Source organism: Sturnira hondurensis, unplaced genomic scaffold (assembly GCF_014824575.4).
Source record: "Sturnira hondurensis isolate 20B ecotype Veracruz unplaced genomic scaffold, ASM1482457v3 Scaffold0017436, whole genome shotgun sequence".
In the NCBI taxonomy this organism is placed as follows: Eukaryota; Metazoa; Chordata; class Mammalia; order Chiroptera; family Phyllostomidae; genus Sturnira; species Sturnira hondurensis.
In genome coordinates, this window is record NW_028090067.1 from 14615492 (window position 1) to 14686532 (window position 71041).

General features: G+C 51.3%; 1 protein-coding gene and 1 pseudogene across 1 annotated transcript; one reads left to right on the forward strand and one right to left on the reverse strand.

The window, feature by feature from the left end:
• The first annotated feature begins 22066 nt into the window (after positions 1–22066).
• ISX (intestine specific homeobox) lies at positions 22067–37484 on the forward strand. The gene is made up of 4 exons (XM_037068354.1): positions 22067–22295; positions 34397–34548; positions 36286–36405; positions 37275–37484. The coding sequence occupies exons 1-4, from the start codon at positions 22067–22069 to the stop codon at positions 37482–37484; spliced, it is 711 nt and encodes a 236-aa protein (XP_036924249.1).
• On the reverse strand, positions 32359–32775 carry LOC119002412 (60S ribosomal protein L23-like; annotated as a pseudogene).
• Positions 37485–71041: the final 33557 nt, after the last annotated feature.

Sequence of the window (71041 nt, forward strand, 5' to 3'; positions counted from 1 at the left end):
GCGCCCCCTGGCGGTCTCTCTGAGCCTGCACCGCGGCTCCCCTGTTCTCACGCAGCCATGCGCAACGGAGGTGGTGGCTGTAAATGAATTTAGCATCAGCACAGTTATTTAAATTGTTTTAATTAATCACAGATTGAGCAGTAAATGAACCACTAAGTGGAGAGAGCGCGCTCAGAGTGAACGGGAGAGAGGTGAGGGGAGGAATACAGCACCGAGGTGATAGTTTAAAGAAGCACAAAGAGCTGATGAGGGGGCTTGGGGAGGGGGCGGGGGACACAGATTACCCAGCTCTTCCTCCCACTGATGGCATGTCGCCTGCTCAGTCCCTAGCGCCCTGCGTGGGGCAGGGGGCAGCCCAGTGTAGGCAGGGTTGGGGGGGTTGCAGCCTTGGGGTAGGGGTGCCTCCTCCCCTACAAAAAGGATGGGAGGTTGGCAAAAGGGGACAGTTAGCAGAACAAAAGTGTAGCACTCGCTAAAAATGTAATCCGTTCCTTGCACTGTGCTCAGCACTTTCATACCCAATGTTGTCTGAAAAACACAATACAGAACACGAGCACCCTGACCCCGAGATGCCAGCGGCTCACTGGGGGACCTTCCCAGTGCGTAACGCGCCTGGATCCGCAGAATGAGAAGGGGCAGATGGGATCGAGGGAGACCACGGCTAAACACTTCCAGATCCGGGAGTCTTTCTCCCTGAGCAACACGTTTCAACGAGGCTCTGGGCCTGGCCGCCCCATCTGCAAACCAGATTTACCACCTTTCACTGCAGGCAACCCCGGGTTGGCCACACTGCAGCCCGGGAGCCAAGAGTGGCCTTTTACATTTTTCCATGATTGAAAAAAAGTCAGAAGAATAATATCTCATGGCACATGCAAATTCCATGAAATCTAAATTCCGTCAACAAAATATTAGTGGAATACCGCCACACTCATTCATTTTAGGAATGGTCCGTGGCCGACGGCACCACCGTGGTGGTGAAGCTGGGGCCGGATGGCCTAGGAAGCCTAAAATATTGATGCCTGACCGCTTGCCGACACCTGATTTAACACAGCATCGTCTGTAAGGTGCACGATTTCTATGGGCCACTAATAAGGAAAAACACCGCCAAGTTAAACTAGACCACAATGCCTTCGTATGACGTCGGGTTTTCATTTTACTTTTATCAAAAGTCCCTTTAGATTGTTCAAACATACCTCATGAATACATACAAGGGAAATGTATGCAAAATAAATTGGTTAAGGTGCACCCAAAACACCTGCACACCCAGAGACGGGCTCCTCTGAGCCGCGTTCTGATCAGAACCACTCAGGCCCTTGTGCAGGCTGTGTGGTCCTCGGGGCCTCCACGTAGCGAGCTCAGCATCTACGAAAAGCCTGCCTCGCCGCCGTCCTGGGGTTTTCTTCCCAGCTGCTGCCCCCTGACCCGGAAGTTCTGACTAGGACACACTTGCTATGACAGCTACATTGCAACTGCTGCCTGGACAGCAGGGACTTTAAGGAATATCCCAATTTCAGAGACGTTCGAATATTTGGAAAGGGGAGGCGGGGAGCTCAGTATCAATAATAAACTTTTCAAACATAAGAATTGGTTTGCTGGCAAACCAATTGCTGGCAAGAAGTGGTAACAACATGGGTGTGTTTTGAAAGGAGAGTCAACGGGTTTGCAGATGACTAAGAAGTCGGCATGAGAGGAAGGGACAATCAGAGCTCTGAGGCTTCCCACAGGAAGAGTTCAAAGAGATGAGAAGAAGCCAGCAAAAAGGACAGAAGGGGCCCCCAGTGAACAGACAGCTGCGTCACTCACAGGTCCCAGCACAAAGTGAAAACGCAGGGCCCCGTGTTCAAAGTTAGGAAGCATTTCAAGATGGCGGCAACAGAGACTTAAACAACACTGGGGCTTTTCTGGCCATTAGTTCCTGTGCAGATGCCCAGGCCACAGGACCACGAGGCTGGCCCTGTGCGTGAGGCAGGACACCCGGGAATGCGGAGTGCCAGAGCCAAAATAGAGAAGAGAAAGGCTGGACCAAGGACATGAGGACGGAGGACTGACCAGAGGGTGTGGCAACGTAGAGGTCACACCAGGCGTAGAGGCGGCCAGGCTCAGGGCAGCGCCTAGGGAGGGGTGGGGACGAGAGCCTGGTGGGGTGAGTCCAGGCAGAGAGAGACCGGGGAAATAGCATCCACGGGTAGACAGCTCTGGAGGGGGATTGCTGTAAAAAGGATCAGAAATAGGGAGCCGTTCCCAGAACCCACCATGGAATCAAGGCAGTCACATGGGTGTCATTGTCCCCCCGTGAGGGGATTCTAGAGGATAGTTGAGAAGCAGGAAAGACTGGGGAGCATTTTCAGGAGATGAGTCCATGAGCAGCAAGAGGGTCAGCTGAAGCCGCAAAGCAAGAGGCAGCTTCTCTGCAAAGCCAGTTCATGGATGGTGTTTGGAAGGAAGGCCTGCCTGTGAGTGGGAATTCTTGTCAATGCAACGAGTTCCTCAGGGACGTGGGACCCGGGGCGTCCCTGAGACACCAGAGGAGGGGGGGGGCTTTTCTGAGGTTGAAGAGAGGGGAGCAAGGATGAAACAGTCCTCTGGGAAAGTGTGTGGGGCCGAGCCCAGTGCTGTGCCCCGATGTCGTGGGGCCACCTCCTGCACCCAGCCCCCGTGCACAACGCATCGCCCAAAAGGGTGTGTGGCCTGGCTCAACCCCCTGGGCTCTGGCCTTTCTCCTCTACTTCAGCTCATTTTCTTAATGCGTGTTGGGCCCACTCCATTGATTTCTTGACTCGGAAATGAATCTCAACTTGTGGCTTGAAAACCACTGGTCTGGGGATGCAGAGTTGATTTCCAGACACGCGGGGAGCTGGCTGGAGTTACTGGTCATCCAGGTAAAGGAGTACTAGCATGTCAGTGTGGAGTGGAGAGAAAGTTTGATTTATCCAAGACCAGGGGTTTGCCAAGAAGGTACCACCCGCTGAGAGCGAATGGGTCCGTCAGTCATGGGCTCTGAGGAAGGAGTGGAGGGGAGGGCATGGTGGGTGAAAAGCGACGAGAGGCTGGAGGTCTGGGTGAGGCGGCAGGACCGTGGAGACTGGGAACCGCAGGGAGTCATGGGGACAAGAGGGGAGAACTGGGTGGGCAGTGGGGAGAGGCAGCCGTCGGACGCTGGCCAAGCCGTGTAGAGCCAGGAGGTGACTGGCTGAGGTAGGGTTGAGGACAAGGTCCTGGGAGGGGAGGCGTCTGAGGACCCGAGAGGCTGAGCGGCTGGAGGGACCCTTCCTGCAGATGCTAAAGTCCCCCAAACCAGGACCCCAGAGTCCACGTTGGAGACACGGCACGTACCCGGGGGAGAGAAGCTTCACCCTCTGAGACACAAACTCAGCGTCTAGAGGTGACAGCGAGGAACAGGGGGGCCAGAGGGTTTCATCTCATAGCCCGTGGCTTGCCCTGGACAGCCAGGGCGGGCCGGGCGTCCCCGGGGTACAAAGGGGATGGGAAAGGTAAGAACTTCCTTCAAAGGCTGCAAGGTCTGCGTGCTCAGGGGAGCACAGTGTCCTCCAGAGCCAGAGGGTGCAAGTGCCACCTGCTGAGTCCTAAGGGCGCAGCGGAAAGGTCCGGTGGTGGTGAGGACGGGACTGTCTGCCCCAGCAGGGGGCGTGTGTTCTCACCGACACTGTCTGGCATTGAGGGTGCACAGCGACCCTGAAAAGTAGGCTGACATTTCATGGTGTTATTCTGGTTTTTAAATTCTCTGCAGCCCTTCGTGCCTGAATGGGGCCCCGCTGCTGTCTCCGACCCCTCGGGAGTGCCACTGGTCTAGGGGGACCAGGGAGGTGTGAAACCAAGCTCTGGACTTAGCCCCACAGTACGGGAGAGGAAACTGAGAGGCATTGAGAGGTACAATATGTGACGTGTCGGAGGGGCCACAGCTTCCGAGCAGGAGGGATGAGGCTCCCACCAAGGCCACTGCGCCAGAGTCCATGCTGTGGCCCCCTGGGTGGCCCTGCCGTGTTGGGTTTCACTGTGATGGCCGGGGGTTGCTGTCTGTGGTGGCGGCTGCTGAGCTCGGGGCTGTGAGCATGGTGGGGTTATTGGGGGGTCTCTAGGGCTGGGAGGGCTGGGAAGCGGGGTGTTTCCCGAGTGCGTGAATCTCTGTGATCCTGCCCAAATCTCTCCAATGTGTCCTTGAGCAGAGGACCTCGCAGCAGCCTCAGCAGCTTCCCTCTCTAGGAGGCTGGAGATGGACAGGTTCCCACCGGCAGCAAGTGAGTGTGGGAGGCAGGGTGGACACAGGATTTCACACCTGCTCCTGAAGGTAATGAAGTTCCTTCTCTGAGGCAGGTTGAGTTGGGGTCTCCCCCACTTGCAGCCAAAAGCATCGTAATTAGGTTATAGAGAGAGTCTGACGGCTCTAGAACAGCCCAAAATCTAGGGAAAGCCAAGATTCGGAGAGTTGAGCATCAGAGAGGCCCAGCAGCCAGGCTGTAACAGCCAGGATGACCTGTGTAGTCCCTAGGGGGCAGGGAGAGTAGGTGGGGGCTGGCGTGGGAGAAGTGGATACAGCGCAAGGACTCAGGATGTGCCCTCAGGCCATCTCCTGGTGTGCACAGGGCAGAAGAGGTAAGTACACCCCCTGCCAGCCAGACTTTGGAGCCCGACCTCCACTGCGTTTTAGCTGTGCTCCCTCCCAAACAACTGAAGCTCTCTCTGTGTGTCAGTTCTGTTCTCTGCCACACGGGGATGGTAAAGCACCTGCCTCTGGGGTTGCCAGGCGCTTAGTACAACACAGGACAATGCTGAGAAAAGTGCCGTCTGTGTTATTCTGCTTCCCTGGGCTACTGCCTGGTGGCCAGTCCTTCCCACACTCCACTCACTTCCATTCCTGTCTGTCCAGCTTATGCGCATCCTTGAAGATATAACTTAGACATCGCCTCCTCCAGGAAGCCCTCCTTGGTTTCCTCCCACTCCTGGCCTGTGTAGACGTCCTCCCTGTGCTTGTCCCTACTGAGCCTTGGAAATCTGCCTCTTCATCACCTAGTACAGCACAGTGCACACTGTAGGTGCTCAGTCAGGGTCGAATGAATGAGGACGTGGAAGGACAAGCTAAGGAAGCAGGGCCTGGGTTTCGGGAACAAGGCAGAGGTTTATTGCCCCAAACCGGGGACCAGGGAATGAATGGTGAGAGGGGCCGCATTCCCTGGTGCCTCCTCCCACACACATTCCTGCCCCATTGGCCAAAGAGCTGTTTTCTATCCCTGCCGCTGATCTCACTGAGCTCCTATTATATTCCATGCCCCGCTCTTGGCACGAAAGATACAGGAGTAAACATAGTCATAATTTCTCATCTCTTTATGCCAGTTATGTTCTAGTGGCAGAGACAGGCACACAAGGAAAAACTTAAATACAAGATATAAGTTCAGAACCATGTAAGTATTAGGAAGAAAATGAAAAAGTGCCAAGGTGGGGTGGGGGTGGGCGCTGGGGCAGAGAGCTCCTTCAAATGGGCTGGTCAGAAAGGGTACTTGAAGAAACGCAGGCATGAGTGAGAAGAAGCAGGAAGCCAGGGCAAGACCTGAGGAAGGACTTTCCAGACCCAGGGAACAGACAGCAAGTGCAAAGGTCCTGCGGCAGCACCAGGTTTGGTGTGTTGGCGGAACTGAAGGAAACAGGGAGGTAGTGCTTGGGGAGCAAGGGGGAAGGATGGCAGGGAGGCCAGTCACGAAGGAGCACGCAGGCCAAGGTCAACCAAGCTCAATGAGAGACCCTCACAGGTTTTAAGTGTGGCCTGACGTATGTTATTGAACAGAGCTGTCTGACTGCTGTGTCATGAAATAGGTGGGGGTGGGGAGCCAAAGGGAGGAGCAGTGGGGGCTTTCACGGTTGCCCTTGTGAGAAGCAACGGTGGTTTGAACAAGGGTGTCAGCAGTGGAGGCAGAAGGAAGGGTGATTTGGGATTTATTTTGGAAGTAGAGACAACAGGACTTTGGGGGCATACAGGGTAACCAAGTGGTCCCAGCTGTGACGATGCAGGCCCCAGAGGTGGCCATGTCCTTTCTACGTTTGCCCTGGGTCGGCCTGGCCTGAGCTGCCCCCACTCTGAGCCTGGTCCTGGTGTGTCTGCCATTCGTCCCACAGCCAGCCACCAACTGCAGGTGGACGCCCCTGCCGTGGTATGCTTTTCCTTCGCCACACTTCCTCCCCACCCAGCCTGGCGTCACTAACACTGGCACGCAGAGCTAGTCATGATCCCCACCGAGCTCTTCCCTGAAGACTATGGCAGCTTCCGTCTCTGTCCGAAGGTGCCTCTTATGCACACAAATAAAGAAAACACCAATCGCCAGCCATAACTCTGCCCACTGTGTTACCTTTGCAAAGGGACTTTGTGCACCTGGCCTTCTTTGAGCCTCAGAAGTCGTCACAACAGCTAATATTTATTGAATACTTAGGAGGCACTGGCACCAAGCTGAGAGCTTTACTTACTGCTCTGGGCTGAATTGTGTCCCCACAAAAATGATATGTTGATGTCCTCACCTGTGACTGTGACCTTACTTGGGAATCCGGTCTTTGCAGATGTGATCAAGTTAAGATAAGGTGACTAGGGCGGGTTCTCATCCAGTATGAACGTGACCTTATCTGAGTGAGAGAGACACAGAGGCAGACACACGGCGGGGGGAAGCCCTGTGACAGTGGAGGTGAAGATGGAAGTGGTGCGTCTGCAAACGGAGGAAGCCCAGACATTAAATGATTCGGGAATAAGGTCACCCGCCAACTGGGAGCCGGAGCCTGGACAGCCGCTCTCAGACCTGGGGTTTCTGACACCCTCCGCTACACAAGCTCACCTCTCTCGTTCTTGGACATAAATGCTTCGCGTCTGAGCGGCGATCACCGTTGATAAAGTCTTTAACTCTCTTCTGGGTTCACTGCTCCCAGTCTGTGCCGGAAGCGTGAAGACCTACCTTTTACAAAAGATGAAACTCAATCCCAGAGAAGCCAAGTGGGCTGGCCCCGCGACTTTAGACCTTCCAGGGCTCTCTGACCCTTCTGACCCCTCTCCCAAGCTGGCTTCCCATTTGTGCCACCAGAGAGAGAGATTCTTGAGACATGAAGGACCTGTCAGGGTCTTAGCGCCAGACAAACAAAGCCAGAAGGGGTGGCTGAGCTCACCTCACCCAAACCACTCATTTCACACAGAGCCCCATCCCGAGGGAGAGTGGCCAGCGCCCTCTACTGACAAGGCCTAATATTGCACCTGCTGCTGAGCAAGGAGAAGGTTTTCCAGGGTCCAGCTCCACTCTCACAAAGCAGGGCCAAGAAGGGGTGGCTTAGAGCTGAGAAGCAATCGACCAATGATTGGCACACCCCCTGCGCAGAGGAACCAGATTGTTCCGCAGCATGATATTCTAAGCCCTTTGTGGTGTAGCCCCTCTTCATTCCCACCTCCCACCACACTCCTCTTCACTCGAATGTCTCGTGCACAACTTACACTTCCAACAAGACCAGCTGCTCCAGGCCTCTCCCCTGCCCCAGCTGCACCCACTGCCTAGAATACCTTACCCCTCCGCATAGCCAGCCCATCACATCCACGGGCACATTTGTAATTCCTACCATGCCCCGGCCACGGTATGCTCTGTGCCCTCTTCATACACTGCCTCATGTAATCTTCCGTGGTGAGCCTGTTGAGGAAATGCAAGTAGCCCCACTTCACAGGCAAAAACACTGAGGCTCTGAGGGGTAACATAAAGGGCACAAGGCCCTTTACAGAGCAGTAAAGAGCAGAGCTGGAATTCAGACACTCTCTGTGGCACCCCGGACCCTCCTGCACACCCACCAAGCTCGGCTGCCCCCAGGTCCACCCCCCCGAGCATCTAGGGAAGCTCAGGGAGAGACTGACAGGGAGATGTGTGTGGCTGTCTCTCCAGTGATACCCAGATGTGCCAAAAATATCATCCACTTCCTCATCCTCCCCGGGGCCATGCCCGGAGGCAGCCAGCTGGCCCAGGCTGAGCAACCAGAGGCCTGCGTGGGCTCGGCGGGGACAGATGCTCCTCCGGTTATTTCCTATTAGCCCGGGAATGTAACACACTGTGTGTAATTGGTACATGAATCCAGAGACTCACTCCCTGTGTGTTCCACGGGGCTCCCCGCGGTTTCCTGCATCATTCCGGCACATCTCCAGCTGGTCAACCTGACATTTCCGGAGCTGGCAGAGAAGAGGCTTGTGGCCGCCCCTAAACTGACATAGTCTCAGGCTTTTGTAAGTGGCAGCGATCAGATCATCGGAGGGCCATCTTCCCCTTTTGTCCCCACAGCAGAAGTCTATTTCCAAATACGAGGAGGACCCAGAGAGGCCAGGACGCAGCCAACGGCAGCACATGCCGGCCAGTTCATCCAGCCGAGTTCACCAGGGTTATCTCACTGCCTTTGGGCCCAGCTTCCCACTTCCTGTCACCGCCACCACCCTGGCTGCCTCTCAGCCCAGCCTGGCCAGCGGTCCCAAGGTGCCCCTCAGCTAACCTTTCTGTACCAGCAGGAAGGCAGTGCAATGGGAGCAGTATGGGTTTGGGAGACAGGCAAACCCAATTTTAATCTAGATCTGAGTGCCTAGGCCAGGTGACTTCAGCTCCGTATGCCTCAGTTTTTCCATCTGTCACACGGGTGTGCCATACCTTTCTTTCTGGTTCATGGTAAAGATTAATTAAATCTCCCAGAAGATCTGGCTCAGAGTTGGGGTCCAACAAATGCCAGTGTGGTTGCGCCCTGTGTCAACCCCTGTCCCCACCCCACCAAACTGGTCAGACAGTCGTGACCGGCTTTTCATTTGGTCAAAGAGAGATCCAGGAAACCGCTTGGGGGGGGCGGGGGCTGTGCTCTTCACTCTAAACACCCAGCCGTGAGTTTGCTTGTCCCTAAAGCACTTCTCATGCCGTTCCTCCCAAACGTAAAAATCATCAACGAACCAGCCCCGCTATTGAAGGTGGCTGGAATGCCCCAGCCTATGCCACACCAGCATCTGTCACAGCTCATGACACCATGGGTCAGTCGTCAGTCAGCCTCATGGACTGCAGGACAGTCGCGTCCCGTGATGCTCTGCAGGGGAAGTGCCATCCGATCTCATTGGAAAATGCAAACCTCACAAACGAGGCAGGGTGTCCCGAGCACCACGACAGTGACGTGAGAGCGCGGCTCGAATCCCACACCGTGTTTTTCGACAAAGGAGCAGTCAAGTCCCGACTCCTCCACGACCTGGGTGCGCCCATGCAAGTTCCTGGACCTCCGCGTACCTCCGTTTCCTCATAACACACGCACAGCGTGTCCATGCGGCGCTGTGGCAAAAATAGATCTATGGACACGCACGCAGAGCCTGGCACGTGGCGAGCACTCAGAAAATACTAGTTCTCAGTCCTGCGTAAAAGGTAAGACCTGCTAATAATCAACAAAGAGGAAATCAATGGGAATGATGGAAAAGCACCTCAAAAGAGACTCATTTAAATATCAAAGCACGGAGACAAGCCCTTAGGAAAACTTACGAAGCCCTCCAGCATTTTTGCAGAAATGACCCTTTTTGTAATTATGCCGTGAAAATCTAGTGAAGTGAAGGTTGTCCGGAAATCCCATTATATCCTGTCAGGAAAATTTCACCCAAAAGAGGACGATGTGATGCTTCCTTTACTCCTTTTAAAAAATCGGCACATTATTTCGATTATAGTCAAATAGTGGGAAGCACAAGATCAACTTACAAATTGAATCACACTTAGCTTTATGTTTCAGTGACGGGATGGTCCGGCCCAAGGGGATGACACCAGGGGTCTGACACTGGGCAGAGAGGGAACTGGCATCCACGTGGACAGTGCAGAACTCGCCCTTGCGCCACATGAATACTCGCGTGGCTGGAGAGGGGACCCAGGCCAGGAGACACTGGGAGGAGGCGCTCTCTTCCCCTTTTTTGATCCATAAATACTTATTGTGCCAGACACTCTTCTGGATGGTTGGGATACAGCCAGGAACAAACACACACAAACAAAACCCACTCTCGTAGACTTGCAATCTAACTGGCAGGAGGGATAGGCGGTGGGCTCTTAGCCACAGACCCACTAAATAAGCAATCGCACGTACAAAGGGGCTAAGTGCTGCCCTGGCTGGTGTGGTTCAGTTGGTTGGAGTGTCGTCTGTAAACCAAAGGGTTGCAGGTTCAGTTCCCGCTCAAGGCACATGCTAAGGGTGTGAGTTCAGTTGGGGCGCATACGAGAGACAGCCAACCAATGTTTGTCTCTTGGTTTCAGCTCTTGCAGAGTCCACAAATACGTGAGGTCACACAGTTTTTCTTTCTGTGTTGGCTGGCAGTCACTTTGAGCTTTGGTTTTTAGCTCAGCGCTGGACGGTGGCCTGTAGAGGCTCTAGAGAAAGACCGGCCAGGGTTGCAATCCCGCCCCTGCTGTCTCTTTGCTGGGTGGCCTTGGGCAAGATACTCTCGGGGTCTCCATTTCCTCGTGAGGCTTTTGGAAGGTGTCAGCGACGGGATCGATTTTAGGTCCAGTGTCGACGGCGGCAGACGCCGTGCCCCGAGTGCTCTCTGCAGGCCACCACCCTTCGTTTGCCATCCTTTCGGTTCAGGTCTCACAGCAGCCCCATGACGTGGGTTCTACCAATAAACCCGTCTTATAAAAGAAGACACTGAAGCACGGAGTGCCCATGGGACTCGCCCAGAGTTCCCTGGCTCCTCTCCCTGCTCTGTGGCTTTGGTCAGGTCAACTAAACTCCCTGACCCTAGACAGGTTACTTTACTGCTTGTGTGCTCTAGTTTCATTTTCTGGAAAATCTGGCATGCACTCAAAAACATAAAAGTGTTGTTCTTTTCTCATCCTTGTCACCCCTATCAAACTACCGATACAATCGATACAATTACAGACTTACCCAAAGAAACGAGAGGTACTCAGTATGCATTTGCCAAAGGATGGAGGGAAGGTGGGCAAGAAAGAAGGAAGGAGTAAATGAGTGAATGAGTGACTGAATGAATGACCCACCCAGGGAAAGCTCTAGAACCCAGAAGGTGAGCAAGGGCATGTGAAGCAATTTTAAGTAATACCCCTGAGAAGAGACGGCGCCTGTAGGTGTAGAAGAAGCAAGGACCCGCATCACATAGCTACATGACTCTCCACTACTCAGCTCGTGTCTCCCTGCCACCCTCAGCACCAGGGCAATAACTACTCGCATCCTGATGCACGTTGATGCAGATGGAAATGTCTACCAGTCATAACTGGTCCGTCCATGCACCCCATATCACAGGTTACCAGTTTAAAGTCCAGGGACACCTTATTAATATTCCTAATTTACGGGCTTACTTGAGAACTCAGCAGGGACAGCAAACCTAATAAATTAAGGGTTAAAGGGACTCCAGATAGCAGCACACAGGGACTTCTGAGCAGTGGGTGGTGGCCCTTGAACTTTTGAGACAATCATAGCAACTGTCACCAGGGAGACGGGCTGCAAGAGGGAATCTGTAGTTAGCGACAGTGACTGCTGGAAGCGGATTATCAAGAAAGGACAGGGTTCCTGGTCCCGCAGGGCTCGCAGGGGAAGAGACCACTCCCAGTCTCACACCTTCCTGACGCCAGGACTTTCTCTGCACCGCCTCGTGCGAGCCACCTCAAGACACACCTATGCAGTAGGTGCCCCCATCCCGGTTCTACAGATGAGACAACCAAGGTTCAGGGGGATTAAGTCACTTGCTCAGGGAACACTCCGGCTGAGATTCCAAGGTGGGAGGTACCCACTCGACAGGCCATGCCCTTCTTCCCTGCACTCTCCTGGCCGCCAGCCCATTGCCCTGTTCCACGTAGGTGGATGCTGGGCCCCGTGATGTAGCCACACACACACACACACACACACACACACACACACGTCGACAGCAGAGCCAGGGGGAGGACTTCGGCTTCCTGATGTCTGTTCTCTCATTCTTTCTGAGACGCTTCCCTGACTCTCTGGCCCCTTCCCTCCCATTCTTATTATTCTGCTTTTTCTCCCTTTATAGCATCCATCGCCCACCACGATGTGTATTTAGTTGTTTGAATCCCAGCATGCTCACACGGATGAGCTGAGGGTCCCACCTCTTTAATTACACAGCAACCTGTACCCCAAGATGGTGACGTAGACTCGGGATTGTGTGAAGCTTGTTCACACACTTATCTCGGGGTGCGGTCTTCCCAGTGGCACCAGAGTAACTAAAGTCCACTAACGAAAATTCTCTCCGTGGCCCACCCCACGACCCCAGTGGCCAGAAGGGAGCATTGCCAACATTTGTGCCTGCGCCTTCTCTCTGCCCCAGGAGCTGACCCACCTTTACACACTGATACATCCTTGACAGGGTACAGGCTTTGGGTCTCGTTAAGTTTCTTTGCACATCTCTGCTTCCGTGTGTTACCTGTTCACTATTAAGTATGTCACCAAAAAGGCCATCTCACTTCCTCTCTCCAGGTTTTTTAAGGAACTTGCTCATTATAGCTCCCAACTCAAGCTATAATGAAGACTACTGGATTTTATATTCATCCAATATTTATATTTCCTTTCTTGTTTTGAATTGGTTGCAGGTGACTGTGCTCCCAGGTTAAAGACTGCACTTCCTAGCCCCACTCTTAGCCAAGAGAGGAGGTTAAGTGGGACAAAAGAAAAAGTCGTTAGGTGAGGCTCCCTGCAGGAAAGATTTTGAGAAAGAGACTGAGGGAGCTGGAGATTTCAAACCAATGTCTGGAGCCATAGCAGCCAGTTTGAACCATGAGGCAACCCTGAGGATGGAGCTGGTACTAAGGTAGGTAGATTCTATGACAGTGAATCTGCCAACACAGCTTTAGCATAATAATCCAGGGGCTCCACGTACATGACAGAAAAAAATACATTTATATTTTTTACAACTTTTATTTTTGTATTATATAACATACAATAAAGCAAAAATGCCAACTAATGTGCTAACATACATGTTCATTCAGCAGACCCTCACTGAGCGCCTGCTACGTGCAAACCACTGTGTTGGGGGTGAGCTGTGAAAAACACCTTACCATATAGGGGACTTCTGCAAGAAAGCTATGATAGTGGTGTCGAAAGAAAAATACAGAGAGCTTTGTTTAATATGAATATTTTATTGAGCAAGGAACAACCATCCGTGAACACAGAGACTTCAAACCCACAACTGGCATGAAGTTCAGAGAGAGGCATGCTGTTCACGGGACGGCTCATAAAGTGGAAGTGAGGGTGTTGTCTGACCTTTGCGATGATTGGTTGTTACGGGGCAGGGGTTCCAGGTGGCAGGGGGCTGGCTCAAAGTGATTATCTTAGACCATCCTAGTAAGCTGACAAATATCTTTTGTGATTAACAGGGGCAGTCACATGAAATAATCTCAGTCAAGTTGCGCTCCTGTTCATAAAATAAGCTAGATTTTGTTTCGCTTCCATGGCTTAAATGGTTTTTGTCTGCTTGAGGGATTTTTCAAGCCTGATCTCCATTTTATTTTATTTTGTGTAACAGTGGGACGTTGGGAGAGCGGAAGGACACAGAGGTGAGGGCCTGACCCAGCCGGGGAGGGCAGAGAAGGCCACCCTGAGGAAACGGTGCCCATTCAGGAATGAGGATTCACTCATGTAGGTTTGGGGCATAGATAGTAGCAGAGGCAGAAGGCAGACAAGGAAGTTTGTCAGGCTGAAAGGCTTGGACCTGGGCCCCACATCCAAGCATACTCCAACATATATACTACACACATACACACATGGACATGTATGAGCGCACATGCATGTATGAGCATGCACACACATGAATGCACACAGACTCATGCAGCAATCCCAAACCTCTTGCCCTTCTCCAAGCCTTCCAGGCTCCCTCCGGCCTCCACACCTTCGCCCAGGCTGTTCCCTCCACCTGAAACTCCCGGGCCCCTCCCCTTGGCCAGTTTCCAGGTGAGTGTGTTTGGAGGTATGCCTCCTCCTCTGGGCCAGGCTGCCCCCCAACCTTGGTAACAACATTGCATCCTCGTGTAGTTTAGTTCACAGTGTTTTGCTAAGAGCTCATCCTCAGCCGATGTTTGTGCTCCTGGGCAGTGGACGTGCCCACGGCCATTTCCTCTCTGCCCCTGCTGAGGCCCCTCGGGTTTCAGCAGCTTAGGTGTGACTTCACCAGCGTGCCCAAAAGTCTGTGGTCACCTTTTCTCCAGGATAGCTGCCTGCTGGAGCACAAGGGTGTCGCCTCCACAACAGCAAACATCTTCTCATTAACCTCGTGGGCTTTGTTCATGGTCCCAGAGGAAAACACCAGCTGTGATGTCAGGAGACCTGGGTTCTGTTCCTTCTCAATATTCACTGGTTGTTTTAGGATGCTGTTTTTGGATTATGGGTGGATTGTCCTATTTTTTTTCTCCTGGAGTTTACTCACATCTCTGCCTCATCCCCCAGAAGGTTTGAGGAGGCTTATTTGAATACAGACAACCCAGCACATACTTCAAAGGAACAAGTGGATCGAGAAACAAGGGAGAGGAAAAGAAAGCCCAACAAAGTCCAGGGTCCCAGAGGCCAAATGAGGTTTTTTTCAAACAGAGCTTCCTAGGAGCCATGGAGAAAACAGAAACGCAACCACCTACAAGTGGTCAGGATGACAGTGATTCTGAAACTTAGAAAACTGCCCAGTAGCTCAAGAGGACTGGGCCTTTCCTGGCTTGGCCGTTCTCCTAAGAGAAACATTACGGGAGCCTCGGGGAAAATCCGACACCCTTCCTCAGGCGGTTCTGGGGAATGCACTTCTCTCCTTCTCGTTGGGGACACTGTGTAGACGGCAAACGGTTTGAAGTGACAGGCTCTAGGAAGCCCCAGCCCAGCACACAAACATTCTGCGTTACCAGCTGAGGGAAGACTATGTGCATTAACAGTCAGTCAAGCGGGTCAACCTCTGCAGGAAGAGAAGCTAAGAATACGTCTGAGAACACCTGTGGGAGAGCCCAGGTGAACGCCTCTGGGAACACCTGGGGCGAACACCTGAGAGAAGCCGTTTTCCTTAAGAGAGCAGCCCCTCATCAGCTCCCACACCAAGAAACAGCGTCCTGGCCCATCAAACTAAGCCTTGATCACTTTAGCGTAAAATAATTTTCTTCGAAGTACATTTTACAAACCCCCAGGAAGGTTTCAGGAAACTCCTAACGCTGCCCCCCTAGACACCTAATGTGAAGCAAATATCACCTCCTGATGAGTCCCCCACACGGCTTACGGGGAAGTGCAGCCCTGGGTGAGTGAGAGAATGAATGCAGTTCGCAGGTTGTTGAATAAAAGCCAGTTCCACGTTGGAGGCCATCTGCCGAGAGTGACAGTCGGGCACTGGAGCAGTTGTCCTCAGCCATTTTCTTCTGAGAGTAATGAGGCTGTCCTGGTGGGTGACAGTAAAACCACGTCACCTGCATAGAAAAGACTTTTACGTTTCTGTTCCTCGTAACGAAGGGCAATTCACTCAACTCATCCAAAAATGCTTTCAAGTCATAAAATACGCCTTAAAGAGAGCAGGGACCAAAGCCCACGGTTCTTGTGCTCTGCGTGAAACCACTACCTGCTTCATCGGGACAGTTTCCTCTGACTTCAGTCCTCGCCCTGTGCTGGGGGCAGGTTCTGTCCAAGCGCCTGCGACGGGGCGGCGGGGGAGGGGAGTAATGCTGAGCGCCTGTCGTTCAGCCCGTAACTGGTTTCTCTCCACATAATCAGCTCCCCTCCACTGAGTCAAAGGCCGGAATCAGCCATTGCTGTTGCAATTCTGATACTGTTCCTGACACATTTTTGCACCAGTGGCATAAAAAGGTCAATAGCGTGAAATAAACATGCCGAAAACCCAAGGGCCTCTTCGCGCTGGACATCAACCTGAGACCCTCAGCATCGCACATTATAAAGGAGGAAAATAGATGGTTTTGTTGGACTATCAAGTAAAATGATGGGTCTACAACGGGGGCGCGGGGGGTGGAGAATGAGCCTTTACAAAGTGGGATAGTCGGCCCTTTGGGTCGTACAGACAAGACCCCATGTGTAGAATTAACTAGAACTCTTTGAAATGCCCGCACGCGCACTGTGGTATTCATCTCCAAGACGACTCCCAAGGATTTCCCACCATCTGGGTATTCACAGCCGTGTGGAACATGCCCCCCACCCGGGGTGTCAGGTTGGTCTGTGGGACCAGTGTCCCAGGTCAGAAGTCACGGAACGTCCCTCCAAGGTTAGGTTACGAAAGGTACTGGAGCCTCTGCCACGGTCTCTTTCTTGTTGATGCTTCTCTCTGTGTGTCTCTGTCCCTCTCTATGTCTCTGTCTCTATGTCTCTGTCTCTGTGTCTCTGTCTCTGTGTCTCTGTCTCTCTGTGTCTCTGTCCCTCTCTATGTCTCTGTCTCTATGTCTCTGTCTCTGTGTCTCTGTCTCTCTCTGTCTCTGTCCCTCTCTATGTCTCTGTCTCTGTGTCTCTGTCTCTCTGTGTCTCTGTCCCTCTCTATGTCTCTGTCTCTGTGTCTCTGTCTCTCTGTGTCTCTGTCTCTCTGTGTCTCTGTCCCTCTGTGTCTCTGTCCCTCTCTGTGTCTCTGATCCTCTCTCATCTCTTATCCCAGGAGAGTTTAGCTTCTGTGTTGTCAACAGCCCTATGGAGAGGCCCCCGCAGTGAGGGACTGAGGCCTCCGACCGACACCACACAGGTGAACCGTCTCGGAGGCGGGTCCCCCAGCCGCACTGTGACTGGGGTTTTGACTACGGCTTCGGGAGACCCGGGTCAGTACCGCCCAACTAAGCCACTCCCAGGTTCCTGATCATCTGAAACTGTGTAACACAATTTTCCTTTGCTTTCTGACAGTCTTTATCGAACCAAGAACGACAATGACAAAATTCACATCTACCCAAATGAGCTTTCATTTGCCATCAAGCACCCTGGTAAAGGGGTGAGGAGGTAAGTCTGAGGCACCTCGTGGCATTTTGAGAGATTTCAAAGCCACAACTTGCATCGATGTGAAGGGTTCATTCCTCCCTCTGCAATGCCCCCACTGAGGTGTGGTAGCCACGAGTTCCAATAGTCTTGGGCAGAGCCATTCGTACGGTCACAGTAGGAGGGTTATTATCAATTTGTCCCTCCCCGCCAACCACTTCCTGAACACGGTAAAGAGTAAGACAGGCTAACCGCAACACACTTTGCGGCACTGTGTCCTTCAGACTGCTCACCATGCCTTGTAATTATTTTATCTGCTTGTCTGCTCGTTCATCTTGCCTCCTCTCTGACCTGTAATGCCATCAGGGCAGAAACCGTGGTGGCCTTACTCAAGACTGAGCCTGGTGCTTGACAGAGTAGACACCAAGTGAATAGAGGATCAGATTTCCCCAGATTCCGGCCATGCACTAACACCCAGGAATACTGGACTCCGTGAATCCGTCCGTGAGAAATTGTCCTCTCGGCTTCACAGAGTTGGCCATAAGGAGGTACAGTCTATGTATTTTACATACATATGAAACAGTTCTTCAACTGTGTCCAGAGCAGGGCAAGCAGGACCCTGCAAAGCACACGCCAACTTGCTCTCTGTCTGACTTTTCAGACAGGCGATGTGACTGGAGGGTTTACTCGTCACACAGCTCCCACGGTCCAAGCAGACAGCACACACCAGACCGAGGAAAGTCAATCAGCTCTAAGCCAGGTCCAGCCTCTGGCTACCGAACCCCAAGAAGAAAGAGCTCCATGTTCTGCCCTGTGTGCTAGGTATGACCACCCTCCACTTAGGGTGCCTCTAGGACCTGCTTAGTCTGCTTGGAAGGTCAAGTTTTCCTTCTCAAGCGAAGGGGAATAAGCACTTGGCAGACTGCGGGAGGGCTGTGAATGCTCTGGACAGAAACTAGAGTGAAAGAAAATTAAACACAAGCTCAGAATGGCAGTTCTAAGCGCCTTGATGCCCCAGGAGACCAGATCAAAAGCAAGTCTCAAGGGCAGCCAGTACAAGGACAGGATGTCTACTGAGAACCCCTGACCCTCTGAGCAGGCCGTCTCCAGGACGAGCCATCTTCATGTCATTGTCCCTGACCCCTCCGCCCACATAACCTAACCCACAGAGTGAGGACCCTCTTCTGCTCAAGCCAGCACCCCAGAGTCCCAAATGCACAGAGGACTAGACCGATGGCTCTCGATGGAAGTGATAAAGTGGGAGCCCCAGACCCCAAAGCTCTCAACCACCCCCACCACTGGAGTCTTACACAGATGCTGTCTTACGAGTTCCTTCTTAAAACTCAGAATTTTAAAACAACTCAAAGGAGCAGGGTGGAATCGTGGAAAGAGCGTCGTACTGGGTGATAAAATCTCAGGCCCAAGCTGGGACTCTGCCTCTTTCTAGCAAGGAACAGGGAACCTGAGTGCGTCTCTCCCCACACCGAGCTCAATCCCTCAACAGTGTGACAGCGCTAATCACTCCCACGTCCTGCAGAGGCCGCGGACGGCAAAGACGGCGACGTTGGCCAGGGCTTTGGGAAAGGTCCAGCTGGGGGCCACGGGAGGCACGTTCTGAGATCGCCGAAGAGGGGGAGGCTCTTGAGAACCGAGTTTCCCTCCTGCTCTTCCTCCTCTCTTACTTCTTCCCCCGAGTCACAGGAGAGAATCAGTCACTGAACTGGTTCCTCAGAAGTGTCGCTGCCCTGCACACAAGGACGCACGCCTTTCCTGACACAGCATCCCAAAGCAAGACCCATGTGTTCTGTAGGGCTCTGCATAGCTCTATATGGCCTGAGGGGTCAAGTTCAAATCCGAAAACACTAACCCACCTTCCCTCACCTGGCCGCTCTCCAGCTCACCGCCCTGCTTTGTTTTCTTCGCGGCTTTGTCACGAACAGAAATGGCGGTGGGCATTTATGTATCAGGAGTCTATTTTCGATACAAGCTCCACGAGAAGAGGGAGCTTCCTGTCTATTTCCATCACAACCGTCTCTCCAGCGCAGCGCTCACAGTCTGGCACATTGTCACAGAGGGAGCCTGAAAAATGTGTAATGGATGCAGAAATGAACAGATGGCTCCAGCCTACCTGTCCAGCGTGTTCTCCCTAAATACCTCTTTAGAAAATGAAATCCTTGTCCCCTCGCTGAAACGAGAACAGTGCACTGTGCGGGGGACTCGATGTGCTTGCCTGTTGTCCAATAGATCAAATGAGGGAATGTGCCTGACGGCTCCCCTTTCTCCTCCTCCACATCGAATCTGTCTTTGACCCAAAGGGCCACACAATCTCTTACACCCGTGAAGTCCATCAGGACCCTGACACTGAGAGCGACCGTCCTCTCCCCTCCCTCCACCCTTGCCCCAGCATGGGGGTCCCTCAGGGCAGGGTCTGTTTCACACCCTTCTAGGGGCGGGCATGTAGGAGTTGCTTGAGAACAATTTGTGAAACAAACAGGCACGTGACAGCCGGGGCTGAGGCCAACCCTTGAAGGGGTGGCGGGGGGCAGCTTGGAAGAGCAGTGAGCACCTAGGTCCACACCCCGGAAGTGTTTTATGAACCTGCCCAGCAGTAAGGCTCAGCCCAGCGAGAGGCAAAATAACAGGAACTCAGACGAGGGGTTAAAATGACAGGTGTGAGCCTGACTCCGTGCAGTTCCTCATGCACACCAGGCAAGTGTTGGGCCAGATGGTCTCTGCGGATTTCGGAGAAGGGAGCAGGGGGTGGGTTCTAGCGCTGGACCACCTGGGCTGGAAGACTGCTTCTGCTGCTGGCTAGCTGGGCAGCCTTATGCCCGCCACATCACCTCTCCGGGCACATCTCCTTGCTGTGAAATATCGGGGAGGGCACCCAGTCGACGCCACTGCTGGTGGGTTAACTGAGGCAGGGGGTGCATCACCCGGGCCTCCCCTCCCCTCCTTCACCTCCTCCACTGCCCCGGAAGTTCCTGTCCACACTCCTGACCAGTCACCAAAAGGGTCTGTTGCAGCGTTCTCTGCCCCGAGCAGAAGGAAATTTGCCCTCCTAAAGCAACAACTCCTCACACAACCGACAGTGGGCCTGGCTTCTGCGGGACTCTGCCCTCCTGACACTGAAGGGTATACAGCAGGCACTTCACTGTGCATCCATCACACTGGGTCCTGTTCCTCCAGGCCCAGAGCAGAATGCCACTTCCCAGGCCCCTTGCCTGCAGGCAGGGTCCCATGACTCAGCCTGGACACAGCATGTGAGCAGACATTACGTGAACGACTTCTAACTTAGCAGATTCCCTCCTCCACTCTTTTCTTGGTCCCTGGAAAACCTGGAGCCCACACCTGGAGGATGGTAGCATGACACTCTGGAAGGAGCCTGGGCCCCTGAATGAATGTCCGTCTACATTGGCCGTGACACAAGTGAGCAGTGACACTCCCAAGATTTTAGGGTTTGTGTGTGCCTGGGACAGAGCCCAGAGTCCCATAGCTGGGTCTGGTAGCCTGGCACTTCCACGGGGAACAGCTCTTAAAACAGACGGCCTGGACTTGACCTGCTGCCCATCTCAGGGTGGGTCCCTGACTCGCCTGACTCTCCCTCTTCAGGGTGTGAGGGTCCACCTGCCACCCCCACCCTCTGACAGAAGGTCTGGATTCTAACATCCCAACTCATGGGCGCCGTCTCCCCTGGTGCATCTGTCACTTGTGTCCAGCACGGCGCCCCGGAGCTCCCCAGGAGGACACAGATCAGAGCCTCGTGCCACCCTCGGTCCGGGCCCCAGCGTCCCCACACACACCACTAGGGCTCAGAAGGCCTCTCCTGCTCCGATTTGCAGGCACACCTGAGAGACTCCCTGTGCCAACACCTGCACCCTGGCCTGGCCTCCAGCCTAAAGGAGACCCATAAACTCTCCTGGCTGAGTAAACACATTTGATTGGGCCTGGGGACACTTCCTGGCCATCCAGCCCCGACCTTGCCTCGTCCTGCTCCAGTCTGTCCACTTTCCCCTGCTCCCCCACCAGACCTCCCAAACCCATTCTTTAGCTCCCCTCTGCCCCGGCCCCTATTACGAAACAGCTGCATCCCCGGCCTTAAGGAGGGTGGAGAGTCTCTTATCAGCCGTTTTACTGCCCGCTCCTCCCTGGCTACACAGCCGCTGGGAACAGAACTCCTGGAGAGGACAGGTCGATGCCCGTCAGCTCCCAGCTGACAGTTTACTGAGCAGAGAGACAGGTCTCCTCAGTGCTGTCTCAGGGGGCAGGCAAGGGGAGTGCGTGCAGGAGAGAAGCAGAAAAGACGCCAAAGGGCACGAAGAGGCACCGAGGTCCAGGTGCCGGTAGAGGGACTTATGAAGTGAGGCCGTGTGAAGGACGGAAGGAAGTCAGGGCCGGACCAGAGACACCTGGGAGGCTCAGCCGTCAGTCCAGCCCCATCATAGAGACATGGCCTGGCAGTGACCCAGTGACTGCTCCCTGAGCCTCCACCTGCGGGACAACGGAGGCGGAGGTGCTCCAGAAGGTTCATTCTGGGGTCTAGAAGCAGCAGAACTGAAAGAAGTCCAGGAGCGTTTCTGGGAAGACCCCTCGAGTTGTGCTGTGGCCCAGGACGGAGTTGGCCACCTGGGACCCAAGCGTGGCATTGCTGCCTTCCAGAGGCCTGGCCGGAGCCAACAGGAAAAGCCGCAAGCCAGAGGAAGGGAGAAAAGGCGGACACACTGCCCCAGATCTCCTCTGGGGGCAGGCTTTCTCTTCCTCCCAGCTTTGTGCCCTGTTGCCCTCTGGCTGTGACCTCAGGGATCTGGGCATAGGCTGCCCACCTGGAGAAGACCCTTTGCAATAAGACTGAAGCCGATTTGGCAATGGCGATGCCCTTGGCACTGAGCCAGCGAAGGCTCTGAGCCTGTGGGCACAGTGTACAGCCCCGTACCAGCTCTTCCCAGGTGACTTGCCTCCTGGATCCCAGGGGTGGTTTCAAGCGGCCCACGGAAGGTCCTGGGGAGATGGAACGTGCCTGGCTACACTGACATGAGGCTCCCCGTTCTCCACCTCTGCTTGCCCTCTTGATCTCAGGAGTTTTGAAAGAGGAAGTAGCCACTCTCCACCGGCACCACCCTGGGCACATACAAAGCCACCTCAGCCCTACTGGCAGCGGCCCATGGAGAGCAAAGTAGTCCCTACTCTCTGCAGGGCTACAGAGAGGCAGAACTCGGGATGCAGCAAAGTCCCAAAGAAACCGGGTCTGTCCTTCTCCATTGAGGAGATCCTAAAGAGGCCTGCCCAGAGGAGCGACAGGGTCCCACGGGAAGGGGCAAATGGACCGGGCGCCGAGAAAGCAGAAGTGGCAGGCTCCAGGCCTGAGAAGCCCCGACAGGACCAGCCCCACGGTGAGTGCCTTCTGGTCATTTCTTATCCATTCCTGGGTCTCCAAGACCCAGCTGGGCTCAGGCAGAGAAAAGTCTACTCCATATCGACAGAAGAGAGGGCCCTGGGCTGGGACCTTACTCCCCCTCTATCGAGCCCAGAACGGCGGCTGTTCAGACGAGAAACCAAGGCTCAGCCATTTGCCGAATGCAGAGACGGGGACTTGGTCCTGTAGCCAGGCCCCCGCTGAGAGTGCCCCTTACCGCTTATTTACTCAGCATTTATGGGAGCATAGGCACGGTCCCACAGCTGTGCGTGCCTCCTCTGTAACGTCAGTGGAAGGGCATGATGAACATAGCCTGACAGGGGTGGAAACTCATCTACAAACGGGAGGCGTGGATGGCGTCCCCCAAGTTGCCCAGCTAGTAAGCAGAAGCCCCTCCATCAGGACCTGGCTCCGGCCACCCCTGAACACTGCTCAGTCCAGCACGCTCTTCTCCTTCGCAAGCCGAGTCCAGCCTGCCCAGCTTCTAGTGGCTGGAGCTTTGCCTGGATCTACCCACCCTGGTCACCCCCACACCCCCAGACCAGGGGCTCATCCTAAGTAACAATGACTAGATCTGAGAACCCTCCCCGACAGCTGGCCCGAGGAAGGCCTGGAGGAAGACGCGAACACCCTGCTAAGAGCCAGGAATTCCTGGCGCCTGTCTCGGTTCCCCCCAGGCCTGTGTGATCTCAGGGAAGTCCCTTCCCTGCTCAGGCCTCAGCTCTACCCTCAGTGAGCCGGTTGAGTGAAAGAAGGAGAACCCAAGGTGATGTCCCAAGCGTCCATGGAGTCTGACAGTCAGTGAGCCTGGAGTTCTCACAGGAGGTTCCCAGCTCCCCACCCCCACCCCCCCACCCCCCCACCCCACCCCCCCACCCCCGTGTCCAGCCCTTTAATCCAAGGAAAGGCTGGAAAGGGAGCTCAGGGGGAGCTGTCGTCTCTTACCACACACACAGCCCCACCCCCCTCCCCCGCAAGTCTCCCAAGAGGGGGTTGTTTGTACTGGGCTGCAGGGGAAGACCCTGGAAGGCCACTCCTCCCTGGTGGGGGGCGGGGGGAGCAGGTTTCCCTGTAGCTTAGCTTGTTAATGGGAAAGGAGTCCCAGCTTCATTTTCCGAAGTTCACTAGTACCTTCCAGTGAATCGAATGAGCACACACAGAAACAATTCTTCTGGGGCTCCAACCTCCGTCTCTTTGCTACAGCTGCATAAAATCTGTGACTGTCTTCCCTGAGACCAAGAGAGAGAGAGAGAGAGAGAGAGAGCGAGAGGAAAGGTCCATCTCCCCTGCTGAGGGGCTTCCCCTCTCCTCCTAGCCTGACCATGGCTGAGGGCGACCAGGCAGGCGGCCCCTTTTTCTGAACCTCCCCTAAAGATGTTGGCATATTCCATGTCAGCTGCCCTGCCACACCCGGAGCAGAACCCCAATAAGTGGTCGCCAAAATAGCAGTGGTGACATTAGACAGTGTCCTCAGTTCACGGCACTCTCACGGCCACGCTGCCTTCAAGCTGTCACCTCTGTGAGCCCCCACCTTTGAGAGTAAACCAAGAAGAGAAGACAGATCACCCACAAAAACTGCGTGAGTAATTAGCCCTGGATTTGGACCCCGGGACCTGAGACCATCTGCTCTCGATTGCCCCAGAACGTGGCTTAAACCCGTCCACCTCCCTCCCACGCTGCCGGAATTCCATATTTCTGAACCCCCGGCCCAGGTGCGGCTGGTGGTTCTCAAGATGACTCTGAGGGACGCGCAGACAAAGATGGCTTACGTCAGTAGTTCTCATTATTTCTACACTAAGCTTCTGTTCAGGACCCACGATACTGGTTGCTTATGGTGGGTCACCATGAGGTTTCATTTTTAAATAAGTTTACTTATTTGCATAAACAGAAGAGTCTATCTGGGAGGGTGCTGAACGCACAATAATTCAGATGGGAGGCCAGCCCGTCAGAAACCCCCGAGGTGACTGGCAGAAACTGTACATGAGCTGGAGTCTGTGAGACGCTAGGAGGTCCAGTATCGAAGCCCCGCGCCGGCACCAAATCACAGGCAAGCCACCCCTCGTTGGGCCTCCATCTCCCCATGTGGAACATTCCTGAGGTCCCCGCTGCCCAGCTGTGACACACCACGACCAATCCCACCACGAACTGGTTGCTGAACAGCCTTCGTGGTTTCACTCGTGGTGATTTTCCACCGCAGAGACATCTTCCCCACAGAGTGGGGCGTCTCCCCACCAGGCAGGCAGGGACAGGATGACCAGGAAGGGTGGGTGTCTCCCTGCCCTCCCGGGACCCCCCACTCCAACTGCATGGTACACAGGACCAGAAATGGTGCGTACTGGGCCCTCCGTCACCCCAAGAATGACCACAGAGGAGTACATTCTTCTTGGGCTTCACCTACCACTCACAGGGCTTGGTGGGACGGCTCAGGGAGGTTGGCCAGCAAGCGTTGCCTCCACATCCCAGCCGCCAGGGAGCTTGTGAAATGCAGCTTTCCAGGCCTGGCGCCCGAGACTCTGACTCTGGGTCTATGGTGGGGCCCAGGAATCCGAAGTCTAACCAGCTCTCCCAAAAAGGGTCCAAGGATGAAAGTGGCCCAAGGACCACTCTTTGAGGAGGCCGAGGCCCAGGGAGACAGCATGGCTTATTCTGAGCTGTAGAACCTGTGCCTCCAGGGGCTGGGCCGGACCAGTTATCCAGGAGGCCTGCCCCCACCCCAGCCATGTCTTTACACTCTCCGAGGACCCTCACAATCTAAGGCTTGGACCCTCCCAGGTCCCAGGCCAATGGAAAATTCCAAGAGGGCCTCCCAGCTGAAGAGGATGCTAAACCCATCGGACTGCTCCCTACTTCCAAGAGAGGCAAGTGCCCCGAAGCTGGGGGACCCTCCCAAGTCAAGGGAGGCTCAGTCAGGAGGAAGCCACCTTATACCAGAGCCTCAGACCTCTGGGAAAGAGAGGACATGTCTGCAGCTGTCCCACTGAGGACCCCGTGCCAGGGAATTACAACCCCTGGGGGGAAGGGGAGAGGAAGAGACCACCGCAGTGGGTAGACCAGTGTGATTTTCTGGCCTGTGGGGGACCCAGACAGGTTCCCTTGTCTGCCCAGGAGCCCTTCAGTCACTCAGTGAATGGCTACTGAGTGCCCACTCTGGACCAGGCTGGGGGCTGGGACGGTGAAGGTGAATGAACAGAACGAGACACAGTGACCACCACCTGGAGCTGGGGGAGTTCAGTGGCAAGGAGATCCTGGGGCCACCACCTTGGAGCCACGCTGACTTCTGCCCACCTCTTCTGGTGGAGGAGACCAGGACTGGGGATCTGAGGAATGTCCTAGAGCAGTGGTCAGGAAAGCTTTTCTACAAAGGGCCACATAGTAAATTTAAGCTTTAATGGCTGATAGTCTCTGTTGCAATTACTCAACTCTGCTGTCACAGCTGAATAGGAGATGATGTGTAAGTGAATGGGTATGTTAATGTTCCAATAAAACTTTATTTATAATAACAAACAGAGGGCCAGATCTGGCCTCAGGGTGTGGTGTATCAACCCCCAACCCATTGGTATGGCGTTCAGAGTCCTTCACAGACTGGCCCTGCTGGTCCCCAGGTACAGCTCCCATCACATCCTCCCTGCCCCTCACTCTCCACCCCCCAGGCACATAGAGCTTCTCTCTGACTCCCACTCCTTCCTGCTCCCAAAATGCCTCCAAACCTTTGGCCTTTAAAAACGTCTGCCCAACCACACACACACACACACCTCCCTCCTTTTCCTTTTCCTTTTCATTTTCTCTTCCTCCTCCTGGCTTTAAACAACAGAAATTTATTCTCTTACAGTTCTAGAGTCCAGAAGTCCAAAACCAAGGTACTAAAGGGTGGTTCCTCCTGGAGGCCCTGAAGGAAAATCTGTTCGGTGCCTCTCCCAGCTTCTGGTGACTGCCGGCCGTCCTTGGCCAGGTGTGGCCTGTGGGCACATCGCTCCGCTCTCTACCTCCGTCTCACTTGGCCTTCGCCTCTGGGTCTCGGTCAAACCTCCCTCCCCATTCTCACCCGACGGCACCAGTCATCAGACTCAAGGCTTACCCTAAATCAGAAGGATCTCATCTCACAATTTTTAATTCAATCTACAAAGATAAAGCGTCCAAACAAGGTCACATACACAGGTACCAGAGGTTAGGACTTGGACGTATGTCTTGGAGGGAAACACCATTCAAGCCGTTATGCTTTCCCTCACTTCTTCACCCCCCCATTTTCCCCTTTCTCCCTTCTCTTCCCTGTTCCCTTTCTCCTCTCCTCTTCTCCCTCCTTCCCCTCACGCTCCTCCTGCTTCCCTGCACCACCTCGAACCAAAGGCTGTTCTTCTAGCGCTGGGACTAAGGCTGAGTCTGAGACCTGTGGTGTGTCTCCTGGCTCATCAGGAATGTCTCTGGCCCTTAGACAGAGAGAGCCTGGGCTGCCATGGGAGCAGCCTGGAGCCGCGCTAAAGGATGCAGAGCTGAAAGCTTGCACTTCTCCCAGGAGAAGTGTGGTCTGGTTTCTCTCTTTCAAACACCCTTTCCTAGACCCTGCCACCAAAGTTACAACCCAGTGTGGCCATGGGGACATTCCTACAGGACCGGGGGCACCTGGAGGCTGGTTCTGAAATGGAGAACCGGAGTCCTCCTTAGGCGCTATGGGAGTACAAGGGACTATAAGATTTGACCCCTGCTTCAAAACAAAATACAAAAACAAAACCCATATTGTGTTTATTTTGGATCGTCCAAAAAACAGACCAAAAAAAAAAAAAGAAGGATTTAAGCACAAGTAGTTTGTGAGGTGCAAGGACCGCCAGCAATGAAGTAGTGCAACGAGGAAGAAAGGCAGGAAGACAGTGAGCCGAGGGTGTGTGATGAAGCCAGTGACCACCAAGAGAAAATGAAGCTTAAATCCTTTGAAATATGGAGCAAGTATACTCTTTGGGATTGTTGCAGATAAAAATCAGGCTCTTACATGGAATTGCAAGGAAAGCATTCCAAGGACCCAAGCGCGAGACATTGTGATGTGGCGAGTTCTGCCCCTGGATTTCCAATTTCCCATCTGCCTCTGTCCCTCCGCAGAAAAAGTCCAACCATGTCCACAGCAAAGCCAAAACAAAAGCCAGTGTCCAGAGTTTCTGCTTCATATTAAGCTACGTCCTTTAATATGAAGCAGAGTCTGTTACACGACTGGTAGCTGCTAGACCACGAGGACACAGGCCCCTGGGCGAGAGAGAATACGTTAGTTAACACACCAGGCAAGTGCGTGAGAAAGGAGTGAGAGAGAGTGTTTCTTTGTTCCCCTGGGATTATATTAGCTTGGGTTTGGAATGGAACAGGCGCTTTTCTAAAACAATTTCCCAAGTTTGTGTGGGTATTAATAGGTCCACCTCCCAACAAATTCCGTCTTCCCTCAGGCTAGACTGACAGGCCTCTTTGGTCAAGTGCCACCCGCTGTGTCCCCCCACAATCCAGTGCTGGAGGGGCAAAGAAGGAGGGCTCGTCCCCTCGGCAGGGCAGTGCTGGGGTCCCCTGGGGCGTGAGGTTGCAGCTTCCTGTGAGGCAAACATGTTTAGCTCCCCAGGTCATTCAACTCAGTGTCTAATTCCCTTTGCTCCCTTTCTTAATAATTAGCTAACTATCTATGTTAACAGCATTATCTGGGCCCTTTAGCCAAGAAATACACATCCCCGCAGTAGAAAGTTGTTCCAAGCACAAAAAGGGCTCGGAGATGCAAGCAGGGGGTGGACCGGATTACTGTAATAGTGAGACCCCGGAGTGTCAGGGCCAGGAGAAGGCGGAATGGGCAGTGGAGGCTTTGCCATTCATTCGCTATCATTTAAATTCATTTAAATTTATCATTTAAATTCATATGCTCCATTGAGGCATGCAACAAGAGCTACTGAATGGCCACTGAGTGGCAGGCACATCGACTGCTACACACACACCCCCCAAAAGAACTACCCCAAAACGTAGTGGTTTCAGAGAACCGTAAACATTTATTGTCTCCCTCACATTCTGTGGACCAGGAATCTGAGAATGACTTCACTGGGTGGCTCTGGTTCGGGGTCCCTGTGAGATTGCCATAAAGGTGTTGTTTGCAGGCACCTGGAGGCTGGGCTAGAATAAGGAATCTGCCCCCATGGTGGCTTACATCCATGGCTGCTGAGGGGTGATGCCAGCTGCTGGAAGTGGCCTCAGTTTCTCTCCCCGGGGGGCATTCTCCGTATGTCTTGAATATTCTCCCAAAATGGCAATGGCGTCTCTCGGCACGAGCAATCTGAGAGGGAGGAGCCAGGTGGACGCTGCATCCTCCAATGGCCAGGCTAAGAACCCTCATTGCAACACTTTCAGGCACTCCATTTGTTGTGGGAGTCGCCAAGATGGCCCACGTTAATGGAGACAAGAATTCCAAGGGTCTGATCTCAGAGCCCCCACAGGTACCAGCTGGGAGTGGGGATGATGGAGAGAACAGAACACAAACAGCCCTGGCCCCATCTAGCAGGGAGACCAATGGGCATCCAGTAATCACCATTAAAAGCACAATGACAATGGGGGTAAGTGCTGGGGAGAGGGTGACACAGTTCTTCAATGCCTGTTCTCAGGGAGGCCAGGGAAGGCCTCCCAGGGAAGGTCATGGCTGTTGCTATGGGCACCAGGGAACTGTAGGGAGTCCACGACTGGCCTGGAGAGAAGAGGCCAGTGCATGTCTGCCTGGGGAGACTCCTGCCCTACACCCCACCCACCATGTCCTGGAGGCATCCCCAGCCTGCAGGAGGGCTCCCAAGGGTGCTCAGACCTTCTCCATGCTGAACCCACTGCCTTAGGAGGACGAGGACCATTTCCAGAGACTTTGCCCAGTGGCAAAGCCTCCAGGGCCTGTGGCTGAGCAGCCAGGGCCCATTAGCGGACCCCAGAGAAGGAGCAATCAGGAGAGGGAACCGAGCACGGAGAAACATCGGTTTATAATTAGGCGGCCTAATCACCTGTGTAAATTGTGTATTCCTTATGATCGATGTGCTAAACGGCTCAGGTTTAATTAAGTCCTGCTGACGCGTTCTCTGTGAAGGCCCACTGAAGTGGAACTCACGGCTGCGCAACGAATAACTGGGAGAGGAGCAACTTGGAAGGGGGCCGGCTTCCCATCCCCTTGCTCACCGTCTCCCTGCCGCCCCGCAGGCCCTCCTGGGTCCCCTTGGCCATCACTTTGGGTGTGCTGCTCTGTGGCCACCAGCTTCTGGGCCTCTCTGCCTGGTCTGGTGACGCTGGGCCTGGAGAGGAACTCAAGGAGTTTCTCACCCCCAGTCCAGTGCTCCTTCCGGAGCCTGGGAAATGGGGCCCACCACCCCCGTCGTCCTCTCAGACTGGGGCCCAGGAGATCCCGGCCCTTCCTGATGATTAAAACCCTTGTCCCCGGCGTGGGGCACTCTATCCATAAGCTCGCCTTTCCAGCTGCTTGTGTAATGAGGTCCAGAATTCCATGGGCTGAGCTCTGTGCTCCCCATTCTTCTCTGCTCCATACTCCACGTCTGCCGTTCTGCCGTCTCCCACCTGCTTTCTCTCTCTCATACCACCGTGGTCTGTAACCCAGGGGTCAGCCTTGCTGGCTCTCTCACCCCTTTCCTAGAGCGGCCTCCTCGGGGAAAGTGGTGGGAAGATGCAAGCGCGGACCTCCATGCCCCCATCTCCCTGGGGGAGCACCGCGCCCTCAGACGCTGCCCATCTCCCTCCCAGCCCGCCCCGGGACCAGTGGGCAGCCCCACTCTGCTCCGAGTCACCACCCAGAGCTCCTGGGCACTGGCCTGTCTTCTGGACATCTTTCTCCTCGCCAGGCACCAGCGGAGAGATGGGCGTGTGCCAATCCACCCTTCCTCTCACCTGCCCTGTACTTCCGGTTTCCCCAATGCCATCAGGGTTGGCTCTGTGACAGATGATACTCTCTTTGCTGGAGCTACGTGGCAATTACGGGAAATTGCAACGCAGGGAGAAAGTTTATTGGGGAGTTTGAATGATGTTATAAAGTCCATTATTTGCCAGGGAAGGGAACAATTTTTAAAATATATTTTATTCATTATGCTATTACAGTTATCCCATTCCTCCCACCTTTATTCCCCTCTGCCCTAAACACCCCCTCCCACCTGCATCCCCCGACCTTTAGTTTATATCCATGAGTCATACATATAAGTTCTTCGGCTTCTACATTTCCTATACTATTCTTAACCTCTATTTTCTACCTACCATTCATGCTACTTGTTCTCTATACCTTCTCCCCTCTCGCCCCCTCCCACTCCCCACTGATAACCCTCCATGTGATCTCCATTTCTGTGATTTTGTTCCTGTTCTAGTTTTTTGCTTAGGTTTTGGTTTTTTTGTTTTGTTTTGTTTTGTTTTGTTTTGGTTCATTTGTTAATAGCTGTGAGTTTGTTGTCATTTTAGTGTTAATATTTTTATCTTCTTTTTCTTAGATAAGTCCCTTCAACATTTCTTATTAATAAGGGCTGGGCAATGATGAACTCTTTTAACTTGACCATATCTGGGAAGCACTTTATCTGCCCTTCCATTCTAAATGAAAGCTTTGCTGGATAAAGCAATCTTGGATTTAGTTCCTTGCCTTTCCCAACTTGGAATATTTCTTTCCAGCCCCTTTTTGCCTGCAAGGTTTCTTTTGAGAAATCAGCTGACAGTCTGATGGGAACTCCTTTGTAGGTGACTGTCCCCTTATCGCTTGCTGCTTCTAGAATGCTCTCCTTCATTTTAATCTTGGCTAATGTAATTATGATGTGCCTTGGTGTGTTCCTTCTTGGGTCCAGCTTCTTTGGGACTCTCTGAGCTTCCTGGACTTCCTGGAAGTCTATTTCCTTTGCCAGATTGGAGAAGTTCTCCTTCATTATTTGTTCAAATAAGTTTTCAATTTGTTACTCTTCCTCTTCTTCTAGCACCCCTATGATTCAGATGTTGAAACGTTTAAAGGTATCCTGGAGGTCCCTAAGCCTCTCCTCATTTTTTCAATTCTTGTTTCTTCATTCTGTTCTGGTTGAATGTTTCTGTCTTCCTTCTGCTCCAAATCATTGATTCAAGTCCTGGTTTTCTTCTTGTCACTGTTGGGTCCCTGTAGATTTTTCTTTATATCACATGACGTGACCTTCATTGCTGCCTGAGTCTTTTTTATGCTGTTGAAGTACCCAGTGAGTTCTTGGAGCATCCTGATTACCAGTGTTTTGAACTGTGCCTCTGATAGGTTGGTTATCTCTTCGTGGCTTAGTTGTATTTTTTTCTGGAGCTTTGAACTGTTCTTTCATTTGTGCCATATTTTGGGGTTTTGGTTTTTGGGTTTTGTTTTTTTTTGTCCCAACTCGCCTGTTACATAGCAAGGGGCGGAGCCTTAGGTGTTCACCAGGGCAGGGCAACCCACCTCGCTGTGTTGTGACACTATACATGGGGGAGGGGTCCAAGAAGGAACAGTGCTGCTTGCTCCGCTCTCTGCTGGCTTTCAGTCACTTCCCCGCTACCCACAAGCAAATTGGGCCCTTCTGGTGCTGATTCTCCAGTGGGTGGGTTTGTGCACATTCTAGGACCCTGTGGGTCTCTCCAATGAACTCTCCTGTGAGGCTGGGAGTTTCTCCCACTGCCACCTCAACACCCACAGGTGTTTTCAGTCAGAGGCTTTGAGGCTTTATCTCCCCGTGCTAGAACCCGAGGCTGTTCAGTCTGTCTCGCCCCCCAGTTGTTCCTCCTGGTTTATCTGCATGAGAATGTGGGACCCCCCCAGTCTGCAATCAGCCACCTCACCGAGTCCGCCAGCCGCCACCTTGCCAAAAGTTCTCTCCTCCCAGCTGCCCGACTCGCCCCTCCTACTGGTCTGGATGAATGTTCCTTCTTTAACTCCTTGGTTGTTGGACTTCCATACAGTTCGATTTTCTGTCAGTTCTGGTTAATTTTTGTTTTTAAATTTGTTGTTGTCTTTGGGTTGTACAAGGAGGCAGTGTGCCTCCCTCTTGGCCGGAAATTGAAACAATTTTTAATGGTTTTCTTCTCTACAAAAACACCGGGAAATCTGCAATCCTGGGCCACACATCTGCACGCTCCTTTGCAACAGGTCCCTTGATGGCAGGACCTCTCATCTCACCTTCGTTGTTTACTATGACCCCGAATTTTCTTCAAAATAAAAAAAACACGCCATGTTTTCTCCCGTATGACTTTCATTGTCGAACTCCCACCGGTGCACATACCTTCCTTCGGAGCTTGGTTTGCCTTGTTGGACCGTGGCCTTCGCCAGGTGCCCCACACCAGCAGCAGGCAGTCTCTTCAGCCGTCCCCTGAGCCCCTTCACGGAGACCACACACAGAGTTTGGCTCCTCTGTTAGCAGAGTTGACCACAGCTCCTACCTGAAGAAGACCCAGGGAAATCAGAGTTTTGCACCAGAGGACCCACCGCATCCTCGCCGAGACATCTCGAATGCCGGAAAGGGACAGAAAGCCCATGTGCGGTCCTCTCACACCCCCTGAGCCACACAGTCTCCCTCCAGCTGTGCACTGCCCTTCCTCCACGTTCCCAGCAAACCTCTGAGCATCGCCTACAGCTGCCGCCTCCTCTCCTTCTCCTCCCTCCTCTCAACCACATGCAGCGCCCTGAGCCCTCACCGTCTCTACTCTGTGGGAACTGCCGTCATGAAGGTGCTCAGTTTGGCAGGGTCCAGTGACGACTCTTCTGTCCTTACTATCATTAATCTACTCACAGCATGGACACAGCCAAGCCTTCTTCCTTGAAACAGTTTCTTCACTGGGGGTCCATGTCACAGTCTCCTCCTCACTTTCCTCCTGCCACAGAGAGTGCCCCTTCTTGGTCCCCTCATTGGCTTCTTTTGGCTCCCTCCCTGGCTGCTGAACCCCAGGTGGTGGAGGGGCTCGGGCTTACTCTCAGACCCCCCTCTCTGCTTCACCCACACTTTCTGCCTAAGTAACCCACTGCCATGACCGCAGAGGCCAAATGTCTGCTGAGAGTTCCCAGATTTGAACTCTACGTATGCATGCTGCGTACCTATTGGATAGCTTCCTTTGGACAGTCAATAGGCACCTCAAATTTAACATGTCTAAATCGAATACCCGATTCCCCCAATATACATGCACAAGCCTGGGGTCAAGGGCATGTGTGTGACCAGTGTGGCTTCCCAGGTCCCACACTCAGAAGGGGCTTAGTGGGGATTAATACTACAGTTACCATCTTGAAATTCTTAGTAATGTTATGTTTAAATGTATGTTTTGTAAGTGAAGTCCAATGAGACCATGAAGTACCTGCCAGGTTCCTGGAGCCTCAGTTCATGCTCAGTCCCCCCTCCCTGGCACGTGCTCTCAGCCACCTGCTTTGCAGCTCCTACCCGGTGACTGCCACCTCCTCTGTCCTGGGCTGGGGTGTGGGCTGGGCACTGGTGGGAGGGGGGTGGTCTCTGTGAGGGTCCTCACTCTGTCAGTATCCCTGTGCCAGAGGAAGCCTAGGCTTAAATATCAAATTTAAAAACACCTTACGAGTCAAAAGAAGACTGAGAAAGAAAGGAAAAAAAGCTTTTTTCCTGCCTTTTGAACACAGAGTCCACATTTTCATTTTGCATTCGGCCCCACAAATGGTGGAGTCAACTCTGAGTGGACGTGAGCCCGGACGGGTGGTGGGAAGCAGGCTGTGAGGGGCTCACTGCTGTGGAGATCAGCCTTTACTTTTGTCGGGCAAGGTTGGCAAACTCCTTCCATAAAGGGCCAGGTGGTAATTCTGTTAGGCATTGTGGGCCACAGGCTTTAGTTTGCCATCCCCTGTTGTAGACAAGGGGAAGACATTGAAGGCATCTGAGCAGCAGAGAAAGACAATCAGAGGAGCTTCTGGAAGGTTATCTTGGTCTCACTGTCTTGCTTGGGTGGAAGAAGGTCAGCCTAGGGGCAGGGATTTTAGGGAAAAAAATACTGCAAAGCTCTGATGTTCTAGGAACACTGGTGGTGGCCACAGAGGTTGAAAGAGTGAAACAAGGCAACACAAAGCCAAGACCAAGGTTACTAACACAACGTAATGCCTCTCTCTTCCATCAGGAGAGAGGAAGAGCAAGCGGAGGGTCCGAACCAACTTTACCACAGAGCAGCTATGTGAGCTGGAGAAGATCTTCCACTTCACCCGCTACCCAGACATCCATGTTCGCAACCAGCTGGCAGCCAGGATCAACCTCCCAGAAGCCCGAGTGCAGGTACAACCAGCTCTGCTCTCGGCCCCCACCTCAATGCCCCTGCGGCCACGGGTGAGACACTGTGGGTCCTGGAGCCCCGGGGGGCTGCCCTGTCCAAATCTTTCCATTGGCTTATGTCCCACAAATACAGCCATACTTGCTAAGGGTTACATCCCAGGAAATGCGGTCCCCACAGTTATAGGATGATTTCTCTCCTTGGAGGGTGAAAATGGAGTGAGCTGGCCTTGGTGGTGGCAACTGATAGACACGTCCATGCCCTTCCTGTCCACTGGTCTACGGTTCCAGAACATCGTCCATCATGCAGCCGCATTCCCACAATTCCTCTTGACAATCGAGACCAGGGTCAACAAAATTTTTCTGTGAAGGGCCAGATGGTAATTATGTTAGGTTTGGGGGGCCATATAGTCATTGCCACAAGTATTCGACCATATACATTATTCGTAGCATAAAAGCAGCCACAGACAATATACAAACAAATGAGCCTGGTGGTGTTCCAATAAAACTTTATTGACGAACACTAAAATGTGAATTTTATATAATTTGCATGTGTTACAAAACATGATTCTTCTTTGGGTTTTTGTGCAGCCATTTCGAATGCAAAGACCATCCTTAGCTCACAGGCCATACAGAAACAGGTTGAGGGCCCGAGTTAGTTGACAGGCCTTTCCCCTGATCTGGACCACATGGCTATGGCTTTGAAGGCAGCACAGAGAAGCGGAAAGGACCCTGGATTCACAGTCTGAGACCTGGTTCAAGCCCCGACTGCCTAATCTGTGCTCTCTAATTGCTTCACCCAGAGTGTCTATGGCTTTATTCATGGCTGGGGACAGAGGAACCTCTTGTCACTCGGCAGGGGTATGTCCTGATGCTTGGCACCTCTCCAGTTTCGCAAGTACAATTCTAGCAAAACCAAATCCAATTGTTGCATGGTGGGCATGCCTCTAACATAGTTTTCTGAGTCACCCATGTTTAAAAAAACAAATATGAAGCATTCACTCAAATTCAAAATCTGAGCAAGGGCCCAGGTCAACATTCCACTCTTTATTTTATGCCAACCAGCTTTTCTTCTAGCCAAGGACCACGCCCACCTCAGACTCCTCCCCTTTTCCTTTCCATTTGGAATCTGTCACCAGCTAAGTTGGAGGCACCAGCTAAGTGACTCAGAATTCAGCGGCATCTCAGCAGAATGACCAAGTAAAACAGTCACATGTCAGGGACAATCAGAATGCTCGTGAATAGAGGAAACTGCTGACGTCCCTGTAGATGCCAAGGGCCTCCCAGGGGTTGCAAACAGGTGGTCTGCCAGCAGGAAACAGTCCACCAGTGGGTTCTATTTGATCTGCACAGTATTTTAAACCTCAGAGCTGTCCCATAAAAATCAAGATGTCTGTCTTAGAAAATGGATGAGCCTGCAAGGCAGGGCTCACACAGCATGCCCGTGGGGGCTGTTGGCTGAAGCTGAGAGGCTGCCCCCTCATGCTCTGTGTACCACAGACCCCACGACTCCCAATTATCTGGTGCCCAGCTGCTTCCTTCCCAGATGAGCCCTGGCCCTTTGGGCATTGAAAGTTGTGATCCTCCGACCGGAGGCTGACCTGCAGAGCCAAAGAAATCCTGTATGCCATGAGCTCTCAAAACTGTGAAGGCCCTTGGAAGGTGTTGTTATTATGCATACTGGGGGAGATATTAGATGGGGAAAAACCCTTTTGCTTATCTCCACTCTCTCCCTCTCATCAGATCTGGTTCCAGAATCAGCGAGCCAAGTGGCGGAAGCAGGAGAGGACGGGTGGTGGCCTGAGGGCTCCCCAGCAGCAGAGTGAGGCGGACTTGGCCTCAGCCACAAGTCTGGACATGGCCGTGAGTGGCTGAGGCACTGAGGGGATCTGGGGGACACGCTCTCTGGGAACATCCCTTCCAGACCCACATGGGAGGAGTCACCTCAGAGGAATTTTTTTTTTTTTTAGAAAGAGCATGGGCAAGGAGGTTCTGGAAGTCTGTGGTCCCTGGGACAAATCATTGCCTCTCTCTCTCCTTGTCCTTATCCACTGAGTGACAAGCACATTGCTCGTCCCTCCTCCTTGTATTACTTGTATAAGATGTCACAGTTGACAGAATAGGGTCACAGAGTAATGGGTAGTACACGGAGCTTGAGCCCTGGAGTCAGACTGCCAGGGTTTGAATCCCAGACCTGCCCTTAGCAGCAGGGTGACCTGGAGGAGTCACTGTGCCCCTCAGAGGACAGTAACAGTTTTGATGAGAATGAAATGCCTGAGAAGTGAAGATTACTCACCACTGAGGATGTGCTCCCTAAGTATCAGCTGTCCAGTGAGTCAGCACACAGGTGGCGTGTGTACCGGGTGCGGAACTCTGGGAGACAGCACTACATACAGCAGACAGTCCTGAGCTAAATAAAGGTCTGTGTAGACCCACAGTGATGCTATGAGGCAGGATTTTTATTTATTTATTCCTCCTCCCCCTCTTTTTTTTTTTTTCTAATATAGAAACTGGGCTCTGAGATGCAAAGTGGCTTTTCCACATCAGGCAATTGCTGTGAATGGCGGGGTGAGGACCAGCCTCTCTGGCCCCCAGTGCATGCAATTCTCCCCAGGTCAGACCTCCACCCCCACCCCGCACTGCCCAAATCATGGGGGGAAGGTTGGGAAGTTGCAGGCCAACCCAGGCTAAAGTGGAGGGCTCACTGCTCTCCTGACTTCTCCCTGTGACAGGGTCCCCTGCTGCCGCCCCCTGCACTGCCCAGGCTGGCTCCTCCCACAGTGTGTTATCCACCAGCTCAAGGTCAGCCAGCCTGGGCCTGGCTCCCTGCCTGGACGTCGCCTCTCCCGGGCCCCCTCATCCAGCAGACCTGCATCCCTGTCCTCTGCCTCCTTCCACCTCCGCACCCGAAATGGGGCCGCATCTGCGCCACTTCAACATAGGGACCGGATTGACACCCTGTCTGCAATGGAGCTGCCCTCCTCTCCAAGTGAAGACATGTGGCCGCAAGCTGCCCAGATCTCTGGGGGAGTCAGTCACCGGATCCAAAGGTGGCCCACACCCCAGGAAGCCTCCTCAAGCACGCCCCCTGGAGGGCTGCAGCAGACTCTGCACCAGGGCGGTTGTCCCAGCTCAACAAAGGAGGTTTTTCAGACCTCAGAGTGAGCTCTGGAATGAGCAGGTCATTCTCTCCGGCCTGTGCTTCCTCTCACTTTCTGTGTGACCTCCAGCTGGTCATTCATGCCATCTGGACCTCACATGTAACATGAAGCATTTGGACAAGACCTCTGAGGGCCTTCCGGCCCCTCTGTTGGTGAGGTGAACCATGGTGAGAACAGAGGCACAGAGGAGACCAAGGAGAGGTTGTTCGCTCTTTCACTCATGACACATTTATTCAGCACCTACTAAGTGCTCCGCGAATGGAAGCAGATATTGACATGGAGAAGCAAGGCTCTGCCCCTGTGAGCTCAGTCCGGGTTTGTCGAAGGTAGAGTGCTGACCTTCCCCAGCAGGCACAACATTCACCCATGACCTTGTAGGTGGTCCATGTCTAACATTCTGTATGTCTTTGATATGACTGTCTCAAAGAGAGAAATATAGGAATTTTTTTATTTTAAGCAGCACTTAGTGTCTTTGGCTATTCTGTTGAATTGAAGGGGGTCAGGGGGTGTCATCTCTGGATCAAGTAAAGAGTAAGACAGAAAGCTCTTCACAGAGTTTATTTCCGAGGACTTGTGCAAGGAGCCTAGCCGGAAGACTAGCTTCACTCTGTTCTGAAAAGCCTAGGGTTTCATTTGACTGCCACTTCCTTGCAGTGAGATGGTGGGCAAACCACTTGCCCTGCCTGGGCCTCAGTTTTGGCATCTGTAAAATGGCCTGCTCCCCTGGCCTGCCTCACAGGGCCATCAGGAGGCTCTGAAAGGACGTGGATGTGTTTTGCGATGTGTGAGGGCAGGACACACTGTGAAGTGATGTTGTCCCAGATTCCACCAGGAAACTGGCTGCTTTGGATCCCAGCCCTGGCATAGGTCACCCCTGCTCACAGGGAGGGCATCCCCTGAACTTCCCTGATGCATGAGTATGGCTTAGATGTGCCCTGCTGGCCAGGGCAGGGCCTGCTCCCCTGAGCTAGGCAGGCTGGGCTGACCTCCATGGGCAGTCCTAGAAATAAATTCTAGGACTCTGCCCCAAGTCCCAGCACCTCTGCAATCTGCCCGGATCCTGGGGCCACCCAGGAGCTGGGCTGGGAATCAGGAAGCCTGGGTCTTGGTGCCACACTCTCTCTAATGTACTGTATGACGTTGCCATTTGATCTCTCCGGGCCTCAGCTTTCTCATCTGTAAATTGGAGGCAGGAAGGCTAGCTCTGCCTTTAGGCATGCAACGTGCCAAAAAAAAAAAAGAGTACTGCCCACTGTGTGCATGTGCTTTGCAAACTTAGACAAGCCAGATCACCCAGAGTCCTGACTGTTCCCGTTGACATCTAGCCTCCAACAATCCCTGGGTGGAAGGAGAAGGTTTGGGGTTCAGGGGGCAAAAGAGTTGATTAACAAAGATGGGTATCCCCTAACTTACTGACTCAGGTAGCAGGTACCCATTCCATAGCCCTGAGCTCAATTGTACAAAATGTCACTTTTGTCATTTTGAAATAACTGGATCTACTGATTGCGGTTCGATTCCTAGTCAGGGCACAGGCCTGGGGTGCAGGCCAGTTCCCAGCAGGGGACTCATGAGAGGCAACCATACATTGATATTTCTCTCCTTCTCTCCTTCCCTTCCGTCTAAAAATAAATAAATAAATAATCTTAAAAAAAAGAAATAACTGGATTTACTTTCTATGTTGTTGGCTAAAATTTTATTCTAGTAACTTCGATGTTACTGATTGCTCAAACGCCCAGGTTTAAACTCAGTCACATTGGGGGTATCCCCCTTTGTCCCCCTCCTTCCTACAGGGGTCTTTGCTAGGTTGGGGGCAGGGTTGGAAAAGTGTTTACACAAATGCCACTGTGGTCTCTCGGGGGAGTGGACATCCACTCCCCAGCCTCTGTCTTTCTCAGCCCCAGCTGACATCCACTGAGTATGTCTCAGCTGGTCTGGCCTTGGGTGGGACCCCTCCACCCCACATCAGTCAGTTCCCTATTGTGGGCTCTCGCTACATTCTCTGCTGCAGCCTCCCACCCCGGGTGTAAGGACCCCCAACCCTGCATCCTCTCTCTGCCCTCCAGGTTGTCTCTCATGAATGGGAGGAAAAGCCGACAGCTCCCCCACTCGCAGCCTCTGGGGCCGTGGAAGCCCTAGGCCAGGTAGCAGGCTCTCTTCTGAGACCTGTCACAGCTATTTCTGACATCCTGGTTAGGGGTAGGTCGTGGATGAAATGGCAGATCTGCGGACCTCCCAGTGGAATGGAAGAGTCCCGTGGCCTTCAGTCATCAAGCTGGAGACCAGGAGAGCATAACCTCCAGTCTGAGCCCAAAGTCAGGGGACCGATGTCCCAATTCAAAGAGTCAGGCAGAGAGAATACATTCTTCTTTCCTCTGCCTTTCTGTTCTACTCAGGCCTCATGCTCACTCACATCGGAGGGCGTCTGTTCCACTCAGTCTGCTAGTTAAAGTGGGACCCTCACCCAGAAACAGCCCAGCACATACATCCATGTGAATATCTATCCCGTTCTCTGGGCATCATGTGACCCAGTCAAGTTGACCTGTAAAATTAACCATCACTGTCCCATCTCCTGTCCCAGTCACATGTCCTCCTTCCCCCAGAATCCTTTAGAGACAGAGTTCAGCTGACCATAAGAGATTCCTGTGACCAGAACGTCACATCGGCTTCATTACAGATGTAAAAGTTGGTTTGGGGGGTCAGCTCCTCTCTAGGCAGGAATTTGTCTTGTCCCCCAAGAAACTATTTCACTCCCTTTATTACTTTAGAACTCATGCCAGCTGTGTGGCCTTGGGAAAGTGACGGGTCCCCTCTGTGTACATGTTCTCTGCAAAGCTTCAGTTTCTTATGTCTTAGTGTTTCTGTGACAATTAAATGAGTGGGTACATTTTGGCATGTGGTAAACAAGTGTTAAGAAAAGTCATTTTCTCAACCCTTTCTGTTACCCAACAAAAGTGGGTTTCAGCTGCTCACCACCAAACACAGGCATATTCCAAAGACAAAAGTTGGTGGGGAAGAAAAGAGGTCTTTATTAAAATGTTGCACAATTTGTGGAAACGAGGGACTCCCCAACTCCAGGCCAATCTCTTCCACAAAACACAAACGGACCCATTTGTTTCCAGAAAGAATGAAATCCAAAACCATGCCCAGAAATTCTGCTCCATCCTTATCTGTCCTTCAGAGCATGAGGCTGCTAGGATGACAGTTCTCCAGCTTCGGGCTCCCCCGAGTCTGCGGGTGGGGCTGGTGCTACCAGTGCCACACGGGCTTCTCCAATATCCATGCCATAGGTCCGGGGGGAAGAGAAGGGGCAAGTCTCTGCCTTTCCTCCATTTGAATCCCCCAGCCCAAACTGGCAGGGGCGCAGGGAGTATCCGACATCCCCAGCCCACCCCGTCCTCTTCCCAGGCTACACCGTCTAGTCTGCACCTCCCCCTGCCACCATGTTAAGCTTTACAGTGCACGTGCCGCTGTGACCTCTGGTTTCCACTTCAGTTGGGAACCAGAAGAGGGTAGGAAGGCTTTTCCCTTTGTCTATCACTCTCCAGCCTTGAGCAGATGTGACCTCTGGTTTCCACTTCAGTTAGGAACCAGAAGAGGGTAGGAAGGTTTTCCCTTTGTCAATCACTCTCCAGCCTTGAGCAGACTCTGCACAATGACTTCCTCCTGCTGTGTCTCTGCCCAGGGCAGGGAATCTGTCGTCACCTGCCGCACTAGCTTGTTTACCCAGGGAACGGCCTCTCCCACGCTGCCTTGGGGCCCCTCCCCCCTGCTCCCAGCACCACGCCAGTATCATTCCTTCTACCCCTTTCTACTTCTGAACTGGAGCAACTATTCTAATCCCAGATTCCATCCCAGTAATTTTTTTACATTTTTTATTGATTTTAGAGAGAGGGGGTAGGGGGAAGAGAGAAACATCGATTTGTTGTTCCACTTATTTATGTGTTCATTGGCTGACTCTGACCAGAGATGGAACCCACAACCTTGTTGTATTGGGACGGTGCTCTAACCTACCAAGTCCCCAGGCGGGGCCCATCCTAGGAATCCTTAAACCAGTCTTCAGGAGACCAGCAACTCTCCAAAGAGCATGCAGTGTTGTGTATCTGTTAGTGTGTTTGTTTTTCCCAGGGAAATGGTTCATTGCTTTCATCAGCTTTTCAAAGAGCACTGTAGCTAAAAATAACCCTAATAAGGCACCCTTGTCAAACACACCTGTGTCAGCTCCTGACAGGTTCATATTCTAGTTGCGTGGACCAGAGACTTGAGATCATTTTTCTCAAGATAAAATCATGCAAACGTCAAATGAACAAGCGCCGAAGTTTTACCTCACTAACTAATAAGGGAAGCAGTAAGGCATCATGGCGGTTCCAAGGAGAATTTGAAGAACAGATACACATCCAGGCAATCAAGAATGCTGGCGTGAATTACAAATAAAGACCAAAAGGATCCGTAGCCATAGGGAGACAATCAATGGCATCTCCCCCAGACACAACCCATTTGCATTTCTATGGACAAGATTCATTTGCATTGTTACCTGTTTTCTGCAATTTAAAGAGCTGAAAAATAGCTCAAAGACAACAAAAGGTGCAGAAACCCTGGAAGAGTGGGCTAGCCAGAACACCCAGCACTCTTTGTATGCCCATTTCAAAGACTTTCACAATTTTTCCTCACCTAAAGTTACTAATCTCTCTGAATATTACTTTCATCATCCACTAATGGGCATAACAGGACCTGCCTGGGAACTCAGCTGTGAGCTAACACCAGACAATGCAGGTACAATGTTTCATATTGGTCCAGCACTAGGAATTTGGGAAACAATTACCCACTGCCTTTAATAGAACTCAAGTTTTAAAGTCTATACCTAGGTTGTGTTTAGAAATACAGTAACATTCCTTTACTATCCCTTGACTTTTTTTTAAATTTTATTTATTTATCTTTAGAGGGGAAGGGAAGGAGAGAGGAAGAGAAACATCAATGTATGGTTGCTTCTCGTGCATCCCCTGCTGGGAACTGGCCCCTGCCGAGAACTGGCCTGCAACCCAGGCATGTGCCCTGACTGGGAATCGAACCGCTATTGTCTGGTTCGCAGGCCCGCGCTCAATCCACTGAGCTACACCAGCCAGGGCTTCCCTTGACTTTTGATAGTTCAATTTTTATGAAGGCTACACGTCACAGAAAAGGGGCAAAGAGCAGAAATAAGAGATTCATAGAGAAAACATACAAATGGATACTAAACATATGAAAATATTCATAACCTCATTCATAATTTTAAAATGTCAATAAAACAGGATGAAGTACATTTTTTATCTTTCAGATCGGCAAGTGTGTAAAAGGATTAGTAAGGGGGTTGGTGAAATAGTCACTCATATTCCTTACACTCATAAGGAAGTGTAAATTAGTAAGTTAAATAGGAAGGTAACTCGACAACTGTTAATATTCTAAATGCAAATCTTTGGCCCAGTAGTTGTATGTACAAGAACTTATCTGATAAATATACATGTATATAAATACTAAATGCAAGATTGTCCACTGAGGCTTCATTATAGCAAAAACTGAAAACCACCTCCGTAGGACACTGTTTAAGTAGATAGTGGTATATCTATCCAGGTGTTTAAAATAATGAAAGATTGAAATGTACCTCATGAGAAATTGTCATTAGACGTGTTGTTAAATGGAGCAAGTGGTAGAACCGTATTATGACCTTGTAACAGGGTGCAGCCAAGAGGGGGGCCCCAAAAAAGGATTTGGAATGGGGTCCAGAACTCAAGGTGTCCAGGAAATATTAGAAAAATATACAGGATGTCCTCACCCCACACACTCAGGCTAAGCTAGGGGATGGGACATTTGGAATAGGGCCGTTGGAAGCTGAGTTGTATAGCAACAGCTTTGCAGCTAACCTGCGGCATGGTCATTCAACGTATCTATAACCTTTAACTGGTTGCATAGATATGTTAAATAGCTGTGGCCCTACTCTGAGCCAGGAGGATGAGGGAGAGCCAAGACATAACTGGGGGCAGGTCCCCTGAGTTACAGCGCCTGCGTGAGAGCTTGGAGAGGATTGGCCCCGTGACATGGGGCCAGGCCTGCCCGGGCTCATGATGGCAACCCAGTAAACTTGCAATAATGCGGGAATGCTGGCAGGTGTAACTCATTGTGGGAGGAGTCGGAAATGGCGCTGCAAAGGAGGACTGGCATGGGGATTTAAAACCCAGACAAGGCAGCCACTGAGGGAGAGCCACGCGGTTTTGGCAGTGTGAGGACCCCTGCAGCCAGTTGAAGAAGTAAGTCATGCGCTTTTGGCAGAGTGCAGACCCCTGCAGCTTTGGTAGAAGGGGCCCATGCGGTTTTGGGGTGCTCCCTTTGGCCACATGGCCTGGGAAGCAGGAGAGACTTTGCCTGGAGAAATGGGTATGAAGAACTCTTGCCAGTGGACCGTGAGAAGGTGCCACACGACTTTGGATTAATTGGAGATCCTGCCTGGATGGCAACACAGCTGACGGTGCCAGCAGCCTGGAAAAACGGACATGTGCTCTTTTCCTGAGTTACAGGACCCTGAATTAGGGCAGGGGGAAAAGGGAGCGCTGTGTACGTAGGTGGATATCCTAAAAGACTTCGATATTGATACAGGGTGCAGCCAAAGTGGGGGGGGGGAGCAGGAAAAATTTGGAATGGTGTCCAGAACTCAAAGTGTATAGGAATATTGGAGAGATGTATAAGATGTCCTCACCCCTTCCCCGCACAGGTGTGAGTTGGGGGAAGGGACACATAGACCAGGAACATGCAGGGCTGTTTTGTACAGCCACAGCCCTGCAGCTAATCCATGGCCTGGTCATTTAACATATCTATAGCCTTTGGCGAGTCACTTGGATATGTTAAATGACTGTGGCCATGCTCGGAGCTAGGGGAATGAAGTCACTTCCCCCCAAGATGTGACTGGGGGGCAGATTCCCTGAGTTACAGCGCCTGCATGGGAGCTTGGAGGAGATTGGCTCTAGGACATGGGGCCACACCTGCCCAGACTAACAATGGCAGCCCAGTAAACTTGGAATAATACAGAAATACTGGCAGGTGTAACTGATCATGGAAGGAGTCGGAAATAGGGGTACAGAGGAAGATGAGCATGGGGGGATTTAAACCCAGACACGGCAGCCATTAGAGGGAGAGACACGCGGTTTCAGCAGAGTTAGGACCCCCTCTTGGCCAGGTGAAAGGGAAAACCGCGCATCTTTGCCGGAATGGAGATCCCTGCAGCCAGGTAAAGAAGAAAGACGCGCGCTTTTGGTGGAGTGAGGCTTTGGTAGAAGAGGCCCACGCGGCTTTGGCGTGCTCCCTTTGGCTGAGTGGCCTGGAAACCAGGAGAGACTTTGACTGGAACTTGGTACAAAGAACTCTTGCCAGTGGAAGGTGCCACATGACTTTGGATTTATTGGAGATCTTGCCTGGACAGGCGACACAGCTCACGTGCCAGCAACTGAAAAGTGGACGTGTGCTCTTTTCCTGATAAACGGTACTCGGAGTTGGGACAGTGGGAGAAGGGAGCGCTGTGTGTTTGTGTGTAGGTGTATACCCTTAAAGACTTTAATATTTTAAGGAAGGCACTAGGCCTGAATAGCATTAAATAAACATTTTGTTTCCTTTTCACAAATCTCTGGCATTGAGAGATGTCTTTCCAATTGGCGGCGGACAGAAGAGCCCAATAGATATTAGTATACTGTCCTTGGGAGGGGCCCCTGTTTTCTGAAGCAGTTTTTGACATCCCTCGGTGGGCCAAGTATTGCCCCCCCTCGGACCCTTGTTCGGTAACAATATTTTAATGAAGACGTTAGGTTACTACCTTAGGTCTGTATAGCATTAAATAAACATTTCCTTTCCTTTTTACAAATCTCTGACATTGAGAGATGTCTTTCCAATTGGCAACGAATGAGCAGGCCCAGTAGGTGGTTTGGATGGTATTAGTATGCCATCTTCCAGAGACCAGGCCCGATGTGTCTGTTCTGTACCAGTTTTTGGCGTCCCTGGGTGGGCCAAATATTGCCCCCTTTTGGACCTCTGTTCTGTAACAAAAGGACACTTGCTGGTGGGCCATGAGAAGGTGCCAGGTGACTTCGGATTAACTGGAGATTGTGGCAGTCACACAGGCGATGGTGCCGGGAGCCCGAATCATGGACTCCTGCTTCTTTTCCTGAGATACGGTACCCAAGTAGGGCAGAGGGAGAAGGAAGGACTGTGTGTGTCTGTGGGTACCCTAAAGGACTTTGATATCTTAAGGAAGACATTAAGTCACTACTCGAAGTCTGTATAGCTTTAAATGAATATCTCCTTTCCTTTTCACAAATCTCCGGCATTGGGAGACGTCTTTCCTCTGGTGGCGGGCACAGCAGAACCTAGTGGGGGGTCCTTCCGGTAACAGTATACCGTACACCCACCTTGGGTCTGTTCTGTAACAACCTCATTTGAGTGAGAATAGGATAAAGATATTCTTATATGTAAAAAACATCTTCCATATGCTGATGGTTTTTGCATGCCTTAGCTTTTGCTCTATAGCAAGTTGTTCCAAAACTGAGTTCCTTGACACAATGATTTCTTTGGCTCTCAACTCTGGCTTCACTGGGTCCTTCATGTGGTCTGAGCTGATCTGGCTGCTCTCAGCAGGGCTTAGACATGTGTGTGGTCAGCTGGTCAGTCAATGGCCACTTGTGATCTAGGGTGGCCTCACTCACAGATAGTTCTGGGTTTGGCAGGCTGTTAGCTGAGGTGACAAGGTAACCAGGCCATGTGTCTCTCACTAGGCTTCCTCATACAGTGGTCACAGGATTCCAAAGCAGAAGGTACAAGGGGACTCCCAGAATGCATGTTCCAAGTAGACAAGCACCAGTACCTAAGTGCTCATGAAGTTTCCACTAACATCGCTTGCTAATATCTCATTGGTGGAAGAAAGTCACATGGTCTCATTGGTCAAAGGAAGTCATGCAGGGCCCATGTGGGAAGGGACCACATAAGCAAGTGAAGACCCAGAACTGTGATTCACTGGGGTCACCAGTGTAACAGTTTACCCCCCTCCCCGTGCATGACCCAGAGCAACTTAACTCAAATGAAGAAATTTCTCTCTACTTACCTTTCATCATCTATAAAGTGAAGGAACGCAAATCAAAGTTCTTGGAAGTCCCTTCCATATCAGCCTTCATATAATGACAAAATCTTAATGGAAATGAACCTTCAAGAGTTGCAAAACAAGGTGAAACTTCGTTTTGAGTAATATAAACAAAATATACAAAAATTATATATGATCTATAAAATGTGGCTATATGAATTTTATATGTTATACATAGAATATTTATATATACATACATGTATCATATAGAAATAGAAGGTTCACTTGGGAACAGAAAACCAACTGGGAACGTTCGTAACGAAAGAGAGGCGACTTAGAGATTGTCCACAAGAAAAAAGCTTAGGTGATTTGCTGGAAGATGAGGTCAGTGGGAGTTTGCAGTGAGCTGCAGCTCCCCCCCGAGTTAATGGAGCCTTCAGCTGCGTGTCATAGAAGCATTAGGTAGAGACACAGCAAGGGGACCCTCCTCCTCTCTAGTTCAACCCCAGCTGGAGTGATACATTCCCTTCTTGGCACTTCCTCTTAAGAGCCAAGTATAGACCAACTGGACTGTGTTCGGAATGATGACTTGGGGAGTTTCGGGCTGCTCCCAGCTGGACCCCAGCCAGCCTCCATCTCTCTCGGAGCCGGACAACCTGCCACTGTGCAAATCCTGACCGAAGGCAGGGAGGCCGCACAGCACCATGTGTGAATTGTTCCTGCCTAAGAACATGAACCTGACTCCAGCCATGCTCCAGACTTAACTACCTATTTACAGGAAGTCTAGAAGACCGAAGAACAAAATAAGTACCGTGAAGAAGCAATCAGCCATATTCAGAGGTAGTTAACAGGACAAATGATTCTGTTTCTCCAACAAATCTATAGCACAGAGAAAATGGAGGCCAGCTGTTATGGAATAAAAGACACTTCCGTGTTAGAACAAGCACATGAAATGTAGGAATCTTTTTGGACCTGATTTTTAAGAAATAATCATAAAAATTCTTAGATGCAATCAAGGAACTCTAAATATGGACTGAGTGCTAGAGGATATCGAAATTTTCTATTAAGTGTGTTAATTGTCAAAATCACATGGTCTGTTTTTTTCATGTCTCCTTTTTGTTAGCGATGCATATTCAAGTCTGTGGATGAAAGGAGGTAACGTCTGGGATTTGCTCTCAAATACCCCCAGCAAACAAACACACAGACAAAAGGAGGAGGGAACAGAGACTTGTTGACGGGCCTGTGGGAGTTCACAAGCTATCCTCTCTCATTTTGTACATGATAGAAAATTTCTATAATAAAGATATTTCGATCCAGAAGCCATTCATTTGAAGAGGGAAAAAAAAACAGGAAAGAAAGAAATGATCCAGAAGGCACAGCCCCGTCTGCGTCTGCTGACGGGGGCATGAAAGAACGAGGGACATTTGGGATGCAAATGAGAGATTCCTGGAGATCTGACCCTGTGTTCAGATGTCGGAAGGGCTCATCTGAAGTAACAGGGAACCTTGCTCTGAGCAGCCCAGAGGGCAGCACCAGGACCGATATGGAAATTAGAGGAAGACAGGTTAAGGGCAATGCAAAGACCTAACAGGCAAGGTCTTCCAAAGGTCCCTTCTCCCACCGCCTCTCCAACTCCTTTTCTTCCAGAACGCTCCATGAGCCCTGCCTCCACCACATTAAATCATTTGAGGCTCCTGGGACACACTGGGCACATTCCTATCTCATGCCCTTTGCCCTACACTCCCCTTGGCTAGGAATGCCCTCCCCTCTCCCCAGCTATTGGAACTCCACTCCTGCTTCAAGGCCCAACTCAAACGCTTCCCTCCCTCCTCCCCTTTGCCCCCATCTCCCCTTTGAAATGATAACATCTTTCAAGGGCTTAGAATATGCTGCTGTCTGTTACATGCACAACTTGGTGGTTAGAAAGAGCTTATATTCACAGATACATCTCAAAGACAAATTATGTATTATCTTTTGTAATGATTCCTCCATTCCACTCCCACAACACTGGATACCTTTGTGATCACGGTGGGCCCCATGTTTTGAGGGCCTACTATGTGTCACATGCTTTGATTCTTACACCAACCCTATGACGTAGGCATCATGAGTGTCAGAGGGGGGTCAGGAGACTAAGTGTCGATCAAATCTTGGCCTCAAGGAGGTCTAAGATGAACTCAGTTCCTGAGGCCAAGATTTTAACTACCACCTGCAGAATTTATGATGTGGCTGTACAAGTGGTGTGTGTGCATGTGTTCTCTCCGTGTTAGTTGTATCTATTTTCTTTTCTAGCGCACTGTCTAGTGTATAGTAAATGCTCAATAAATATTGAGAATGGGTGGACAGGTGAACAAATACATCCTGCATGATCACTAGTTATGATGTGCTTTCCCTCACAGTAAACTTCTGAACAACTGAAACAGACAGGACTAGGCTCCAGCATCCCGCATAGGATGGAAAAGCAGTCTTGCAGGTAAGTGTGAGGACTCGGAGAGGGGAGGGGCCTTGCCAAGGTCCCCAGGGAGCCTGTGAAGCCGGCAGAGGGAGAGGAGCCCACGAGGTCCCTCCCCGGCACAGGCTGCTTGCAGGGCTGCCAGAGCGTGGGGTTCGGTTCCGGAGAAGGCCTCTCTCCTCTTCCCCAGCTGCAGGGCCCTGACCGCTGTGTGACCCCTGGGGGTGGGGACAGTCCTCCCCAGGGGAGGAAGGTTACAGCCCTGTTATCTGCAGGAGGCAATAAAGTCATTTGGTGGTAATTAGATTGCTAACTTATTTAAGTCATTTACAGCTCCCAAACAATTACCTGGTGATTCTTATCTCCCCAAGAATCCTGAGATGTTATTTGAAGGGGGTCATAAACTAAGAGCCTGGTTGGGGGTTAAGGAATGAAGAGAGAAGACAGGAAGGAGGATGGCTGCCCATGGCGATGGGGAAAGAGAAACGTTTTAAAGCCAGTGGCCCCGTGTCTGCTCCCTCCGTGAGCTGTGGGCAAGGCAGGCCTATCCTTGTGAATTTAGTAGGAGAAAAATGTTCTCTCCCTACAAGGTTCTTTTCCAGAATGATGAAATCCCAGAGGTAGAAAGGCTAAGAAACATCTAGTAAAATATTGCCCACACTAGAAACCCCGGCCCCCTGCAGTTGCTGAGACGTCCCTAGGTGATTAAGGACGAGTTCTCCCGGGGTGAGCCAGTCTGGGCAGCGCGCACCGTGGCTCCCTGGTGCGGAGTGGCGAAGCCCCCTGCATCTCGGAGTTTCCGAGATGACCTCCGGGAAAGGCACCGGGATTCACAAGGACGTTTGACTCACGGGAACCAAGTGTGCCTCAGACTTTGACTGCTGCCACTTTCGCCCCCACAGCCAATCTATTAGCACAATAAACTTTTAGAAACATGGGTCTGTTATCCCAGTTTCCTCATCGTTTGTGGGCTGAAAGCAGAGTGGGTTTCTCTTCCATGTCACGTGACAGTGAACAGCCAGCCTTCCGTGGCTTTCTTTGAACGGTGGGGGATGGGGTGTAATCTCCATATTTACGTCTCTCCTGAGAGGCCAAGGGAAGTGGGAAAAGGCCAAACAGTCAACAAATCCAAGAGGGGGCCACCCACGAAAGCTCACTTCCAAAGGTGACAGGAAGAAACTTATCATGTAGGTACCAAAGGGGCAGAAGCAGCCCAGTTAAAGAAGAAACTTTCTAAGAGTCAAAGCCACAGACAACAGAACAGACAGCCTCAGGAAGGAATGAGCTTCCTGACTGGTGTATGAGCCAAAGCTGAACAGCTCGTTAGGAGAGTACTATTCAGTCAGTTAGTAAATGTTTGAGAATCTATATTGTTGAAAGCACTATGTGAAGGTAGAAAAACAAAGATGAGCAACGGAGATCAATTTCCCTCTGTACTGCAGTTTATATTCCGATAGGGAGGGGAGATAAACAAGTAAGAACAGAATAAATGAAAAATAATCATAATAATTTCAGAGGACTATAAAGATCTCAAATGGGTGACATGATCATAATGGGACCGGGACTAATTAAGCTGGGGTGACCAAGCAAAGCCTCTGTGGGGCCCAAATACGTGAGCTGAGGCCTGGGAGGAAGTCAGGAGGAAGTCAGCCCTGGGAAGATCGAGGGGCAGTGTCCCACACACACGGCTCAGCACGTCCAAAGCCTCTGGGGTGGGAATAACTTGTTAGGAAGGCCAGAGCACTGGAGCCAGGTGGGGGGGCGAGGACATGATGGATGAGGGCAGGAAGGTGCAGCGCATTCCAGCACCCAGGGACCTGGGAAAACTCGTGCACCCTTCCAGCTCTGGGAATCCATGACAGCTTCCCTGGGAGGAACGAGACCCCCTCCCTTGACAAATCGTATCCGTGATCTTAGGCTCAGTCCTCGGTTTCCTCATCTGACAACTGGAAGCTGTATGCCTGGTTTGCAAAGATGCTGTGTGGACTATTATTCAGCCATAAAAAATGAAGGAAATCCTGCCATTTGCGAACACATGGATGAACTTGAAGGGCGTTATGTTAAGTGAAGTGAGCCAGACAGAGAAAAACAAATGCTGTGCGAACTCACTTGCATGTGGAGTCTTAGAAAGTTGAACTCAGAACCAGAGGGTGGAGCAGTGGTTACCAGAGGCTGGCGGAGGAAGGGGGCTGGGGAGAGCTCTGTCAGAGGATGCAAATATTCAATTATAAAATAATAATTACAAAGGTTCTGGGGTCTAATGTACTGCATGATGACTATGTAAAACTCTATTGTACTCTTGCTATTCACTAAGGGATAGATCCTGTGTTCTCACTCCACCAATAATGATAACTGTGAGGCCATTGATGTGTTCATTAGTTTGACTGGTAATCACTTCACAGTGAATATCAAACCGTCACACTGTACACCTTAAATACATACAATTTTTATGTGTGGATGATACCTCCATAAAACCAGGGGAGAGTCTTGCAGTCCAAGAAGAAGGATGCTGGGGGGCGGGCTCACCCTGTAGGACCTTGGGGGAACTCAGGACTGTTTGCCCTGACTTCGTTCGTCCTCATCACGGCCCTGTGGGGTTCAAATTGCAATCGCACTGTGTAGATTATGAAAAATGAGGCTCAAGGAGAAGTCTGTGACCACCCAGACCCTGCAGGGGCTCCAGCTGGGGGGAACACCTACATTCAAGACACCACTTTCTGGGGGGGAGGTGGTGTTCTTGGACCTGGAATAGGATGCATCCAAGTCATGAGAACCAAGCAGAGGGAGAAATAAGTTTATGTTCCCTGTTATGTTGGGAAAAAGTGATTTTTATTACAAAATATATATGTTTCACAATTTATTCAAAATATTACCCTCTTTTGCCCTGGATGGTGTAGCTCAGTGGATTGAGCACGAGCCTGCAAACCACACGATCATGGTTCAATTCCCAGTCAGGGCACATGCCTGGGTTGTAGGCCAGTTCCCAGCAGGGGACTCATGAGAAGCAACCATACATTGATGTTTCTCTCCTTCTCTCCTTCCCTTCCCCTCTAAAGATAAACAAATAAAATCTTTAAAAAAATGTTTTTAAAAAACCACCCTCTTTTTTAAGTTCAGTTTCCTTATCATAGCTCCACACCCCAAAGACACGTGCATCTGTGCTTTCACGAACCTCTAAGATGCAGCAGTTACTTCCATTGTGACTGCAGACAACAAATCACACGGCGGTGCGCTCACAGCACCTATGACCTCGTCCCCACAGACACGCTCATGACTTTATGGTTCCCGCAGATATCGGGGAATATTGAGTGAGTTAATAAAGAAGCACACACATGTGCTGTTGTATCATGAATGCTTTATTAGCAGGTAGCTGAATTTCAATAGAATTGGCTTCCTTTACAGTCTCCTATAATTTGTTTCATCAATTTAAAACGCATTACTCAGAACAAGGACCCAGAGCATCACCAGACTGCCAGAAGATTCCATGGTTCGAAAAGGCTGCCTTAGTTCTCCTCCGGGGGCTCCCGTCCTCTGGAGCCCCTGGGAGACTTCTGCCAGTGGGGGCCCAGCCCCTCCGAGCCCCTCCGTGATGCTCCTTTCTGCTGGCATCGTTTTTCGCCAAAAGACATTGCCAGCGCACTGGGCCTGCATACTGCCCACAGCATTGACCTCTGGAACCAATTTTCCCCCATCCAACTTGCTCTGTCCATTTACCTTGTTGAACAGAAAGATTCTCTGTAGCTCAAGTGCTGACAAATTGGAATTTTACACCCAAAGGGAAGATTCGGCTGCACCTGCATGGTCCCCCAGCAGCAGTGAGCCTAGCTCGCACACTCCGCCGATACAAACTGCGCTGTGTACATGGGCTCCCGGTCGTCTCCGCAGCAGCGGAAAATGCTGCCCAAAAGCCCTCTGGTGAGTTTCAAACCGGAATTAAAGGTTGTTCATCACATGCAATGAAGCCTCCCCTCCTGGAATCGCTTGACCCAGATCTTTGAGGCCACTGCCCTCCAGGGAAGCTCAGAGGGATGCTTCATGACCTTGAAGCTCACAGAAAGAAGGCTGAGGGGCCCACATTTCAGATCCTAGGAGGGAGCAACCAAGTACCAGTTTTATTCTCCAGGTCAGGGTCCCCAGGCTCATCCTCAAGGTGCTTCAAAGCCCTCTGGGAAGATACAGTGCAGCACAGAGAAAAGAGGGTCCTGGGCTAGCAATGGAAGCTTCTGAACTCTGGCCTAGTTTTCCCTCACCTGCTGGACACACCCAGACAGTGGTCCTTACATCCCTGGGCCTCAGTGTCCCCATCTGAAGAACGGGAAGGAAAGATTGGATATCCCCTCTCCTGAGACCTTGGGCACAACATCGAAACCACTCAGCGAGTGACCCTCCCACCTGGGAGGGCGCTGCCCACAGTCAGCACCGCCTGGTCTCACTTCTGCCTCTGCTCAGCCAGACAGGCAGCCCCACTCAGGCAGCAGCGTCACCAGCCACCTGACATGGTAGAAGCCCCTCCCCAAAGGCAGGTTGTCCAGTGGTCTTCAGCCACCGGGAGCCCCAAGTGCAAGGGCCCGAGGCTATGCTCAGTGACAAGCCCTGCCTCTTGCTGGACCTTAACCTTCTCCGTGATGAATGCTCAGGAGGGCAAGGGCCAGGTGGCGTGTTTCGTTTTTGAAGAAACTACCAAGCTGTTTTCCAGAGTGTCTACATCACACAGCTTTCCAACCAGAAGCAGACGAGTGAGACAGTTTCTCCTCTGCCTCACCAGCATTTGATACTCTCACCGTTTTTAATTTTAGCCATTCTGTTACGTATGTAGTGATAGCTCATTGTGGTTTTAATTTGCATTTTCCTAATATGTGTCTTTTCACATATTGGCTACCTTCTGTATATCTTCGGCAAAATCTCTACAAGTTATTTTGGGGGGCCATGTTCTAATTTAATTGTTTGCTTTTTTATTACTATTGAGTTTTGAGAATTCTTTATATATATATTTTTTATTCCTTAAAAAATTGTTTTCAGTAATAGTTTACATTCAACATTACTTTATATTAGTTTCGGGTGTACAGCATATTAGTTAGACAATCATATATTTTGTAAAATGTTCCCCCCAGTATTTCCAGTACCCACTTGGCACCATACATACTTACTACAATATCACTGACTACATTTCTTATGCTGTACCACACACCCCATGACTCTGCTGTAACTACCAATCTGCTCTTCCCAATCCCTTTACCTGTTTCACCTGGTCCCGCAAGCCACCTCCCATCTACGTGTCTGTGTCTTTTTTGTTTTCTCATTTACATTATTCTTCCCCAAGTGTCCATCAATAGATGAGTGGATAAAAAAATCTGTGGGGCATATATATATATAGTGGAATATTACTCAGCCATAAAAAAGAATGGACTCTTGCCACTTGCAACAGTATGGACAAACCAGGAAGGGAGTATGCTGAGTGAAATGAGTCAGTCTGAGAATTCTTTATATATTCAGATAATATACAGTCTTTTTATGTGGATGGTAAGTATTTTCCCCTACTCTGTAACTTATCTTTTCATCCTCACAATAAGGTTTTCCCAAAGCAATAGTTATTAATTTTGATAAAATGTAATCTTCTATTTTCCTTGTGTGGGTTTTGCTTTTAGTGTCAAGTCTAGGATTATTTTCCCAGCATAGATCCCCCAAATTTTCTATGTCTTTTCTAAAAGTTTTATAGTTTTGCATTTTACATTTAAGTCCATGGTACACTTTCAATTAATTTTGGTATAAGGTCTAAGACATAGGTTGAGGCTCACCTTTGGCCTACGGATGCACAGTTGCTCCAGCAGCATGTATTAAGGCCGCCCTTTCTCCCCTCGATGGTTTTTGCACCTTGGTTGAAAATCTGCTGGACATATTTGTGTCGGACTCTTTACGGGCTCTATACTTCTTTCCACTGATCTACAAGTACGTGTCCATTTCCCCACCAATGCTATACAGCCTTCATTGCTGTAGCTACACAGCAAGTGTTCAATCTGAGCACACCGCTTCCTTCCTCTCTATGCTACTTTTCCAAAACCGCTTTATCTCTCCTACTTCCTTTTCCTGTCCGTACAAATTTTAGAATAATAAGCTTGTCTGTATCTACCTTTTTAAAAGCTTGCACATGTTTTGATTGGAATTCTGTTAAACCTGAGTTTGGGAAGAAGTAACAAGTTTACTATGTTGAGTCTTCCAATACATGAGAACAATATGACTCTCAATTTATTTAGATCTCTTTTGAGTTCTTTCATCCATGTCGTATAGTTTTTAGCATACAACTCTACAAGTTTTCTTTTCAGATTTACAACTAAGTACTTCTCACTTTTTTTGAGAAGTTTGAAAAATAGTTCGGTGTCCACATGTTCATGGCTAGTATACAGAAACGCAACTGATTTTGATATGTTCGTCTTGTATCTTATAAATTTGCTGAACTCACTGTTTAGTTCTAGGAGTATTTTTATAGATTCTTCAGGATTTTCTAGAAGTAGGTTGAATAAGAGCATGAGAATTTTTGCCTCGTTCCTATCTGAAGGGGAAAACATTCATGCTTTTTTCATTAAGTATAATGTTAGCTGTAGAGTTTTTTTGTTTAATTTATTTATCTTTAGAGGGGAAGAGAAGGAGAGAAATATCAGTGTATGGTTGCCTCTCATGGGTCCCCTGCTGGGAACTGGCCTGCAACCCAGGCATGTGCCCTGACCGGGAATTGAACCACAGTCCTTTGGTTCACAGGCCCTTGTTCAATCCACTGAGCTACACCAGCCAGGGCAGCTGTAGAGTTTTTTATAGATGCTCTTCACACATTGAAGAAGGTCTCCTGTTTCTGTGTTTCTCAGAGTTTTTATAGAAATGCTTTTTGCAAATGCTTTTCCTGCATTGATGGTTATGATCTTATGACTTTTCTTGTTTACACTGTTAATTTCGTGGATCACATTGACTGATTTCCAAATATTAAACCAGCTTTGCATTCCTAGAATAAATTCTACTTGGTCATGGTGTATAATTTGTATATATCACTGACTCCTGTTTGCTTATATTTTAAGGGTTTTTGCATCTACCTGCATGAGAAAACTTGATTTGCAGTTTATTTCTTCGTACTGTCATTTCTGTACTGGAGCAGAGAGTCAGGTACCAGTTGGGGCTTTTTAAAAACCAAAACAAAAGCTCTTTGGTTATATTTTTATTTCCAGGACTTCTCAGAGCCTTGGATTTGCTGACAGGCATGGGACTTTCTAAGATGGGCCACAAGATGCAACGCTTCCCAACCTTATTTGACTCTGAGGCTTATTTTCAAGGTGAGATGGTGTACCCACCCTCACTGCTGGGGGTGAGATTCTACTCAGAGCCCTTCTTCAGGCTGAGCTGAAATTCATCTCCCTGACCCACTCATTTATTGATAAGAGTAGTAATAATGGCTACCCTTTACTGAACATCAACTATATACGTGCCAGCCTCTGTGCTAAGTATTTTCCACACACGCTCTCAACACAATCTCCCAAGCACCCTGTGAGGTCAGCATGTGCCTTGTCTACGGCCGAGGAAGTTGGTTTGGAAGAACTTGCATTGCTTTTCTGTGTTCACCCAGCTGGCGAAGAGTGGATCAAAGACTTAAACCCTGATGGTCTGACCCGAGGCCAAGGACTGCAACGTACCCAACCATTGGACTTCCCTTTCCTACTTCCCAAAGCGCTGCCTGTGGGGCCCCATAGAATGATATTACCCACATCCACGAGTCCTTCCCACATGCCAGGCCCCATTCTGCTGTACACGCACAACTAATCCTGACAGCAGCCTGTGAGGAAGAGTCTGCAATGACCCTCAGTGTGCGGGTGAGACACTGAGCAACCAACGGCCAGATAGCAGGTAGCAGATGGGAGATTGGAGCCCAGGCCACCTGGCTCCAGAGCCCATGCATCGGCCACCACTCTGTGTGCCCTGTGTCTCTGCCCTTTCCACACCCCGTCCTGCACAGGCTGAAGGGGCTGTGTCCCCATGAGCCTTTGCCTTCCCCAGGTCAATGGTCACCTGGTCCCCTCATGTTTCTTCCCAGGGCAAGATCTCTAGACTCCTCTCTCTACTTGCCATTCTCCTGTGGGACCATCTGAAGATTCTGTGCAAACAACCAGGGCATTTCTGTGGCCCCAGAGAATGAAAAGGTCAAGAAGCCAGGTCTGAGGACAAGAACAGGAACACAAACAGCTGTCGAATGGGGGCTTGCTGGACCTTGAATCCACATGGAAGTTGCTGATCTCTGGAAGATGGAGTACATCCAAGTTGGATCAAGGGGAGATCCTCATTGTCCTCATTTACAGATGAAGAAAGGGATGCCCAGAGGTCTTACAGCAGGCTCAAGCCACTCAGTGAGTGTCAAGTTCAGCACTCAAGTCCAGGTCCATCTGGCTCCATGGCTTTTGTCCTCTCTTTCACCCCACCCTGCAACCCCCCAGAGAAACAGTTCCTCCCTCCCGCTGTGTTGTGGAGCCCTATGCTGCCTGGAGCCAGGCTCTCTGTGAAAGGCACCCAGGAGACGAACAAGGGCCCTGCAGGAAGGGTAGCCTCCCGAGTTCGGAGCGTGTGAGCAGAAGGAGTAAGAGAATCCACGAGCCGGAGCTCTGGGGTCAGGGGTCAGTACTGGCATGCCACCGGGGCACCTTTTTTACAACAAGAAAACACTCTCAAATGAGTCACTCAAGGAGGCGCCTACTAAGAGTTCTGGAAGACCCTGAGTCTCGGGGCATGAAGAGTGAGTAGAGCCAATGTGGGCCTGGCAGGTCTACAGGGCAGAATCTCGGGCACAGAGCTTTGGGTGAAGGATTAGATTACGGGCTGGGGTCCAGAGCATCCTCCCAGAGGTGCTCAGCTGGTCCTGGCCTGTGTCTCCAGTGCAGAGGGAAACCGAGGGCTCTGACCTGATGGAGAAGCCAGGAGGCAGCAGACCGGGACCTGACCCAAATCTGCCAGCGCTAGCCATGGAACTTCAGTGAAGTTCAGTGAACTTCTACTTCCCTCTGACGTAGACCATGGTGAGTCTCTCACGTGTTCATTCATCCAGCATTATCGACGCAAATGTTTGCCGATGGGAGCTGCTGTGAGCACTGGGGACACAGACAGGGGATTGGGACCTACTTCACCACCTGCAGAGTTTCACATACAGTGAGTGGCACAGCTGTTGGGACTGGCAGAGCCATTCCACCCCAGCAGCCACGCCCACTCTCCAGGGTGGCCCCTGGGTGAGAACCGTACTGTCGTGTGGTGGTGGAAAGTCACTGATGCTCAGCTTCCTTACCTGTGAAATGAAGGGTGGGCAGTGGATCCCAGCACAGGTCCCAGCCTCAGATCCCCCTGTTGCCAGGGTGGGGCTTGTAAACATCTTCTATAAAGGACCAGGTAGTAAGTATTTTAGGCTTTACAGGCCTTATGGTCTCTGTAGCAACTACTTAACACTGCCATTGCAGCTCAGAAGTAGGTACAGACGTTATAGAAATCAATGGGTGTGGCTGTGTTCCAATAAAACTTTATTTACAAACACAGGTAGTGGGCTGGATTTCTCCTGTGGACCCGTAGAGTTTAGGAGAAAAGAAGGCAAAAATGTGTGCCCAAGAGAAGGAAGGGCACAGGTGTGCTCCAAGGAGGGCACACCTGGGTTCCTTGTCTAGCTTCCACATATTTCCTTGGGTTTGAGAAAGAGCAGGCTTTCTTTCACAATACTCAATCTCCTTCCTAGCTTTTCCTGGGCGTGGGCTTGTGCCACCCCCAGCCAATGTCTTTCTTACATTCTCCAAGGAGCTTGTGCCCTTCCTCTATCCAATATTTTCCCCAGGTTTCCCCAGGCTTTGCCCTCCCCTTGTACGGTCGTCATTTTGGCGACCGTGTGAGGACTGTGCGTGCCTCATAGTTCCGCTTCACCACTGGCTTCCACTGTACGTGTGCTTAGTAAAAGGCGCTCTCCTGTGCCGTCTTGGTTTCTACTGCACACGGTCTCAGTAAAGGCAGTTCCCCCTCACCATTTTCTCCCTGCCTCCACCCATTAATTCAGCAAAACAAGGCTGTTACCCCACACCCCACCCCCAGGATGGCTGTAGCATTTGCTACCTCCTCTTCTGTTCGTTATCAAACTCACTGCCTACTCTAACATTCCCCCTCTAGAACTCTGGGCCTTTGTAGTCTTGGAAGGGTAAATGTATGGAGGGCTCATCTTCTACAGCTTCCTCCAGCTATGGAGAGGCATAGTCCTGTCTGTCCCAGGCCCAGACACCTTGCTCTCTGCCGGAGAAAGACGGGAGCCAACAGAGGAGGGCAGCCTCTACTTAACAGCGTAACAGCGTGCAGCCAAGGGGGGACCCCAAATAGGGATTTGTAATGAGGTCCAGAACTCGGTGTCCAGAAAATATTAGAAAAAATATATATATACGTATATATAGGATGTCCTCACCCCCACAAGTCTGAGCTGGGGGATGGGATGCATGGGGCAGGGCCATTGAGAGTTGTTTTAAATAGCAACAGCTTTGCAGATAACCTCTAGAACGGACATTTAACAGATCTATAACTTTTAACTGGTTTCATAGATATGTTAAATAGCTGTGACCATGCTTTGAGCCAGGGGGGTGGGAGTGACTTCAACCCAGGATGTAACTGGGAGGCAGCTCCCCCTGGTTACAGCACCTGAGTAAGAGCTTGGAGATGATTGGCTCCACACCACAGGGCCACACCTGCCCAGACACACAATGGCAGCCCGGTAAAGCTGGAAAAATATAGGGATGCCGGCAGCTGTGGCCAGTTGTGGGAGGAGTCAGAAATGACGCAGCAGAGGGAGACTGGCGCTGGGATTTAAACCCAGGTGTGGCAGCCATGCGGGGTCTTTTTGGGACCCTGCCACTTTGGCATCTTTTGGGGATGACACATCTTTTGGGGACTACATGGCTTGGGCAGAGAAGAACCACAGACTTCGATTTCTTTTTCTGAGATACGGTACCCCAGACTGGGCAGAGGGGGAAGGAAGAAGGACTGTGCATTTGTGGGNGTTTGGACACCAAGCCTGTCACTTCCTGGTGACAGCCAGCTAAGTGGGATTCTGTAAGGTCCTTCCCCTTACAAGACAGACTTCCTCCTTGCTGCACACCCCACCTTTCATGGCACCCCTGACCATGGGTAGGTTGGACGATAGCCATACCCAGCCAGAAGTACTTACAAGAAGATGAAACCTTCCTCCACTGCCCTTCACATGACTATCAAGTGGGTTTATATCTGAAAGGAGGGATTTGTAACAGGGTGCAGCCAAGAGGGGGAGCCCAAATAGGGATTTGTAATGAGGTCCAGAACTCGGTGTCCAGAAAATATTAGAAAAAATATATATATACATATATATAGGATGTCCTCACCCCCACAAGTCTGAGCTGGGGGATGGGATGCATGGGGCAGGGCCATTGAGAGTTGTTTTGCATAGCAACAGCTTTGCAGATAACCTCTAGAACGGACATTTAACAGATCTATAACCTTTAACTGGTTTCATAGATATGTTAAATAGCTGTGACCATGCTTTGAGCCAGGGGGGTGGGAGTGACTTCAACCCAGGATGTAACTGGGAGGCAACACCCCCTGGTTACAGCACCTGAGTAAGAGCTTGGAGATGATTGGCTCCACACCACAGGGCCACACCTGCCCAAACACACAATGGCAGCCCGGTAAAGCTGGAAAAATATAGGGATGCCGGCAGCTGTGGCCAGTTGTGGGAGGAGTCAGAAATGGTGCCGCAGAGGGAGACTGGCGCTGGGATTTAAACCCAGGCGTGGCAGCCATGCGGGGTCTTTTTGGGACCCTGCCGCTTTGGCATCTTTTGGGGACGACACATCTTTTGGGGACCACATGGCTTGGGCAGAGAAGAACCACAGACTTCGATTTCTTTTTCTGAGATACGGCACCCCAGACTGGGCAGAGGGGGAAGGAAGAAGGACTGTGCATTTGTGGGTATTCTAAAGGACTTTGGGATCTCAATGAAGACATTAAGTCATTACTCTTAAGTTTGTATAACTCTGTAAATAAATAATCCTTTTCCTTTTGACCAATCTCTGGCATTGAGAGACATCTTTCCCTGGCAGGAGGCAAGGTGAACCTAGTATGAGGTGGGAGACCCCCAGAGCACAAGGGTGGGTCCATTCAGTAACAGTATATCGTTCACCACCCCCTCCGGGGTCTGTTCTGTAACATCTACATAGGGGAGAAGGCTATCCTCCACTACCCCCTTGCCTAAGGGATCCCAGCTGCCAGTCTGAACCCAGATTCTGTCACTTATTAAAATGTGTGTGGGATGTTGGCTTCTGGGAAGCAACAGACATACTTTTCCCTCTTCCTCCTCCTAAGCACAAATGTAAACCCTGGATGGTAAATAGAAAACTAACATAAGAAGATTCTGGAAGGTGGAGAGAAGCAGGCTGGCTAGAGACTTTGGGAACAGTGAGGTGGGGTGCTCCCTGGGGAACGTCAATCCAGACTCCTGGGCCCAGTGAAACTGTCCCTCAGGCATTTGTCACCGCAGCCTTACCCTGAAGAATGGATGGAAGGAGCTCTCCGAACGGCATTTAAGGAAGGGTAGGCATTGGATGGAAGTGGACCTGGTTTAACAGGGCAACATGAGGGGTCCTTGTGGGGATGGAAATGCTCTGTGTCCTGAAGTGTCATCCATTGTCAGTATCCTGGTTGTACATGCTGTAAATATCATACTAGAGTTCTGCAAGATGGTATCGCCATGGGGGGAAGTGGAATAAAGGGTAGAAAGGGTCTCTCTGTGTACTGTGTGTCAGAGCTGCCCGTGCAGCTGCAACTGTCTCAAAATAAAAGGTGTAACTACAAATGCGTGACCTCAGGTAAGTTCATTCTCTTAGCCTCAGGCTTTCTCATCTGAGACATGGAGGTGATAACGAAGATCCACGAGTGTAAGGGGGGTGTTGTGGCCAGAAAATGAGATAAAGCAAGATGATTACCCAGAACAGCACCTGACGCGTGGAAAGTGCTTGCTGTATGTCCACGGTCATCCATACCAATGATAAGAAAGGACCACGCTGCCCAGGGTTTCCGTTAGCCCTTAACTGAAGTTCTCGCCTTTAACCCTCACAACCACCCTGGGAAGCCGTGAGACCAGGAAGGCCATTTCACAGAGGAGAAGAATGAAGCTGCAACAAGGTCACACAGTGAGTAAGAGGCACATGGAATTTGAACCCAGGACTTCCTGTTCCTTCTGCCCAGGCGCCCAACCACTTTTACCTCGTAACCCTCATATTGATTCTTCCTCTAGGAAGTAGTTATTTTTGTTATTTGTGTCTGTCTTCTCTTCATTGGAGTATTGCTTACAAAGTTTGCCTTGGACATGACCAGACCATGCCCTGTGCCCCGATCCTGACCCACCAGCCAGCCAGAAACTTGAAGGTCAGGGTTGATGGGGGCCATCTGAAAGAGAGCAAGACAAGTGGGCGGGCTAAGATCCTGGACCCTGTGACAAAAGCCATAAAAAGAGCAAGAGAAGTTGGCCAAGGCCAGAAAAGTTACCCCAGGGGCTTACCAGAGTGTGAGCCAGAAAGACAGACCAGCCTTTAGATTCACGTGTCCCTACTTGGTGACACCATGACCTTGAGCAGATGCCCTGACCTCTCTGAGCCTCATTTATTTCATCAGGAAAACAGGGCCCATGTTGGCACCCCGGGGGGCACTCTAAAGTCCTGATGAGGTCGGTCCCAGCAGTAAGCACATCCCATCATTGCTGGTACACAGTTGGTGCTTCATAAATATTCTCTCCTGCTCTCCCCGCTGGTGGCTGATTTAAGAAGAGCGATCTTCATCACCAGGGTCCGAGTGCCCAGTGACTCTGTTGCTTCAGAAGCCAGAGACCAAAAATGGTGGTGGTTTTCTGGTTCGGCAAGAAACAGCCCTGCATGGAGGGCATGAAATGTAGGGACAAAGGGGTGAGCTGGGCTGTGTGAAGGACCGTTTTCCCTAGGTTTCTGGGAAGGGGGCTCAAGTCCAAGGTCTTTTCCTAAAGCTGGCTGTGTGGCTCAGGAAATGAGGATTCCGTAACAACGGCAATAATAATAAAAATAGCAACCACAAGGAGACAGCCTTAATAGCAGGCTAGTTTATCAGCAGAGCACTCAGCAGGCGTTAACTAATTAAAACTCCTCCAAGGTAAGCAGTTTTTGATTTGTAAGGAAAGATTCTTTTAAAAGTCCCGTGGAAGTACTCATATCCAGCTAGTCTGGACAACGAGTCAGTCTAAACCACACGTTCCTGGTCTTATAACGGCTCCTCCCAGCTGCTGGGGGCTCTGCCCCAGGGGATTCTGGGAGGCCAGCCTCCCTGAAGGCCTCGGGTCCTCTGCACCAAAAGCTGGGAGAAGGTGCTCTGGAGCAAACCGCAGAGACAATAAGACTGCTTGCTGCGAAATGAGCACTTACTATGTGCCAGGCAGTGCACTGAGTATCTACTTACATGATTTCATTTAACTTTAACAATACCCACGAGGTAAATGCCATTATGCCCACAGATTGGGAAACTGAGGTTGTGCGAGATGAAGTAATTTCCCCAAGGTCCCATACCCAGCAAGGGAAAAGCCTTACCTCAGGGTTTCTGGAAGGCTCGGCACAGACCTGCCATCATTTGATCCTGAAAATGAACCTGTGCCCCGGGGGCCTGTTCTTTTCCTGCAGATGGGAACACTGTGGCCCACAAGGAGCAGGGCAACCTTGTAAGTGGTGGGACCATGATACAATGTGGGTCTGAGTCCAAGGCCATTGTCGTTCTCCCCTGGACCCTGAGACAGACCCTGAGAGGACTTGGCCTCAAAGAGGAAGTTTCTGATGCTGGATCTGGCACCAAGAGCTGTGACTCAGAATGCTCGCTCGCGCTGGGAGCTCTGATCTCTTCCCTGGCCTTGGCCTGTGCTCCAGAAAAGTAACTCCAAGTCTAGAAAGTGCTTTCATGCCCCTTTTCTCAGCCCTCATCATAGGCAGGGCCGGGTAACAAGTGCTGGGCCCAGCCACAGGCAGACCCCCCACTGAACTTGGGCCCTTGGACGCCCATCCACGCTGGGATGGGGTGACACCCCGATCTACACAGCCAGCACTCTGGGACCCACTGCTGGAGAAAAAGAGACAGAAAATAAACATGTGCTGAAAACCTACTATACTGCGTTACATCTTAATTCAATCCATACAACACCAGGACAGACGTCATCGGGTTCCCCATGGTGTGGAGGGAGTGGGGGAGCTGACTTCCCCAATGACACACAGCAAGCAGGTGAGTGAAGGAGGCTCTGGACGCAGGCATACCCGCCCCGGAGCCCACGTGCTTCATGGTGCCGTCTTTCACCTGCTCTGGAAACGGGGTGTACACACTTCATCATGAATAATAAAAGCGAACATTTCTGCATGTTTATTATTTGCCAGGCAGAGTCCTTTGTCCAATCCCTGCACCAGTGTTAGGCAGGAACTGTCACTGTGCCCACGGCCCAGACGTGGCACTTGAGACTGGGCGGGGTCTGGCAGTCCTGGTGAGTTGGGAAGTGGGGTGTGGGACTCAGGTCTGCCTGCTTCCAAACCCCACTCTGACCCACTCTGCCGATGTGTGTTTTATCTTTCTCCCTTAGGTGCGCAGGCCTCCCAGCATCACCGAACGTAGCCTTCCAACTCCTGTCCTGCTGGGCCTGCTTCAAAGTCCAGTTTCCCAGTCTGGAGTTGGGTGTTGTTAGAGCAGAGCCGTCAAAAGCTGTGGGTTTCAGGGTTTATGAAAGCCCCCGGGGGGTTCTGACGTGTGGTCTGGGTTGAAAACTTCGGGCAGAAAGAAAAGATGTAGAAGCTGGACCTTAGCCCTGGAACAGTCTCACAAGACCCCCTGGGTCATTCTCCACCCATTTCACAGATTGGAGTAGAAAGTGAGGCCCCGGCAGCTGAAGGGGTGTGATGAAGGGGGTGAGAAGTCAGGATGGGAGTGGAGGCAGAACCAGGTCTCCAGAATCTAGAGCAGGGCTCCTTCCTTCCGCTCCCACCTCCACACCCGCAGCCTTGAGCGTGGCCTCATCATTTTCTCTCTGGGTCTCTCTGGCTGCCTATTGGGCCCCAGTCCTCTGGCCTGGGTCTCTTCATTCCTGTCGGTCTTGGTTATGTTGCCGGTCAGGGTCTCTGAAGACTCCATAACGGAGGAATCGTGGCGATTATGGCAAAAAAGAGGCACAGGAAGGGACAGTCATTGTGAGGAAGGCGGGCTCTTCACTCACTCCCGCCAGGCCCTACGTCCCCAAACACGCCAGCATTTGTCACCTCCCAGCCACCTCCCGAACCTTGAAGGAAGATAAAGGAGGAAGGAGATGGGGCTAGAGTAGCATTTTTATGACCCATGGAGCTGAGTGTGGAGGACGTGGCTTCAGTCGGAGACCCAAGTCTGACAGGCCACCTGGGTGCTCACCCTGCCCCTTCCCTCTATGGACGGGGTCCCGAGGAGGGGGGGGCAGGGGGGCTCTGCTGCCTATAAGCCTGCGGCTCCCAGGAGATGGGCAAGAGGAAGGAGCAGGGTTGCGCGGGCCCTGCTTCTTCTTCCAAACTCAGGCCACAGGCGTGAGGGGCAGTGGACCAGAGGGTGGGTGCTGATCCCAGTCCCTCCACATGGGAGACCATGGCAGGGGTGAGGCTGACCCTGTGCTCCATAAACATCTGTGTGATAAAGGACTCTGTCTGCCCAGCCGGGAGGGTGACCCTGGCTCTCCCAGGACAGTGGAGGGTCCCATGAGGCTCCCCATGAGGAGCCTACCCTGGGGCGCTCTGCTCGGGCCCTTCCAGCTCACCCCTCAGCCCTCCAGGCACTTACCCCCAGAGCTACGCCCCAGGCACATGTTTCTACTCTACAGCCATAAAGTGAGGTCAGAGAAGAATTTACAATCAAGGCTATAAAGTAATAACAGCAAAAAGGCTATTTCGTTGGGTTCAGGTAGAGGTGAGCGAGTCAGAAGTTCAAGACCTCCTGGCAGCTGATAACCCTGGAGGCTCAGAGCCCATGGTCCTAGCCACTGGGCTTGCCAGTCCAGGCCACCTGAGCTTGTTCAGGCGTGCTCCTCTGCAGCCTGTCCTCCTGCTTTGATGTCCCCACTGCTGTGAAGTCCTCAGAAGCCATGGGTTAAAATCTCTTCCCGAGAATGGCAATTCAAAGTCCTGTTGGTCCGGCCCAGACATCTTTGTAGCATGTGAGCAGAGACCTCGGGGTCACATTCTATTAGCATGTGAGCTGAGCCGCTGAAATATGCATGTGGCCCACTTACTAAAGGACAGCGACTTGTTCTTTCCTTCCATTCATCTATTATTTAATGCACGCAAGGGGCTGGGGCTACAAAAATCATAGTGGCCTTTTCTGCTGGGCTCTAACTTTGTACCAGGCACTCTGCAAAGTGCTTCACCTCTCAGCTACTTCTGAGCCCACTTCCTGTCTGCTTGGCCTCATCGTTTACCCAGGCCACGGCCGTGGGGAGCAGGGCCTCGCAGGGTCCCACCGGCTTCCCGAAGGTGCAGCCTCTCGGGCCCCGCTGTGCGTTGCTCACTTCCTGCCCCAGGTGCCTGGGGCATACCCACTCTGCCCTTACAAACACACAAACTAGAAGTACAGGACAGCTAACAGCCCATGAGACAGTTCTTGGCCAATGGGGGGCAGGAGCTGGTGACAAATTCTTCTCCTTCTTTCCTTGGGCAGATGATTCTGGAGCCTTACTCAGTGGCTTTTAGAAGGTACTTTGGGAGCGATGCCTAGTCCTTCTTAGAGGGGGTCAAACTCTAATCAATGTGGTAACAGGTGCGGGTGTTGGCTTCCCTTCTTTCCTGGGCTTATGCCCCTTGGTCTTCACTCTCCTTCCTCAGTTACATTCCCAAATAAATTATCCACACATAGACCTTTGGGAGAACCAGGAGAGGACAAGTGGGTTCAGGAAGTGGCCCTAGAACGCAACCTTGGGTGACATTTGGGAACTCTCCACCACCTCCGGGATTCGGCAGCGCACAGTTCCTTGGACCGTCCCTGTGGCTGACTGGGGCAAGGTACAGATGGACAAGAAAACTTGAATGTGTGCTGGCTGTGGCACTTGACCTGTGTAGGGGTGATAGTAATTATAAAGACTGTGGAGTGGGCCAGCTTTTCTTAACGGCTTGAGAAACTTTCAAAACAGCCAAAGGCAAGCCGAGATCAGCCAAATATCAACTCAGAGCAGAGTCACGCTGTCTCTTAAGGATAGATACCACGTCTCCTGTAGGGGTCAGGCAGAGTGTGCTGGGAGCCAGGCCTGGGATCTCATCCCAGGTGCAGTCGTGCAGAGGAGACCGAATGCACGGCCCCAGCAGACCTGCCCGACAATCAAGGGCCTGAGAGGGACAGATCGGGCCCCTGAGACCTGAAACGGGGGCAAGGAGCTGAGAGCACTGAGCCCAGATTCCTCCAAACCCTCAAGGCTGGTGGCTGCATCCTTCTCCCCTCTTTTGGAGGAGAAGCACCCCTGGACTAGAGACCCCGCAAAGCCCTTTCCTGAGGCCCCTAAGCTCGCCACCTTCTGCAGGACAATAAAGAGCATCAGCCTGGCAGAGAGGTCAGGCTGCTGCCCCGTGCGGAGGCAATTTTCACACCGAAGGAGCTATGAGAGCCGGCTGAACAGTAGAGCCTTGTGGGCTTTGACCGTGAAACACGAAGATGGGCAGGAAGAGCTCGCTGCTGGGGGGGCACCCACCCGCAACCTGGCGTCCCGTGTTCTGGCGAGGATGCCCACAGCCACCCAATGCTGCTGGGCTGGCTCCTTGAGGCTCAAACCCAGAGACGATCTCCAGTCTGTCTCAGGCTCCACCCCCCGTGGGCGGGGCAAACTAAGGTGTGAGCATCATCTAATTTCAGTCTCCCTGATGGCCTCCGAGCTAAGAGAGCCCCTGCCCCCTCTCACAGGTGAAGGGACAGGAGCTCTGAGAAATCGCCTGAGGGAGGAAGCAAAACTAGCCTTCTGGCCACATTCTCCCCTTTCTCACCACAGGGCTTTGCAGGACAAGGCCAGGGGCCTTGCGGCATCCTCTGCCCCACCCTCCCTGCTCACCCCTTCGTGGGTTTAAATCCCACTGCTCACTGATAGACTTGTCACCTGCTGTAAGTGCAGAATCCATTACTATTATCAATAGCAGTAACGGATAATTAAACAAGAAATGCACTAATCTCATCAAGCCATTCAATTAATTAATTTTAATTCATGTAATTAGTTAATATGCTAATACTTTCTTTCATCCAAAGACAGCCCGCAGGCCCTCCAAGCTCCAAGTATTATTATTAATGGATTTTCACATGTTTGGAGGGAAGAAGTTTGGGGTGTGGCTCAAAGTCACAGAGCTGCCTGCTGGGGGACACTGAGCCTGGGCAGGTCAGCCTGACTGCACCAGGGGGCCCTGTGCTCCCACTGGCTTTCCTGCCTTGGTGTTTGCTGTTTGCACTGCCTGGAAAGCCCTCCATCCTTTTCTCCCTGAAAGTCCGTGCCGCCAATCCTTTGGGACTCAGCGTAGAGGTCACCTCCAGCAGAAAGTCCCCCAATGTAGCTAAGTTAGGTGGCTCTCCAAAGGTACGCGGCAGGGCCTTTGTCACTCTTGTGAAGTGTCCCCTGAATTAGAACGCAAATCCTTTGAGAAAGAGTCTGGGTCATAACGACAGCAACAACCACACACGCAGTCAGTACCGCCATTCCTGGAGCACCTGTTCTGTGCATTTTCCCAAGCACATTGCAAAGAGAGCCGTCATCGGTCCTCACCCCAACTTTGAATTGTAGAAATGCGCTCTCTCTCTCTTTCTCTCATAAGGAAACGGAAATCTCAAGCAGAAAGGAAATTTACCCCAGGACCACCCACCAGCACTGGGATTCAAACTCATGTCCCACACGGGGCTGTCTTCCTTGTTCCTGAAGCCTCTATTCCTAGCATGGGCAGCTTACTGAAAGCTTGTGTGATGAATGGATACCCCAGATGCTCCCTTAACAAATGTATAACACATAACGAGAGACACAGAAGACCCTGTGGCCAAAGGAGGAGCGACAGGGACGGGTTTCGAGGGATGCTGTTACTGTATTGGTCATTCATGGTTGTTCAAGGACAATACAAATATCACCACTGTGGATGGGATTACGTTTCACTCTTAAAACCACAAACAAAAACAATAATTCCATTAGTTGGTGAAAATGGTGATAACCCTGGTGAGTATGAATTTCATTGTCATGGCAACACTAAAGTCCAGAGATAACAAATAAGAGGTTCCAACACGTTGTGAGGAGTACATGTTTTTGCCTACACCCCATCAAATGTCATAATTCCATTAGTAGTTAAAAATTGTATTAATGCCCTTGACAATAATTTTTATTGCTATATCTGTAAAACACCAAGATAAGAAATAATTTTCTCAACTGGAAAGTGGTGATAATAACTCGGCTGTATTAGCCTGTGGTTTGGTTCCAGTGTGACTAGCATTTCCATTTGTGGGCTAACACCTGAAACAGAGACTCAAAAGCTGTTTGGATTTTGAGACATTTCTCACTTCCTTTTCTTTTTTTTCCAACATCTTAATTTATTTATTCTTACAGAGAGGGGAGAGGAGGGAGAAAGTGAGGGAGAGAAATATTAATGTGCAAGAGAAACATCTATTGGATGCCTCTTGCATGCCCCCAACCAGGGACCTGGCCCACAACCCAGGCATGTGCCCCAATCGGGAATCAAACTGGTGACCTTCGGTTTGCAGGACAACACCCAACCCTCTGAACCACACGCATCAGGGCTTTTCTCTTCCTTTTGTAGTGTCTTCTCAGAAAAAAAAAAAAATGCACTCCAGAGGTTGAGAGTAGCTCTACCGCTATCTTACGAGCTACCCCGGGGCTCAGCCTTCCAATCTGTTAAAGGGGACAGCACAGATTCTCTGTCAGTTTAAACTGGTATCTGGGGATACAGCCATACATGGCAGAGGGCTGCTGAGCCTGACCACCTGGCACTTCTGGTTTGGTGGGAAGATAGGTAGTAATACTCTTTGCACAGTATTGGTGAGGAAACGGTCATAAAAACAGAGGTCTCTTTATGGATTCCACAAGTAAAGAGATTTAATACAAGAAATCTGACGCTTGCACAACTGGAAGGCGGGGAGTGAAGGGCAGGGAAGCCATCCCTGACGAGCTGGCTGTCAACAGTTCACACAGAGGCCACTGGAACACTCCCATGAGCCCCGCCAGCCTGCTCCTCTGGTGCGGGTTGCTTCCCAAGAAGCTCACCTGGAAGCTGCTTCCTGTCTCTTATCTGGCTGCCATGCCTGCAGAAAACAATGGCTCTCTTTCTCTTTTCTGGGCCGTATCTCCTGTGATCGCTACTCACTGGCCAATGCTATCCGGGAACCACCCTGGTAAGGGGGTTCGGGAAAGTGGCAGCTCCCACCCTCACAGCAGTAAAACTGGTGACAGCTATGCTGAGCTGGCCACAGACAACCCAGCATGGCTAGCGAGTCATGTTTGGTTGGAGCCCTGAAGGGCAAGCAGAGGGGCCATCAGGGCTGCGTTGGGGTTGCCTGAGAAACTTGAGAAGTTCTGAGAAGGCTCCTTGGAGGAAACGACACTTACCTTGAGAACCAGAGGATGAGTAGGACTTGGTCAAGTAAAGAGAAGGGCAAGGACCTGAAGAGGGAAGAACAGGGGAAGAATTCCAGGCTTGGGAACAGCTTGTGCAAAGTGGGGCTTTGCTCTCACTGGTCACCCCCTGGGAGCTCTTC

Coding starts and splice junctions, on each gene's coding strand:
- ISX (XM_037068354.1), top strand. CDS start 22,067: ATGGAGAGCAAAGTAGTCCCTACTCTCTGCAGGGCTACAGAGAGGCAG. Junction 34,549..36,285: donor TCCCAGAAGCCCGAGTGCAG/GTACAACCAGCT, acceptor CCCTCTCATCAG/ATCTGGTTCCAGAATCAGCG. Junction 36,406..37,274: donor CCACAAGTCTGGACATGGCC/GTGAGTGGCTGA, acceptor TCCCTGTGACAG/GGTCCCCTGCTGCCGCCCCC.